We start from the raw sequence: 52,627 nt of genomic DNA, 5'->3' as shown, positions 1-52,627 counted from the left end.
CCACAACTTCTCCCAGCCACTACTGCCTCGCTGCCCGACCTGCCGGATGTGGTTTTGCCCGGCCCATCGGAGCTGTCTGCGAGGAGGAAGTGACAATCGCGCCGCTGGCGCGCTACCCCACAGCTGGACGTTGGGACTTCTGAATTGCCGGCTGTGGTGAGTGAGGACTCTTTTTCTGTTTTGGACTGTGGAACTGTTTATGCCAGGGCTGTGTTTTGCGAGGCGAGCCTCATTACCCTCGCCTGCAGCAGCCTCATCAGCCCTGCCTGCAGCAGCTTCTTCAGCCCCACCTGCAGCAGCCTCTTCGTCAGCTTCAGCTTCGTCCACACCTGCAGCGTCAGCTTCGCCTTCGTCCACACCTGCAGCGTCTGCTTCGCCTGGTCCAGCTTCACCTTTGCCTGGTCCAGCTTCGCCTTCGCCTCGTCCTGTGGTTGCTTCACCACCGTCCTTTGTACGTCCAGCTCCTCAACGGCCTCCGGACGAGCTCTGTCGTCTCCCTCGCCTGCACCGCCGCTGCTGCCTTCTGCGTGGCCGGCCTCCGTACCGCCTTCGCCTGCGTCGCCGCCGCTGCCTTCCGCACGGCTGGCCCCCGGAAATGTTCTGTTTTGGACATCTGTGCTACTGGCCTCCTGGTTGGCTCTCTGAACTGGTGTTGGACTCAGTTTTCTTTTGGCTCCGGTGTTTATTTTTGTTTTTGGATTCGTATTTTGTTTTGGGACCTTCTAGTGCTCCTGTTTTGTTTCTCTGACCTTGTGCTTAAGAAAATCTTAGGTCGCATTTTAGGTCCTAAATAATTCAATCACGGCTTGCCCCTGTATATATATATATATATATATTAGGGGTGCAACGATACACAAAATTCACGGTTCGGTTGGATACTTTGGTGTCACGGTTCGATATTTTTTCAATACAAAAAAATGTTCATGCCTTTTTAATTTGTCATTTATTACAATTATAAATATATATTTTAATTCAAAAGTACAGTTTTCAAATTTAATGTTGCTGAAACAACAAAATAATTAAAAAAAATAAATCTATCTGATCGAGAAATCACTCATCTTTGGAAAGGACAGAGAAATGTCTCTTTCCAAAATAAAAGCTATACTATATGCTTCTTCTGGGCTATATTCTCAGCAGCATATTAAACATCTAAATGTCTAAATGACTCGGGTAAAGTTTGTAGCATGCGTGATTGTTGTTTTTGTCTGCTTCCACTTGTCTTTGCACTAGGATGATGTCGGTGTAAATGTGCAGTCATATTCGTTGTGTTCCCACTAGTGCTGTCAGCGTTAATCTCGTTAAAATGACATTAACGCCAGAACGAGGCAAATCTCTGTTAACGAGTTACCGCGGATCGCCCCGTACGTGGGGCTGGACGGCCAACACGTTAACGAGCTAACTGCGCTAACACACTAGTTCCCACCAATGTAATTGAGCATTGCGTGGCACATCCAACATACTGTGCACATACAACATACCATATTAGAAAGCCTGATAACAGTAAACATTTTTCTGATGACTTTATGGCGTTTTGTTTCACGTTACGAGCACGTCATTGTGCTAATTTTGTCAAATTTGGTCATTCTAAGAGTCAATAAGGACTCTTGGGGTTTATCACTGGGTGATATCACCGTGGTTACATCCATCTCTTTTACTCTGTATGCTATCCAGTTGCTAGCTCAACAAATATTCTGTCCCTTCTGTCTTGTTTAAGCGCCTTGAGGTGTCTGTTGTTGTAATTTGGTGCTAGATAAATAAACTTGAAGTGAATGAAATTGTTTGCATGTACAGGCACAGAGTCAAGCTCAGCCACTTTCCTACTAGATCAGCAGGTTACCTGATGCCTACATTTATATTGGCTGTTTAAACCAACGCTCTGTCACAGATTGGGTGCACGACTTAAACCACTTTAGCCTGCCCACAGTCGCTGCACATCTGCAAGCTGCTCTGCAACCACCCTCAGCCTTGCCCTCACCTCTTTTCATGCTGTCTCTGACTTAATGTCATATCTGTCAGTTGGGTCTGCTCCATCCTGTGCTGGGATCTCGCTGCTGCTCTACCCACCTCCAGCTTTCTAGATTTGCATACGGAAGGGTGAAGCGCCCCCGGGACAGACCCACAACACCACCAGCAATATATGACTGTACACAGATATATCAATTCAATTCAATTCAATTCAATTTTATTTATATAGCGCCAAATCACAACAAAAGTCGCCTCAAGGCGCTTCATAGATACAGAGAAAAACCCAACAATCATATGACCCCCTATGAGCAGCACTTTGGCGACAGTGGGAAGGAAAAACTCCCTTTTAACAGGAAGAAACCTCTGGCAGAACCAGGCTCAGGGAGGGGCGGGGCCATCTGCTGCGACCGGTTGGGGTGAGAGAAGGAAGACAGGATAAAAGACATGCTGTGGAAGAGAGACAGAGGTTAATAACAGATATGATTCAATGCAGAGAGGTCTGTTAACACATAGAGAGCGAGAAAGGTGACTGGAAAGAAAAAACTCAATGCATCATGGGAATCCCCCGGCAGCCTACGTCTATTGCAGCATAACTAAGGGAGGATTCAGGGTCACCTGGTCCAGCCCTAACTATATGCTTTAGCAAAAAGGAAAGTTTTAAGCCTAATCTTAAAAGTAGAGATAGTGTCTGTCTCCTGAATCCAAACTGGAAGCTGGTTCCACAGAAGAGGGGCCTGAAAACTGAAGGCTCTCCCTCCCATTCTACTTTTAAATACTCTAGGAACAGCAAGTAGGCCTGCAGAGCAGGAGCGAAGTGCTCTAATAGGGTGATACGGTACTACAAGGTCATTAAGATAAGATGGGGCCTGATTATTTAAGACCTTGTATGTGAGGAGCAGGATTTTGAATTCAATTCTGGATTTAACAGGAAGCCAATGAAGGGAAGCCAAAACAGGAGAAATATGCTCTCTCTTTCTAGTCCCTGTCAGTACTCTTGCTGCAGCATTTTGGATTAACTGAAGGCTTTTCAGTGAGTTTTTTGGACATCCTGATAATAATGAATTGCAGTAGTCCAGCCTGGAAGTAATAAATGCATGAACTATCAGTATTCTTCTGAATAAAGGGACCCAAAACGAAAGCGTGGCTTTGGTGTTAACATCATACTTTATTAAGATTTTCATGATATTCAAGGAAAAACACCACAAACTGAGCCATACGGTATTCAACAAGTATGTCAGTCAGTGCAGGCATCACCAAACACTAGAGCAGCTTTTCCTATCAACTGTGAATGTGGCAGTTCAGCAGCCTCTTCTCAGCTAAGACAGATTACAGTATCTCTGCACCTCTCTTTGAGGTATCCATGTTAAGTCATGTGCTCCATAAGCCTGTTTTTGGCACAGCAAATGAGGTGTGGGGTACTCTCAAAGCCACAGAGTGCCTATTCAAATGTCAGTGGGAAAAGCCAACAGAAGGCTTCCATCTGTATCCTTTCATCTATATCCCATAAGCCTTAAAACTAATCACATCAACTCAAGCATGATGTGTCTGAGGAGACGCTTCCGAGAAAGTCCTGTGAGAACAAAAGAGGAAGAGATGAGCTAGAGCTAACTCTTTAAAACACAGACACATCGCAGCCACCACACAGAAACTAAATATTTAAATATCACATTTATATTAGCTCTGTTTTTATATGCTCTATTGCCACAGGTATGTTCAAAGGAAAAAGGATTTCACTAGTTCAGTTATTCTTTTTAGCTTTGCGCCTTATAAAGCGTTTTGTCTGGTGAAGACCAGCGTTGACTGTAACATAGTACAAGAAGCACTCGTGATTAACAAATACTCAGTATTTAGTTACTTTTCCAACAAAGCAATATTACTAAACACATCTGCCCGAGTCCCCGTTTCCTCTGTTGTGACCACAGAAGAAAAAAACAGTCCTCATGTATTTGCAATTTTTGTCTGCAAACAAAACCGTCTGCTCAGCTAGCCTGATGGCAGAGAGCACAGCTGTTACACCAGGAAAGCATTTGTATTGTGTGCAAAGGGAAATTAACAGGCTTGTTGCTGGTTAACTAGTAGAGGAAAGTCTACCAATATGGTAAAGCCAGTACACTCAAAGCTAAATATACGATAGGCCACGCAGCTTCTAGTGTTTGTTTTTGGCAAAGCAAAAGTGCTTTAACCAGGTTCTTTTCAAGGTTGGTAAGACCAGACCTGTGGGCTGTGTGGGGGTTAGCACCACAGCATTCTTTGTTATGGTCGCAGTGAGAAGGTCCTGGATTCAAATCCAGTTTGGGAGCCTTTGTGTGCAGTATCGGCATGTTTCTCTCCGGCTACTCTGGCTTCCTCCCACAGTCCAAAGACATTAGTGTGAATGCTCTCTGTGTGCTAACCCTGTCCAGGGCAACCTGTCCAGGGTGTGCTGCAAGGATAGGCTCCAGCCCTTACGCAACCCTGAATTAGATAAGCAGAATACAATGGATGGATATGAACCAGGTAAAAAACACTATTAATTTTTTGTTTGTTTGTCATTGCAAAAAAAAAAAAATCTAATAAAAAACAAATGTCTAATTGTCTATGGGCTGACCCTTAAATAACAATGGTTACGATAAGGTGTTATCCTAAAATGTCAGTACTGTACTGCCACAACAAACAGTGTTCAGAGCAGTCCGTAGCATACTCAGCCCAGTGCTGGATGCTCAGACCACTGTTTGCCTCTGCACAGGAAACAGTTTTCTTTTGCCCCATAAAGCAGACATCCCATAAAAACAGGTGATAGTCATACAACAAATAATTAACTTATGAAGCAAACGAAGTCACAATCATTAACAGCTGCTAAAATCTGTTTGTACCACATCTGACTTCTAAATGCTACTGCTGAGTAAATGTGTGTGTGTGTGTGTGTGTGTGTGTGTACTAGCTGACTGGTGTATGTGCATGGGGAGAAATGTGCGTAGTGTTGTTGTGTTTGTGTGTGTCCGCGTCTGTCTGTCTGAATGTGCTGTGTTCCAGTAATGACATCGGAAGCTGGCAGGGCTTCGTGTCTCCCAGGCTGTATTCAGGCACTAGGCAGCATCCCCAGACCAGGCTGGTGGGGAGAATAGACTGAACTACTGGATCGGCAAACACAGGGGGTAAAAAAAAAGGGTGAAAAGAGATAGGGAAGGATAAAGAGAGGAATGGTGGCAGGGATGAAGCAACGGAGAGAACAAAGATGAGCGCAGCCAATAAGGAGAGAGGGGTGAGGGGGTGACGGAAGGAAAAGTAAATGGACATCAGGAGATGTGGGGTTGGAGGGCCACAAATTGAAAACAAATTGAGGTTTGGGTAGGGGGCAGAATTTTGTCAGATGAGGAATGGGAGAGCCTAAGGAGGAGTGAGAAAGTGAAAGACAAGTGAATGGAGGCTGAGGAGTGATGGGGAGATAGAAGAAGCCCAGCGGATATAGAGGCGGGGAGCAGAATAGGTTTGGCTGGCATTCAGGCATGCGGAGGGCCGGGGGGTGGGGGGGGGGGGGGGGGGGGGTGACAGGAGAGCATTGTAAATGAGGCAAGGGAGAGACAGAGTGGCGGGGAACAGAGGGGGCAGTTTGGGTGAGAGAGCAGGGGGCGGGCCAGCAGTTGATTTGGCTGGTATGACTGGGAGATGATAGGGATTTTGCCTGGATTGGGAAAACAGTCTGTTATGCTTTCATTAACCACAGGAGATTGTCAGCGAGGTGGGGCAGCGGTCACAGAGAGGGTCTAAAATTAAATGGATGAGGGTTTATCACTGGGGAGAAGTGACACGGGAGGATCCATTGTTCTCTGGCATCTACCCCTGCAAGAGCATGGGACGAAAAGTTGCTATTGATTAGATTAGATTAGATAAAAACTTTATTAATCCCTCGGGTGGGTTCCTCTGGGAAATTTGTTTTCCAAAAAAAGCACAGCACCGACAGAAGTTACAGAGTTAAGAATATTATATATATATATATATATACACACACACATATATAAATACAAAGACATATATAGATAAAATATACAAAGGGGATAAATAGAATAAATAGGAATAAAAATAAAAATAAAAATACAAGTGAATTGCACATTTCAAGTATGGAGTCTATTGCACCGCTGATTATTAACAAAAAGTATTGCACAAAAGGTAATTGCACAGTGAAGTGGAGAGGCACTACAGCTTAGTTGTCCCCCCTCCTTTGTCCTCCTGTTTCCCCTCCAGAGAGGAGTTAAACAGTCTGATGGCGTGTGGGACAAAGGAGTTTTTAAGTCTGTTGGTTCTTGTCTTTGGGAGAAGCAACCTGTCACTGAACAGACTCTTCTGGTTGTTTATGGCCGTGTGCAGAGGATGCCCAGCATTGTCCATAATGTCCAGCAGTTTCTTTAGTGTCCTTTTCTCTGCCACTGACACCAGAGTGTCCAGCTTCATGCCGACCACAGAGCCAGCCTTCCTGATCAGTTTTTCCAGCCTGGATGAGTCCTTCTTTGCTGTGCTGCTCCCCCAGGACACCACAGCATAGAACAGTACTCCAGCAACCACCGACTGGTAAAACATCCTCAGGAGCTTCCTGCAGATGTTAAAAGACCTCAGCCTCCTGAGGAAGTACAGTCGGCTTTGGGCTTTTTTGTACAGGTGCTCTGTGTTGCATGACCAGTCCAGTTTGTTGTCCACCCACAGCCCGAGGTACTTGTACTTGTTGACCACCTCCACCTCCTCCCCCTCTATCTGAACCGGCAGTGGACCTGCTCTGGACCTCCCAAAGTCCACAACCAGTTCCTTAGTCTTTGAGGTGTTGAGTTGCAGGTGGTTTGTGTGACTCCATGCGACAAAGTTCCTCACCAGACTGTACTCCTCTTCCTGGTCATCCCAGATACACCCCATGATGGCTGTGTCGTCTGCAAACTTCTGAATGTGGCATAATTCAGAGTTGTAGCAGAAGTCAGAGGTGTACAGGGTGAAGAGAAGAGGGGACAGCACAGTTCCCTGTGGTGCTCCTGTGCTGCTGACCACAGTGTCAGACGTGATGTCCTTCAGCCTGACGTACTGTGGCCTGTCGGTGAGGTAGTCGGAGATCCAAGCCACCAGGCAGGGGTCCACCTCCATCCTGTTCAGTTTCTCCTGGAGCAGACAGGGCCGGATGGTATTAAAGGCACTGGAAAAGTCCAGAAACAAGATCCTGACCGTGCCTTTTCCCCCATCGAGGTGTGAGTGGGCTCTATGCAGGAGGTACAGGATGGCATCCTCCACTCCGACACCCGCCTTGTAGGCGAGCTGTAGTGGGTCCTGGGCATGTTGTACCTGTGGTTGGAGGAGGTTGAGGAAGAGCCGCTCTAGAGTCTTCATAAGATGTGATGTCAGTGCCACCGGTCGGAAGTCATTCAGCTCATTGGGCCGGTTCCTTTTGGGGACCGGGACGATGCAGGATGTCTTCCATAGGGCGGGCACTCTCCCCAGTCGCAGACTGAGATTGAAGACTCGTTGTAGCGGCTCCCCAAGTTCAGCAGCACACGCCTTTAGCATCCTCAGACACACCTTGTCCGGACCTGCTGCCTTTCTGGGGCGAAGCTTCCTCAGTTGTCTCCTGACCTGATCCACTGTGACACTGGGAGATGATTGGAAGGAGGGGGGGGGAAGATGTCCTGCTGCTGAGAGAGGGATTGGAGGAGGGGGGTGTCATCATAGTGTCAGGAAGGGGGGGAAGCAAGGGAGGTAGGAGAGTGGGGAGAGGGCTCTGTAGTAAAGGTGAGGGTGAGGGTGAGGGTGGGGGGGTTGTGGGCTGGTCAAACCTGTTGAAGAAGTTGTTGAGTTCGTTTGCCTTCTCCACAGTCCCCCCCACTGTGCTGTTCTTGGTGTTGTGGCCTGTGATGGTTTTCACACCATTCCAGACCTCCCTCATATTGTTCCTCTCCAACTTCTGCTCCACCTTCCTCCTGTAGGTGTCCTTTGCTTCCCTCAGGCAGCGTTTCACCTCCCGCTGTGCTGCTCTCATCTCCTCCTTCACTTTGCTCCTGAAAGCCTTCTTCTTCATGTTGAGGACAGCTTTGACTTCCTGTGTTACCCACGGTTTGTTATTAGGGTAACACTGTACCGTCTTAGCAGGGGCGACCGTGTCCACACAAAAGTTGAGGTAGTCTGTAAGACAGTGTGTCGCCCCCTCTATGTCCTCACCATGTGGGCTCAGAAGCACGTCCCAGTCTGTGGTGTCATAACAGTCTCTCAGAGCATCCTCCTTTTCTGGGGTCCATCTCCTGATGGAGCGTGTTGTGACAGGCTGCCTTTGGACGAGGGGTGTGTATTGTGGCTGTAGGTAAACCAGGTTGTGGTCTGACTTCCCTAGTGGGGGGAGGGGGGTGGCTCTGTATGCATCTCTCACATTAGCATACAGTAGGTCAATTGTCCTGTTGCTCCTTGTGGGACAATTCACAAACTGGTGAAAAGCAGCCAGAGTAGAATCCAGTGTGGCATGATTAAAGTCTCCAGATATAATAATGAAAGCTTCGGGATGTTGTGTCTGGAGTCTTGCTGTGACTGTGTGTATTTTCTCACAGGCAGCTGTTGCGTCGGCCTTCGGAGGGATGTAAACACACACACAGATCACATGACTGAACTCCCGAGGTAGATAATATGGCCGCAAGCTAACAGCTAGCAGCTCCAGGTCCGGACGGCATACCGAAACTTTAACGGAGACGTGTCCGGGGTTGCAGTATCTGTTGTTAACGTAGACAATGAGTCCCCCACCTCTGCTTTTTCCGCTGGCCTGCGTGTCCCTATCGGCTCTCACGGATGTGAAACCGCATAGGTCTACGTTAGCCTGTGGCGTTAGCTCGGTTAGCCACGTCTCCGTGAAGATAAACAAACTGCACTCACGGTATAGTCGGTGGTTGTTCAGAGCACACAGTTCGTCCATTTTATTCGGTAGCGAGTTCACGTTGCCCATTATCACTGTCGGGATTGATGGTTTGAATCGCCTCCGGTGATCCGCTTTCCTCGCTCCAGCCTTGCAGCCTCTGTAGCTCCTCTTTATCTCAGCCGGGATGTTGTGTCGCATGCCGGTCTGTCCCTTTGTTCTTAGAGCCAGCAGCTGCGCTCTCGAGTAGATGAAGGAGCTGGTTCCAGAAGTTTTAAAAAGTGCATTATCCATCTTGTATTGCTATATCTAAGAGGTAGAAGTACAGTAACTAGAGGAAGGTGAAATAAAGTTTGAAAGCCTAGTCTAAAAAAAGTTAAAAGTTAAGAAAAAGTGCGATGTTGCAGAGCTACTTGGAAAGGCTGCCGTCACTCCAGCGCCATCTTGAACATTGAGACAAGTTGCTAAGTATTTACATAATTTTGGTTATTCGCTATGAACTCAAAGGAGAATATGAAAAAACAATAGCATTGAAGAGGGTTGCATTGACAATCCAACACAATGGGCAGCACATTGAACACATTGTGGTCAGAAACTTGTAAATAACTCATGAACAGAGATGGGCAGTAACGCATTACTTGTAACGCGTTACTGTAATCCGATTACTTTTTTCAAGTAACAAATAAAGTAAGGGATTACTATTGCAAAAACGGTAATTAGATTACCGTTACTTTTCCGTAGGAACGCTGCGTTACTGCGTTACTAAAACTGTGATTTTTTGCGAGACAGTGACATAAGCGAGTGCGACGTTCGTGACAACAGCTCTGTGCAGATAAACAATGGATCATATATCGAGTGCAGAGAGAGTATGAGCGTGCAGTGTTTAAAGCGTGGAAGTACTGACCTTACTTTGAGTTTGATTCCATAAAAAGTGACAAAAACATTAGTGTCCGTTGTGCGTGGGAAGAAAACTTATTTTTACAGCGAAAAAAACCCCTAAACTTCCGAGTAGCTACGACGTAATGGGAAACTCCCAGAGAAACTCGTGGATTCTTCCACCGCTGCGCCACACCTGCACCAGGGTAAACCTCCGCCTACCCCACCCCTGCTTTACAGGTGAAAATAGAGCAACAGGACCGCTAGTCTTTGACTTTGTTTATTTTCTGCTGTGTTTTACTTGCATCTATTTGAAAGACTGAGTGTAAACACAAAATATTTTATTTTATGTGCTGGAATGTGCAGAAAATAGGTTTAAATGTTAAACTAATTTCTTCCAGTCAGAGAATGTTGCAGATAATTAAATGTTTGCTTGATGCATAAAGTTAAAAGATTAAAACTAATAAAACAAGTTTTAAAAAGAGACTTTTCCATTTGATTACATTTTGTATGATGATTATGCAGAAAAAGTAGAATTGGGCTGAAAGATCTATCACTTTATCACCTATTCAGGTTGTAAATCGTGTTTTTAAAAAGTAACTAAGTAACTAAGTAATTAATTACTTTTGAAAATAAGTAATCAGTAAAGTAACGGGATTACTTTTTTGGGGAAGTAATCAGTAATTAGTTACTGATTACTTTTTTCAAGTAACTTGACCAACACTGCTCATGAAAGAATAAAGTTATGTTGAAACCAAGCACACCATTGTTTTTCTTGTGACATTACCAATAAGTTTGATGAGTCACATGGCCCTCTTCCTATTGAAAAAACAAAAGTTGTATCCAAGATGGCTGACTTCTAAATGGCCACCATGGTCACCACCCATCTTGAGGAGTTTTCCCCCTCACATATACTAATGTGCCACAAACAGGACTTTAATATCACCAACCATTCCCATTTTATTACGGTGTATCCATATAAATGGCCCACCCTGTATATCAAGTACTGGGACGGTTGTGTGACTTTTTTTCAGGTCCAGAACTCTAGATGTAATATTCCAGATATTTCAAGAATCTTCAATATTTGGAGTGGGAGTTGTAGCATAGCATTCAGGTCAAAGAGTTCTGATCATATGAAATTCACGTCCTAATTATCCTCCCAAAACATCAGGTTGATCGCCCATTGCTTGAAAACTGAGCTTGTGAATTCTGACTCAGGAGTTTCCATGGCAAATACTTTAAAGTGTGTAAAATCTAATTGCCAGATATCAGTAGACTAACGATTGCAGTCAACTGAATTCTGTTTGTTTACTTCTCCCAATTCAAGTGCATAAACCCAGCTGTGGTGGCCAAGTATGACAAATACATTTGGCAGCCGTTTCTGGCCATTTCAAAAACATAGCAATAACACTTAAATTAATAAATGAGGAATTAAAAACAGATATATGTGAAATACTTTGTGCTTTACATTTTTACTTCGAGTTGCGTTCATATCTGTAGTGGGTGTTTCCTACAGGCCAGGGGAGAAGCATCCACGACTCTTTATCTCTTTGTCAAATTGACAAGCAGTCCAGGGTGTACGCTGCCTCACGCCCTGTGGTAGCTGGGATAGGCTCCAGCTCCCCCGTGACCCCGATAAGGTTAAACAGAAGTTAGAGAAGCTCACTCCTGGGGGCAACAGCGATACTAAGGTGAGCTCTTCCAGATATCTGAACTCTTCTGGTGGTGAGCTGATTTATTTTGTTTTTGATGCTGTTAGTAAAAATACATTTTAGAGGTGGATCAAACATCTTGGTCTACTGAAGAGGATTGGGGCCACTGGGAAAAACAAAAGTGGGCAGGTCTTTCTTTTTTCTTTTTTCCAGAATCCTGACTTTAATCTCAGAATTCTGGAAAAGAAGAAAAACACAATCATAGAGATATGATTGTGTTTCAGAATATAGCTCCCACCTGATGGTTCATTGAAGATGATTTCCTCACAAAGAAATCCAAAGCTGATAGCAAGGAATTTCAGCAAACATTAAGCTTCTAAAACCATAAAAACAATACTTAATGTTATGTGGTGTAGGAAATTGCTGGGCTATTGCTAATTGTTCATACGTATTTAAATGATTTCAACTGTCAGCCGGCTGAACTGAGAGGACAGTGCTATTGTCACGATGGGTCTGTTGACCCAGCGTTTTGAGTTTTAGTTTATTTCGATGTTATGTTTAAGTTCTTTAGGGTAGCTAAGTTTATTTGTTTATTAGTTTCTCTTTGTTTTCTACCCCTGTATTTAAGTTTCCCTCTCCCTGTTTCATGCTGCATGTCTTATGTTGTCAAGTTTATATTGCCTTGTCTGCGTCTCATGTTTCCTGTTTTATTTTGAAGGTCTGTGTCCTATGTCTGTGTAGTCAGCTTTGCTTCCTTTGTCTTGTTATGTCAGACTAGTGTCAGCTGTTTCCCCATGTGTTTCCACTTCCCCCAATCACCCTTGTGTGTATTTAGTCTGTGTGTTTCTGTTCATTCTTGGTCAGGTCGTCTGTTGTTCTCCACGCCATGTTTCATGTCCAGGTTTTTTGTGTTGTTTGTTTAGTTCTCCCAGTTTAGGTTAATGTTAGTTTTATTTCAGTTTACCTTGCCCTTTGTTTGTACCTTTTTTACCAGCCTCATTAAACTATTTTTTGTTAATTCAAGTTTTGTTCCACGTTCTATTTTGTCGGCAATTTGTCACTCCATACAGTCTGCCTCTGCCAGACTGTGACAGCTATAGCGTAAAGTTTCAAAGGCACCAGCCGCATGATTTCGATTCTTACTCGGGCATAAAAGGATGATCCCATGGTCAGGTACATCAGAATGAAACTCCTGGCTGCTGAGTAATGTTGATCTCCAAACTAAGCTGCTATGTTAGGTGGCTTTCTTTTATCACTGTGATGTGAACGAGGTTGCTGACAAATGTGAAGTTAGAGGGAACATTTCCTTTTATACAGAAACCACAAAACTATTATTTTCTGCTCATCCTATTCTGAAAAGGCTTAGTGGGTATTACTCAGATTAGACAAGTATAAACCAGAATTTCATTACAGGATAACACACACACACATTTTTATTACACAGCACCTGAGTTCCCATGTTTTTGGCTTTAGCTCCAAACTGCTGTCTAAACACTGCAGCGTTCCTATTACACAGCAAAACAATTGAATCTTTGTTTTAGTGTAGTTTAGTTTTGTAAATGGTAAAGATGGAAATTCAGATGCAGGGGGAGCAGCAGCAAGACCCCAGCACAGAGTAGAGCAGGCACCACCTACAACACATTTGACATTAGATCAGAAACCGCACAAAAAAGGAGGATTTTGGGTGGAGCAATGCGACTGCAGCCTAACTAGTGTGCCCAATATGAGAATAGGTGTAGGTTTAGCAAAGTAGCACCTGAGCTATTGGCTGATGTCAACTGTGGAATTAGGGCTATTGATCACAAAAATGAATGTGTTGCACATCAATGTGTACTTTCTTCTTTATGTTGTGAAGAACGGACCCGACACACAGCAAATGTGACATTCAGCAGTATAACTGACACACAATACAAAACAATGCCTACACTACACACTAACTACAGCCTCCAAACACGCTAAACGTCACTAATGTTTCAAATATGAAAACTTGCTCTCTCTCTTTCTTTCGCTCGCTTGCTTTCCGTCGTGGGTGTCACTCCTAAAACTTCTCCTTCTCCTAAAACAACCAAGTACCACATGTTGCCATTTTTTTGATTGGCTGACATGGTAAACTTTAACACCAATAGGTAAGGGGTATTTTTCTTTTTCTTGTTTCACTCGCAAGCGGAGAGTGTTTGCTAGCGCTGTCCGTAGAAAACGCAGTTTTTACCGTTCTTCCCGCTTTAAACACCACTGTTCAGAAAAAAACATTGCATGTATTTTTTTATCATAACTCTGGTTTTCCGAGGCCCATCGACACAATTCAAAAACTGGTATGTAGTTTGAAGTCCGCACTTTCCACCCAAGATGAAACGGAGACTCTGAGTCGCTGCATCATGTAGCTGTGTCGTCTTAAATTGGTCATGTGATTTTGATGCCCCAGTGCGTCCATTGACCCCAGAGGGTTAAGGAGGTTAAGCTGGTATATCTGCATGGCTCCTCCCCTGTCTGACTGCACCACCTCATAGTCAATGTCGCCCACTCGCTGTGTGAACACGAAGGGCCACTTAGCCAGTAATTTTGAGCTAGAAGAAGGGAGTAATACAAGATCTTTGTCTCCCAGTGAAAATTGCCTGAGTCTGGCCCCTCTGTTTAATTTAATTTATTTATTTAGGACAGTGCATGTTAATGAACATAAATGTAAAAAAATTACATGAATGTAAACATACCAGATTATAGCAAAGGGCAAATTTCCATCTGTTGTTCTTAAACATAAAAAATAGACATAATAATTCATAAAAATTCATCATTCATTCATAATAAAATTATGAATTGTTATACAGGTGCTGCTGACGTTGCTGAGCCTGGAGCAAATTCTCACGTGACAACCGCCCCAAAGTGTGTAGCTTTGCTCTGGGCTTGGACCTTCCTCCCAGTTTTCTTTAATGAGGTCGAGCACACCCTGTGGCTTCCTGCCGTACAGTAATTCAAAGGAATAAAATCCTGTGGAGGTCTGGGGCACCTCCCACACTGCAAACATCATCCACGTGAATGAACTTCCGAATCATGGACTTCTTCACGTCTTATTCAGCCGCTCCACCAGCAGTCAGAGGGTTGTAGATGCTGGTCAAAACAGATTTAATGCCCAGTATTTCATACAGTTCCTTTAGTGTGTGAGACATGAACGACGCGCTCTGGTCAATCAGTATTTCTTTCGGAATACCAACTCAGGAGACAACCTGAAACAATCCCTGAGCCACACTCTTTGCAGAGATGGTGCACAGCGGCACTGCTGTGGTATTGCATAATCCAGCAGAACTACTACAAAGTGAAACGATGTGGGCTTCATAGATAATTGGCAAACCTTCTGGAGGAAACCTGGTCTTGTCAGGAGAGACAGCATCCATCCCACTTTGGATGGAGCAGTTCTCATTTCTACAAATATGGACAAATTTATTAAACCCCCCCAAAACATGACTATCCAGAGTTGGGACCAGGAAGCAGAGTTGCAGTCTTACACGCCTCTCTGCAGCTTCTCTCCTCCTGCTACCCCCCAAAAACCCATCTCCATAGAGACTGTGTCAGCTTCCAAATAGACAAAAAACAAACTATAAACCGGCAACAAACAACTTAAACATAAACAATCACAAAGAAAGAACAATACAGTATCCACATCTGAACCAAAGAGTAAAACAGTGAAATGTGGATTATTAAATATTAGGTCTCTCTCCTCCAAGTCTCTGTTAGTACATGACTTAATAATTGATCAACAAATTGATTTACTCTGCCTTACAGAAACCTGGTTGCAGCAGGATGATTATGTTAGTTTAAATGAATCAACACCCCCGAGTCATTCTAACTACCAGAAATCTCGAAGCACAGGCCGAGGGGGAGGTGTGGCAGCAATTTTTCACACCAGCCTATTAATCAACCAAAGACCAAGACAGACTTTTAATTCATTTGAAAGCCTGATGCTTAGCCTCGTCCACCCCAGCTGTGAAACTCAGAAACCAGTCTTACTTGTTATCATCTATCGTCCACCTGGGCCTTACACAGAGTTTCTGTCTGATTTCTCAGACTTTATATCTAATTTAGTTCTGAGCTCAGATAAAATAATTATTGTGGGTGATTTTAACATCCATGTAGATGCTAAAAATGACAGCCTCAACATGGCATTTAATCTGTTATTAGACTCAATTGGTTTCTCTCAAAATGTAAAAGAACCCACCCACCACTTTAATCACACTCTAGATCTTGTTTTAACATATGGCATAGAAACTGAACATTTAACAGTGTTTCCTGAAAACCCTCTCCTGTCTGATCATTTCCTGATAATTGAATTTTGTATTTACAGCATATGGCTCAATTATTTTCTTTACAATGGATCAAAATTTAAAGAGTAAACTGCTAAATCGGATAGTCTGACTACACTATACTACCACCATTTAATGCAGTGATCTGGCAGTGACTGAGAGAACTCTTTAGCCTTAAGAAGCCTGGTGAGTAATCAAGCAGATTGCCCACAGGTGGGTCATTACCAACTGCCTCCAGGTGTGCAGGTGAAAGACAGCTGTGTCCAAAACCTAGTCCGCATCCTTCGGAGGACCCGGCCTTCGTGTTCTACGTGGGCCGGGTCCTTCGAAGACCGAGATGGTCGGAAGTGCGAGGCTGTGAAATTGGACGGTCTAGCCTTCAGATCTGCGTCACCGCTGTGTCGGTGGAGTTGAATAAACTCAGCCGTCTGCTCCTTGCTATCTAAAATATAACAGGACACTGGAGTAAACTCTCGACCGTCTCGCACTTCTGTTTAATCAGTTTTCTGTTTAACGTTTATTCAGCTGTGTGAAAACCAAGGAGGAACCCATCAGGGGGATTAATAAAGTTTTATTTAATCTAATCTAATAACTTTAATCTCAGCCAAACCGATTTACTCACGAACAAATAAAACACTGAAAAAAGCCAAACAATAACATTTTTAAGTTATCTGAGTGGCTTACGTATCATGTTTAACCTGAGTAGACCGCAGGGGTCTGAAAACGATGAAGCCGGGGGTCCGCTGCTCTCGCCGGCTCGCACAACCATTGAACCCCCCGGTCAGCTATCGAGCTGGTGGGTAACAGAAAACTTTGGAGCACTTTTACAAATATGTGGTGTCTTGATAAACTGAGCAGATATTTGAGGTTTACACAGCTACATTCTCGCCTGAAAATATGTTGAAAGTTAATTTTGTGACCCAGAAAGAGTAATAAGAGTAATTTTAAAACTAAGTAGCGCCCGCCATTGTTGGAAACTGGAATTGGATGGGCCACGCTATGAATTCTGGGATATGTTGGGCCATGAAAGATACACCCGAACCATCCTTCAAATCTGGGGGAAAAGAGGATGTATTTGTCGGATTCGGAGAAGTCTACAAATTTGGCCAGCTTTCATCGCATCTCTGTGACGTAATCGGTCTACAAATGCGTCCTCAGGAGGATGCAGCCTACGTTTTGGGACACAGCTAGAGTGAGTGGAGAAAAGATAGGAATTATACGTTGGACCAGGAAGACCAGGAAACCATGACAGAGCTGATGCTTGTATTAATGATAATATCCAAGACCAAAGGATTTGACTTGTCTGGAATTTCCAGTAAAATAAAATCGAAGAAAAAATGAGTAAAATATGCAACTGAAGAAGAGCCTGTCTCTGCTGAAACAAAACCTTCATATTCTTTTCAAGCTTGAGATCACATGACAGTATATGAAGGGTGCAGCTCTCTCTGCAACCTTTTGTCACCTCTTGTTTTTGATCTGAGAACATATTAGACAGAAGATGGCCATGTTGTTGGTTTTCTCTTCATACATAATGCTTTGATCTTATTCTATGTTTCCCTTTTACAACACTATTGGTAAATGTGCCTTTTCTCCTCTGCAGGAGCCATAGCTTTGCAGCACCTGAATCCCACCTTCTGAACCTTAAAGGAGCGATGACAAGACTTACTGATGAGACGGTGATGAGACCGTGTTACTTCAGACCCTTCGGTCATCTCATCACTCTATGTTTCTCACACACCAAAAACGTGGTGTAGAGAAGCTGTAGACAACATGTTTATTATCTTTCAGTGTTGGGAAGTAACAAAGTTAAAGTACTTCCATACTGTACTTAAATACAATTTTCAGGTATCTGTACTTTACTTGAGTACTTTTCCCCCCTGACTACGTTTTAAACAAATATCTATACTTTCTACTCCTTACCTTTTTAAACCTGACTCGTTACTTTTGCTTTAACACATTTGGTTTGAGTTACTCTTTTGTCACTGTGAGGCTCCAAACTGATCTGAGCCTGAACAGAAACACATGATTGGCACTCCTGTTCATTTATTAATCACCAGGGAATGTCACATAAAAAGAGTTGACGTGTGCCAAAGTCAGGGATTAAAAGTGTTATTGTTGTTATTATGTTTTTGCCAAAACACCAGAACCACTGCAGGTGTCCCTAAGTTGCAGTACTTCAGCATCTAGCTAGCCCTACAGAGGAGGAGCGAGCATCAAGGGAGTGACATTTTTAAGTGTCAGGTCATTTCAAATGTAACGTTTCTTTCAGCTCTACAAACATCAGCAAACACACAAACTGTGTGCAGTTTGTCTCACAGTGTGTTGAAGCTAAAGTGCAGCTGCTGGATTTCACAGGGAGAGAAAAGAAAGAGCGCTAGCTTCACTCAGAGATGGAGAAAGACGAGAACGACAGGCAGACTAACTTATCACTCACAGGTCAGTGCAGGATAAACAGGTTAGTTTGCTGCACTGTGATGGGTTTAAAGTAAAGAACAGTGACTGCTGCACAGTGGCTGTGTTTCGTGGTCACAGTTAGCTCACAGCAGGGGTGGTTTTAGCCCATTTTTGGGGGTGCTGAATCAAAGCACCCCCACAGATTTCTTACTTTTTTTTTGACAATATTTGCTGTTTGTGTGACATTTTTGGGTAAATTTTTTGCATTGATGGTTAGGGATGGGTATCGAAAACCGGTTCTTGTTGAGAACCGGTTCCCACTGTTTCAATTCCTTGGAATCGTTTGCCATTTTTGCAAACGATTCCCTTATCGATTCCAGTCGCCCCGAATGACGTCACCACGTTGCGGAGCGTCATTTACCTGGCAGGAAACATGGTGCGTAAGCGGCTCAAACGCTCAAAACTTTGGTTATACTTTACGAGAACGGATGAAAACAGGGCAACTTGCAATACTTGCAAAGTAGATATTTCATTTAAGGGAGGAAACACTACGAATATGCAAAAGCATTTGCTCACAAAACACGCGATGACCTTAAATGAATGTCGTGTTTTAAATTCCGCTCCGGACTCGTGAATCTCAACCCAGCAGCAGCGGTAACGTTTGCACGTCCTCTCCCGTTAATGTGGCAGGTAAATAAACAACTAACAGTGCAGATTATGTTAGCGCGATCTGCCTTATTACAAAACCTGCCATTACTGTGCATTTAGGTGACCATGATGAGAGAGACAGACAGAGTCTGGCTCAGATGCTGGCAGTTCTCGCTGCAGTCTACCGTAGCGTCTCCTTTCAGGCCAGGATAGACGAATGTCACCGAGCAGTGACTCAGTTTGTGGTAAAAGGCTTGCACCCATTTGCCACAGCAGATGGTAAGTGAATGTGTTTAATTGTAGGCAGGGACATTACTGGATATTCTTGTGTAATTGCTACTGAATAATTTATGTTATACTTTGTTATTGCTACAGAAGAATATTTATTTTATTATTTTACATTTACAATTTTTTTTCCTGGGGACCCTGTGACACCCCATTGAAGAGCTGTAGGCTGTGGATCTCTTAAGATCTCACTGTTGGGTTTGTAAGGCCATGTTACTCCTAAATTTCTATCTTGTTCAAAGAGAAGATATAAAACAAAGTTCTAAGCTAATCGAACTTAATGTTCTCCTTTTTTTAAAAAAAGAATCGATAAGAGAATCGATAAAGAATCGAATTGTTAAACAGAATCGAAAATGGAATCGGAATCGTGAAAATCTTATCAATACCCATCCCTATTGATGGTGTTTAAACAGTTTTTCGGTGGTGTTGATGTACCAATTGCTTGTCTAATCTTTTGGATTTTTTCTGTGAAGAATTTGGCAAAGTCATTGCAGGCCATGGTCGAAGTTCAGCTGCCACTAACACAGGAGGGTTTGTTAGCCTGTCAACTGTAGAAAATAAGACCCGAGCGTTATGACTGTTTTTGGTGATGATGTCAGAGAAGTAGGACCTCCTTGCGCTCCTCAGTTATAAATTATAATTGTGAAGTTTTTCTTTATAGATGTCATAATGAACCTGGAGGTTTGTTTTTCTCCATCTGCGCTCAGCTTTCCTACACTCTCTTTTTTCATTTTTCACCAGTGTGGAGTTTTTCCATGGAGACTTCTTCCTTCCAGAGATAACCTTCACCTTAATGGGAGCAATTGTGTCCATTACATTTAACATGTTAGCATTGAAGCTATTGACGAGCTCATTGACTGACCCTCTGGACAGGTCAGGTGTTAATGGGAAGACCTGGTTAAAGATCTCACTACTGTGTTCAGTTAGACACCATTCTGTGATCACTGCTTTTGATATATTTGTGTGGGCTGAGATTTTACTTTCAAAGAAAACACAGTAATGATCAGACAGGCCCACATCAGACACAGTAACCTCTGAAATGCTCAGGCCCTTGGAGATCAGTAGGTCAAGAGTGTGTCCTCTATTATGTGTGGCCTCTGTTACATGCTGAGTGTTACTCAGGTCTTTAGTCCCTTTGTCCTGAGGGTTGTCCACATGGATGTTAAAATCCCCAACAATAATTACACAGTCGAAATCAACACAGATCACAGACAGCAGTTCACTGAGGTCATTCAAAAGTCTGTGCAGTATTTGGGAGGCCTGTAAACATTAAGAAACACAACTTTGGATGGGGCCTTCAGCTGTGAAGCCACATATTCAAAAGCCTGAAAACTTCCAGCAGACAGCTGCTTACATTAAAATGATTCATGGCCACATGTCTCCTTCTGTCACCTAAAAGTACAGAAATTTTAAAACCTTCTAGTAAACAGGGTCCCAGCTTCTCCTGGGAAAAGTCACCACTGCCATAATCCTCGCAGCCCGGCCCCTCCACACATCACACATCAGACTGTGGAGACAGAGCAATGTGACTTCGATTGCTCTGTTGAGGGCGGGGCTCGATGGCGAACCTTTGGCTGCTCTGGTGGGGGGTTTATGGGGGACAAAAAGGGATTGGGCCGGGGGGTAGATCTGAGCCCAGCATTGACCCGCTCCATCATCTCCTCAGTGAATTTCAGGTGTGGGGAGGAGGGAGAAAGGGAGGGGGAGGAGGGTGATGGCCTGTCAGGGGTTTGGGGGACTGGGGAAGGTCGTGGTCCCTGGTCCTGGTCGTTGGTGTTGTTGAGAGAGTTGGAGGAAACTCTGATGTCTCTCCTTTCTGAGGCTCTTCCCGGTGGGGGCAGATGGAGCTCCTCCTCAAGGTTTCTGCTGGGCTTTGTCTGTTCTTGCAGTACTGTTTGTTCCTCTTTGTGAGATAACTCCTCGTTTATCTCAGCCTTGGCACCAAGCACAGATGGATGACGTATAACAGGTGAACAGTTTCACCCCTGACTTGTTAAAATTAAATCCATTTGCTTTAAACAGATGCCTGCGTTCCCAAAAAATATTAAAGTTGTTGATAAAATGCACTGAGTGGTCAGTACATGCTGATATGAGCCATTTATTCAGTGCAAACAACCTGCTGAATCTCTCGTCTCCTCTTCTGACGGGCGGTACAGGTCCACTGATGAATACAGCTGCATTCAGAGAGTTTACAGTATTTAATAATCCAGTAAAGTCCCGTTTCAGAACCTCCAACTGTTGTTTGGACACATCGTTTGACCCTGTATGCAGAACAATGTTTGTCACAGTTGGATATTCATCTGCAATTTGAAGAATTCTCTCCTTCAGGTTGTTGACCATATCCTTAGGAAAGCAGAGGACTTTAGTGTTCTTACCGCACATCCTTTGTACGTCCTTTACGGCAGAGTCACCCACAATCAGAGTTTCAGGCCTAGCCTTTAGCTTTCCCTGTGGCCTTTTACTTTTCAACAGATTTTCAGACCTTACTTCGCTACTTTTAGATGGATGGTTGTCCGATAGAGATCCAGGGTCCTTTGATAGTGGAGCAAATCTGTTCTGCAGTTTCACATTCAGTTGTTTTGGAGGTTTGTTGTTAACCTTCCTATTCACGGTTGTCCAGTCCTGTTTCCTCTCGTATATAGGGGTAGAAGAGCTTCTCTGTCTCGTAGGAAGTGAAGGCCAGTTGGTTTCAGAGATTTCAGCTCGCTGTGCTCTGCCTGTGATACGTCCTCCCCCTTCCAGGAGACATGATTTATGTCTTGGTTTTGCACCAAGACAGTCCAGGGGGGGATTATCGCTTGAGGATTTATTATAATGCACAGAGTTTTTTTTCACAGCTCATCGCTATTGTTTTGAATCAAAGGCAAGGTCCATTTACCTCCACGTTTGCTTCTAAGCGATGAATTTTTGTCTCTAGTTCTGCAATCTTCTGCAGGAGGCTGTAGTAGTCATCTTTCACTGTCCTGTCGGTGGCGCTGTCACTTGGTGTTCGCTCGCTCTGTGGTATAGTATCGCTTCCTGTTCCTGCTCAAACACAGTGGTGTTTCTGAGTAGCTTATTTGCTTAGCAGTTTAATTAACAACTTTTAAATACATTCTTTTTTTTCACAGTATAATCTTCACGTGCTTCATCCGAAGCACACTTTCTGTGTACTCACTACCTAATTTATAGCCAAAGTATTCACTCACTGTCTCTGTACTGTTTCGCTAGCTTAGCTCGTAGCCGACCCGTTAGCACCATGGCTACTTCACCTGTCCCTTCTGCACTTTCTTGCTCATTGTGTCAGATGTTTAGTTACTCCTCGGCCTCCTTTAGCAGTAATGATATCTGTAACAAATGTAGCATATTTGCAGCTCTGGAGGCCAGGATTACTGATCTGGAGACTCGGCTTTGCACCCTTTTCTCACCCTTAGCTAGCCAGGCCCCTGTAGCTGGTGCAGCCGAAGATAGCGTAGGCCCCGCTAGCTGTTCCCCGGCAAATCCCAAACAGCTGCGGAAAGAAGGCGGCTGGGTAACGGTGAGGAGGAAGCATAGTCCTAAACAGAAGCCCCAGGTACACCACCAACCCGTTCATGTGTCTAACCGTTTTTCCCCACTCGGTGACACACCCGCTGGGGGTCAAACTCTGGTAATTGGTGATTCTGTTCTCAGACATGTGAAGCTAGAGACACCGGCAACCATAGTCAATTGTCTTCCAGGGGCTAGAGCAGGCGACATTGAAGGAAATTTAAAACTGCTGGCTAAGGGTAAACGTAAATTCAGTAAAATCATAATTCACGTCGGCAGTAATGACACCCGGTTACGCCAATCGGAGGTCACTAAAATCAATATTGAATCGGTGTGCAACTTTGCCAAAACAATGTCGGACTCTGTAGTTTTCTCTGGTCCCCTCCCCAATCAGACCACGAGTGACATGTTTAGCCGCATGTTCTCCTTAAATTGCTGGCTGTCTGAGTGGTGTCCCAGAAATGATGTGGGCTTCATAGATAATTGGCAAACCTTCTGGAGGAAACCTGGTCTTGTTAGGAGAGACGGCATCCATCCCACTTTGGATGGAGCAGCTCTCATTTCTAGAAATATCGACAAATTTATTAAACCCCTCAAAACATGACTATCCAGAGTTGGGACCAGGAAGCAGAGTTGCAGTCTTACACGCCTCTCTGCAGCTTCTCTCCTCCTGCTACCCCCCCAAAAACCCATCTCCATAGAGACTGTGTCTGCTTCCAAAAAGACAAAAAACAAACTAAAAACCAGCAACAAACAACTTAAACATTTACAAAGAAAGAACAATACAGTATCCACATCTGAACCAAAGAGTAAAACAGTGAAATGTGGATTATTAAATATTAGGTCTCTCTCCTCCAAGTCTCTGTTAGTACATGACTTAATAATTGATCAACAAATTGATTTACTCTGCCTTACAGAAACCTGGTTGCAGCAGGATGATTATGTTAGTTTAAATGAATCAACACCCCCGAGTCATTCTAACTACCAGAAATCTCGAAGCACAGGTCGAGGGGGCGGTTTGGCAGCAATTTTTCACACCAGTCTATTAATTAATGAAAGACCAAGACAGACTTTTAATTCATTTGAAAGCCTGATGCTTAACATTGTCCACCCCAGCTGTGAAACTCAGAAACCAGTCTTACTTGTTATCATCTATCGTCCACCTGGGCCTTACACAGAGTTTCTGTCTGATTTCTCAGACTTTATATCTAATTTAGTTCTGAGCTCAGATAAAATAATTATTGTGGGTGATTTTAACATCCATGTTGATGCTAAAAATGACAGCCTCAACATGGCATTTAATCTGTTGTTAGACTCAATTGGTTTCTCTCAAAATGTAAAAGAACCCACCCACCACTTTAATCACACTCTAGATCTTGTTTTAACATATGGCATAGAAACTGAACATTTAACAGTGTTTCCTGAAAACCCTCTCCTGTCTGATCATTTCTTGATAACATTTACATTTACAATAATTGATTACGCAGCAGTGGAGAGTGGACTTTATCAAAGTAGATGTCTTTCTGAAAGCGCTGTAACTAAGTTTAAGAATATAATCCAGCCACTGTTATCATCGTCAATGCCCTGTACCAACACAGAGCAGAGCAGCTATCTGAACGCTACCCCAACAGAGGTCGATTATCTTGTTAATAATTTCACCTCCTCACTACGTACGACTCTGGATACTGTAGCTCCGGTGAAAACTAAGGTCTCTAATCAGAAGTACCTGACCCCGTGGTATAATTCTCAAACACGTACCCTAAAGCAGATGACTCGTAATCTGGAGAGGAAATGGCGTGTCACAAATTTAGAGGATCATCATTTAGCCTGGAGAAATAGTTTGTTGCTTTATAAGAAAGCCCTCCGCAAAGCCAGAACAGCTTACTACTCATCACTGATTGAAGAAAATAAGAACAACCCCAGGTTTCTCTTCAGCACTGTAGCCAGGCTGACAAAAAGTCAGAGCTCTTTTGAGCCAACCATCCCTTTAACGTTAACTAGTGATGACTTCATGAACTTCTTCACAAATAAAATTTTTATCATTAGAGAAAAAATTACCAATAATCATCCCACAGATGTAATATTATCTACAGCTACTCTTAGTACCATTGATGTTAAGTTAGACTCTTTTTCTCCAATCGATCTTTCTGAGTTAACTTCAATAATTACTTCCTCCAAACCATCAACGTGTCTTTTAGACCCCATTCCTACAAAACTGCTCAAAGAAGTCCTGCCATTGATTAATTCTTTGATCTTATATATGATCAACCTATCTCTAATAATCGGCTATGTACCACAGGCCTTCAAGGTGGCTGCAGTTAAACCTTTACTCAAAAAGCCATCTCTAGACCCAGCAGTCTTAGCCAATTATAGGCCAATCTCCAACCTTCCTTTCATATCAAAAATCCTTGAAAGAGTAGTTGTCAAACAGCTAACAGATCATCTGCAGAGGAATGGTTTATTTGAAGAGTTTCAGTCAGGTTTCAGAGTTCATCACAGCACAGAAACAGCTTTAGTGAAGGTTACAAATGATCTTCTTATGGCCTCTGACTGTGGACTCATCTCTGTGCTTGTCCTTCTTGACCTTAGTGCAGCATTCGATACTGTTGACCATAATATCCTATTAGAGCGATTAGAACATGCTGTAGGTATTACAGGTATTGCACTGCAGTGGTTTGTATCATATCTATCTAATAGACTCCAATTTGTGCATGTAAATGGAGAGTCCTCTTCACACACTGAGGTTAATTATGGAGTTCCACAGGGTTCAGTGCTAGGACCAATTCTGTTTACATTATACATGCTTCCCCTAGGCAGCATCATTAGAAGACATAGCATACATTTTCACTGCTATGCAGATGACACCCAGCTCTATCTGTCCATGAAGCCAGATAACACACACCAATTAGTTAAACTGCAGGAATGTCTTAAAGACATAAAGACTTGGATGGCCACTAACTTTCTGCTTCTTAACTCAGATCAAACTGAGGTCATTGTACTCGGCGCTGAAAAGCTTAGAAATATGGTATCTAACCAGATTCTTACTCTGGATGGCATTACCTTGGCCTCCAGTAACACTGTGAGGAACCTTGGAGTCATTTTTGACCAGGACATGTCCTTCAACGCACATATTAAACAAATATGTAAGACTGCGTTCTTCCATTTGCGCAACATCTCTAAAATTAGAAATATCCTGTCTCAGAGTGACGCTGAAAAACTAGTTCATGCATTTATTACTTCCAGGCTGGACTACTGCAATTCATTATTATCAGGATGTCCAAAAAACTCACTGAAAAGCCTTCAGTTAATCCAAAATGCTGCAGCAAGAGTACTGACAGGGACTAGAAAGAGAGAGCATATTTCTCCTGTTTTGGCTTCCCTTCATTGGCTTCCTGTTAAATCCAGAATTGAATTCAAAATCCTGCTCCTCACATACAAGGTCTTAAATAATCAGGCCCCATCTTATCTTAATGACCTTGTAGTACCATATCACCCTATTAGAGCACTTCGCTCTCGCTCTGCAGGCCTACTTGTTGTTCCTAGAGTATTTAAAAGTAGAATGGGAGGCAGAGCCTTCAGTTTTCAGGCCCCTCTTCTGTGGAACCAGCTTCCAGTTTGGTTTCGGGAGACAGACACTATCTCTACTTTTAAGATTAGGCTTAAAACTTTCCTTTTTGCTAAAGCATATAGTTAGGGCTGGACCAGGTGACCCTGAATCCTCCCTTAGTTATGCTGCAATAGATGTAGGCTGCCGGGGGATTCCCATGATGCATTGAGTTTTTCCTTTCCAGTCACCTTTCTCACTCTCTATGTGTTAATAGACCTCTCTGTATTGAATCGTATCTGTTATTAATCTCTGTCTCTCTTCCACAGCATGTCTTTATCCTGTCTTCCTTCTCTCACCCCAACCGGTCGCAGCAGATGGCCGCCCCTCCCTGAGCCTGGTTCTGCCGGAGGTTTCTTCCTGTTAAAAGGGAGTTTTTCCTTCCCACTGTCACCAAAGTGCTTGCTCATAGGGGGTCATATGATTGTTGGGCTTTTCTCTGTATCTATGAAGCGCCTTGAGGCGACATTTGTTGTGATTTGGCGCTATATAAATAAAATTGAATTGAATTGAAATTGAATTGAATTGAATTGAATTGAATCTGTGGAGAGGGAAGGCATCTTGTTGCTAGTTAGCCTAGCAGTTAGCACCTTTCCAGGCTATTGAGGCTTTTTGGTGCCCAGATGCTGTAATCAGGCTTCAGCTGTGTGTAGGCCACAGACACATGGAGCGCTGAAGATACGGTAACAATAAAAATGTTGCTGTTTCTGTTAAGAACACTTTAGTCCTAATGATCTATAAGTGTCCAGAAGGTATGGCAGGTAAGCTCATACGGAAAAAAGGGAAAAATCAGCATAAAAATCAATAAAAATCAATAAAAGAAGCAAAGCTTTTAAAGAGCAAAGACAGGAAGCGTCCACACTCACAAAAGGGGGAGGAGTAAAAAAATATTTAAAAATATATAGTTAGGGATGGACCAGGTGACCCTGAATCCTCCCTTAGTTATGCTGCAATAGACGTAGGCTGCCGGGGGATTCCCATGATGCATTGAGTTTTTCCTTTCCAGTCACCTTTCTCACTCACTATGTATTAACAGACCTCTCTGCATTGAATCATATCTGTTATTAATCTCTGTCTCTCTTCCACAGCATGTCTTTTATCCTGTCTTCCTTCTCTCACCCCAACCGGTCGCAGCAGATGGCCGCCCCTCCCTGAGCCTGGTTCTGCTGGAGGTTTCTTCCTGTTAAAAGGGAGTTTTTCCTTCCCACTGTCGCCAAAGTGCTGCTCATAGGGGGTCATATGATTGTTGGGGTTTTCTCTGTATGTATTATTGTACGATCTACTGTACAATATAAAGCGCCTTGAGGCGACTGTTGTTGTGATTTGTTGCTATATAAATAAAATTGAAATTGATTCTTTTCCCCACATTGAACCATTACAACCAGTTTAGTTTCCCCCACCTGCTGAATCCACTTTAACCCCTGTGCACATTTCCCCATTGAGACACAAAGTTACCCTCTGTGTAGGCAACAGAACATTTCCTTCTTTTTCTTCAGATTCAGAGTATAATTAGTTTTTTTCTTAAAAGTTTATATTCCCATCTACTGATATTATGTTAATATTATGTTAATACAGCATAAGGTTCAGCAAAAATAGAAACATCCTCCAAGGAGTTATTTTGACTTTCTTGCATTGAGTATATTTCAGAGCCTGTACTTTTTTACTTTTACTTGAGTACAAAACTGGACTGGAGTAATACTGGAGTATTTTTTAACAGTAGCATTTGTACTTCTACTTAAGTACAGAATGTCGGTACTTTTGCCAACGCTGCCGTCACAGCAAGTAAGAAATAAATGATAAATGTGTTCTGAGCGTCATAATTCTCCGACATCCCAACCACGCAGGGGCTCAGCTTTCCTCCGTCCAAGCACATGGATCCTTTATCAGGCACATATTTTAAAAAGCTTTGAAACGTAGCCTTTCTTCCCCTGGAGGATGTTGCAGGATTTTGTTTTTACTTTTGTGTTTTTGTTTGTTTGTTTGAAAAAACCTTATTAGTATGTTAGAAACCACTTTGCCACCCTGCTGGTTCAGTTGGGTGTAGTTTATGTGGTAGATAAATTTGATAGATTTGAAATGGGAATGATGAGTAAACACTCCCCCTGAGCCAGGAGATGGTGCTGGGGCGGTGGAGGCAGCGAAGCAAGGCAGCAGCGGCGCTAAGGTGGCGCCTGTGGAGCAGGATCCCTGTCTGTCACAGTACCTTTGAGCAAGATGTTGAAATGTGTGTGAAATATACCAACAGCTGTAAGGACTTGTTCTCTTGTAAGTGTCCTGTGTAGTAAACACTGCTCCCTTACAGTTGGCCACGTTCACATCATCACATCTCTTCTTTAAAACTTTTTCCAGCTCTTCCTGCATATTTATTAAGCATCACTAAGCTGAGAAGCTTTGTGCGCTGTGCCCACTAACTTTGAGAGATGTCTTAAAACAAAACCTACGATTTCCCCGCACAACATTGTAATTTAGTGGTGATTTGCTGAAAAGAGACTCCTCGTAGGTGGCTTTTTTTTCTTCGTTTGACCTTAATCGTGACACAGTGGGAAATAATATATAGATTACAGGAAGGACATGTAGACCCACTGCATCCACTCATCTGCATCAGCTAAATCACGCCACTTCCTCTCAACCTTTGTTTGTTTAATTCTGTTCGCGACATCCATCCCACGCAGCACAACATCAGACTGATCAATCGCCACGCTCCCTCACACTGCTGCCATTGTCAGCACCCTCCCGAGTCGAGGAACACACTGGCAGGCTCTGTTTGCATCCTTTCTCCGGGCTTTGAGCAGACTATATAGCCCTCTCTTTGTTTGCCCCACCCATATTGATGGAATCTGAAAGTAAGCAGATTTGCAACGGATATTAACAGTAGGCCTGCAGAACAATAGTGCAGAGAAGCGTGGCACAAGGTTGAGAACAAATGTGCCCTTTATGCCGAGTGGGGGCCGTGTTCGGAGACAGGAGGGGAGGAGATGCATGAGGAGGGGTGTCTTCTCACACTGCAGATGGGAATGAGAATATCTACACACACACCATGAGTTTGTAGTGATGGTCAGACTCACTGAAGGCATGACAACCATATACACACAGACACAAGCAGCTGGGGAGTCTGTGCTGTACGTCTCTATCTTCAGCTTCCCCTCCTCACTGCCAATAAGGGCGCCTTTACACGTCCCTCGATGGCTCCATCCCTCTGACAGCGTCGCGGGGGGCATTATTGGTTAAAGCTGCAGGGAGTCTTTTCACACACATGCTATGATTCTAGTCTGCAGCACGGCACCTCCGCAGGGTCAAAGGAAAGTTGCGCTGACATGTTTTTATGTCTTTGTTTCCCATGCAGCAGCAGAGGGTTCAGTCAGAATTTCATTTTGAGTTTGAATGCAACTTTATCTGTAATGTAGGTAAAAAACTGAGCCTAAAAACATTTAATGGACATGTTTGCTGTGTTTTGTTGCTCCACAGACACCAATCTGCAGATTCCACACTAAACAATATTTAGGTAGCTGAAAATATATTCTGCATACTGTCTTTGGTATTTATTATGTAGTACGACGGTGAATTTGCAACTGTTTATTAAAATGTTTCACTATGAACACATTCATATGTATGCCTGAATCCAATTCAATGTGTTATTAATTTACAGTATGTAGGAATAATGAAAAAATCTGCTAAATCAGTTAAAAGAAGGATTATAAGAAGTCATTTTCATTGCCACACAGATGATACCAAGCTTTACCCGTCCATCAAGCCAAACAAATGAGTTTAACTCCAGAAGTGTTAAAGACATACCTGGATGACATCTAATCATTCTACATTCAGAAAAAAAATTAAGGTTCCTGTTCTTGATGCTAAAAATCTGAGAAATACAGTGCTAACCTTGGCCTCCAGTACTCCCTGTACAAAAGCTACTAAAACTGCCTGAAAAGCCATCGGTTGATTCAAAATGCTGCAGCAAGAGTACTGACGGGACTAGAAAGACACAGCATATTTCTCCCATATTGGCTGCTCTTCGTTGGCTTCGTTTTAAATCCAGAATCAAATTTAAAATGCTTCTCTTCACATATAATTTCTTATCTTGAAGACTTCTGAGGTCTGGACTGTGCAGGCCAGTCGAGTTCTTCGCACATCCATGTCTTTATGGACAAACTGTTCCCACAATGTTTGTTAGGAGGTGGTGGGTAGGTGTATTGTTGTTCTTGGGTTTTGTTTCCCTTCTTGGCACAGGTAGGCGGGGCGGGGCTTGATGGCATTCCGGCACACCTGCGGCGCATCGGACGTTATCAGTGGGCGCTTTTATGGAGCTGAATCTCGGACATCTGGTGTCGGAGTATTGTCGTTTTCACAAGTGGTAACGTGTTGGTGCAAGCTGAATCTGTTGATTCCACGCGATTGAGCTGCATGTTTTTAGGATCCATCACCTGCCTGCTTCTCCTTTGTTCTAGCCTGTCCCGCTGCCTGCTCGCCTGCCTAGTTTTCTGTGTGTTGGCTTCTTTGGATCCGTGACGGAGAGTTACTTCGTACCAGGCTGTGACCACCGCTACAGCTGTATTTCTGTGTTGCAAGTAAGCTCTCCAACTCTCCTCGTCCACTTTTAGTTTAACTCTCGGCTATCGACGTACTCCGTAACTTTGTTTGTCCCTCGTTTTCAGGTAGTTCCGGTGCGTCATCTGTCCGCCCACATACCTCGGCTTCGTCTCATCCTTTCAGCTCTGCTCTCCTTGCACATTTTACCTGTCACTGTATATAGCCCCTTCCCTTGTAAATATTCCCCCATCATTGTATATAAATCTGCATCACTACTATCCTGTGCCCGTGTGTGTTTCTGCCACTAAATCCATCCGGGTAAAGTCCCCTAACAATTTTGGGAGAATGAAATAGTCCAAAATGTCTTGTTAAGCTGAAGCTTTAAGAGTTCCTTTCACTGGAACTAAGGGCCTGACTCCTGAAAAACAGCCCCACGCAATAATCCCCCCTCCACCAGACTTTACTCTTAGCACAGTACAGTAAGTACTGTTCTTCTGGCAACCACCAAACCCAGACTCATCCATCGGATCGCAGACAAAGAGGCGCAGTTCTTGAGCTAATCTGAAGGCCAGATGAAATTAGTTGTGACGAATTTCACTGCTGGGCTTGTTCCGCAGGTAGCATCTTATCACAGTACCACTGGATTCACTGAGCTCCTGCGAGAGCCCCATTCTTTCACAAATATTTAAAGAAGCAGTCTGCATGCTTGGGTGTTTGATTTTATACACCTGTGCGCACAGAAATGACTATAACACCTCTGTTCAATGATTTGGACGGCTGATGAAGACAATACAGTGTTAGGGCTGAATCAGGTGGTCCTGACGTTTCTTCCCAGGCTGCTGGGGGCTTCCCATGATGAAGTGTTTCTTCTTCACTCACCTCTTTTCACTCTCTATATGTTTATACAACACTGCCTTTTATGCCTTTTGTCCTTTCTTCCTCCCCTCACCCCCAACCAGTCGCAGCAGATGGCCCCACCCCTCCATGAGCCTGGTTCTGCCGGAGGCGTTTTCCTGTTAAGACAGACATTTTACCTTTCCACTGTTTCCAAGAGCTTGCTCAAAGGGGTCATCTGAGGGTCATCTATAGGGTTACAATTTAAACCACCTTGAGGCGACTGTTGTTGTGACTTTGCACTAAAACTGAACTGAATACTTTAGTTTCCATAAAAATCATTCTGTTTAATTTTTGGTGCTTATCTGCTTAAATGTAATGTAAATAAGGGAGGAGGCCACACCTGAACTTATTGACCAGTCAACTGATGCGTTACTGTAGGGTCTGCCTTGAGGCGACTGTTGTTGTGATTTAGCACTGTATAAATAAAACGAATAGTTATGTCTATAGCTTCTGTTCCCTGAAGGAGAGGAACGAGGTACAACACATAAGTATGGGATATCACGCCCTCGCGTGTCCTGGCTGAAGAAACCTTTATTCACGCCTTTAAGGCAAATGGCGTGTGATGACAGGCACATGGCCCCGCCTGCACATATAGCCGCTGTCATCACAGTCATCCCTCAGTTCGATAGCCGCTCTTCACCGAGCCAAACTGCTCAGTGGGGCCACCTTGTGTTGTACCTCGTTCCTCTCCTTCAGGGAACAGAAGTTATAGACATAACTATTCGTTCCCTTTCAGTTGATTCCCTCGGTACAACACATAAATATGGGACATATATACACGCCCCGCAGAGCAACCACTGAACTGGAATCAGACCACCACATCCTTAGTGAGCGGTAGACCCAGCAGAAAGGACAGTATGAGCCACCGATGGGGCTGTAACGTCCAATCAATAAAACCGCACAAAAGTGTGCGGTGATGCCCAACTAGCTGCCGCACAAATATCAGCTACAGGCACCCCTTTAAAAAGAGCCCATGAGGTTGCCATTCCCATGGTGGAATGAGCTCTCACCCCCAACCAAGACCTTTGGTGCTGTACGCCAGTGAGAAATTCCATATCCACAGACTCAATGGGTTCAAACGGGGGCTACAAAGGGCCCCCAGCACCAAAGACAAGTCCCATGCAGGGACACTGGACTTAAGCACAGGTCTCAGCTGGCAAACTCCTTTCAGAAAACGTATGGCGAGGGGATGTGCACCTGGTGTCACCCCGTCAAAGCCAATATGACAAGCAGATATAGCTGCTAAATAAACCTTAATTGTCGAAAATGAAAGGCCCTTATCCAGCAGCTCCTGCAGGAATGTCAAAACATCCACAATAGAGCACTGAAATGGGAGAGTGTGGCGGTCCTGTCACCACTGCTCGAAGGCTCGCCATTTGTAAGCGTACAAGCCTCTAGTGGATGAGACCCTAGTGTTCTGAATTGTCGCTATCACACTAGGTGGCAGACCCTTAGCAATCAAGTTTAGCCTCTCAGCAGGTAAGCATGAAGGTGGCACAGATCTGGGCGCGGATGAAACACTTCTCCTCCCGCCTGAGAGAGGAGATCCCTGCGGAGAGGAAGCTGCCAAGGACTTGCTGCTAGCAGGCTGATTATCTCTGTATACCACGACTTTGTGGGCCACCAAGGAGCCACTAGAATCAGAGAGAGGGACTACCGACGCACTCTCTCTAGGACTCTGACCTCATTAAGAAGTGTTGCCAGCGGGCTGTCATCAGGAACCAGCGATCCGAGCTCCGCCAGGCACATTGCCTGGTATGTCTGGAGCATGGTGAGGGAGCTCATGGCGCGAGCAGTGCCTGTCTGCTTGCTGCGAAGCAGAGAATCTGCAGTGCTTGGACAGCAGAGTTGCAGGGCTGCCAACACCAATGGTTACAGGACGGGGCCAGATAAGCAGCCAGAGACAGCTCCATAAGGGGTGGGTTAGCTAAGCCAGCCCCCTCGGCGCCATCCAATTCCATGTACTGTCCATAGCCGGGCACAGTGACGCGGGTAGAAAGAGGTTTGTCCCATGATGCTGTTAGCACGCAGACAAAGTCTGGGAACATGGGAAGGCAGTTTTTGGCTGCTGCGGGCGGAAAAAGCCAGTGAACCGCTACGGCTTCTGAGCTGGCGGAGGAGAGGGCCAGTCCACCGGCTCGTCATCGGCTAACCCGTCAACATATTCCATTTGGTCAGCCCAGCTAATTGCGGGGACATCGACTGGACAATCCTTGTCTTCGGACTCGGATGAAGCCAGGGCTCCAGACTCGGAAAGGAGAGGGTCATACCGTGGGACAGCTGAGCGTCCTAGCACTTTTTCCACAAACATCACCCGTCTTTCCAGGGTCGAGCGCAAGAGCAGGCGACAAAACGCAGAAGCTTTGGGCTCCGTCAACGCTCTCCTAGCGTGTACGATCCCCAGGCAGACAGGACAGGCATCGTGCTGGTCACTGTCATGCAAAGAGAAACCGCACCCCTGAGGACAGGAGCGAACAGAAGATTTCTGCTTTGCTCGCTTCAGTTTGGAGTCCATTACAAAACACAAAGCAAAATGCTGCACAGGAAAACTCGAAATTAGCGCTCCACAGGCAGCCTATGCACCAACTGCGCGGTGGAGGCTAACACCAACAGGGGCAGTTAAGCTAAGTCCAAGTCAGCAGACAATGGAGCTAACTAGCAGCAGCTAGCTAGCCCAACTCAGCAGAGGTGTTCTCAGCGAGGTGAAGCATAAAGTATGCCGATTCTGATTCTGAAAATATCTGAATATATCTTGATTACATCATTTAAAATCTACTGTGGTGTTGTACAGAGGCTATATACACAGCTGCAGCTGCCATAAGACATAAATAAGACTGCCTATGTTATGTAATGTTTCCAGGACAATAACTGAGAGATTACTGTGTATACTGTAACCCAGATTATCAGTAAAATGACAGAAAAGTTGACCAACCTGGGACAATAGCTATATGTTTACCGTGCATCTTTGCTTTGTACCATTCCATAATTTAATAACAGCTAAATCAGCACAGTTTGATATTATATTATATTTGCATTATATTTGCATCATGTTATTTGGCAGGCTAACCATTTCACATGAGAATCAAACAAATCAAAATTCGGCCACTCCAAACAAAAGGAACAGGTTCAATTCAATTCAATTTCAATTCAATTTTATTTATATAGCGCCAAATCACAACAAATGTCGCCTCAAGGCGCTTCATAGATACAGAGAAAAGCCCAACAATCATATGACCCCCTATGAGCAAGCACTTTGGCGACAGTGGGAAGGAAAAACTCCCTTTTAACAGGAAGAAACCTCCGGCAGAACCAGGCTCAGGGAGGGGCGGCCATCTGCTGCGACCGGTTGGGGTGAGAGAAGGAAGACAGGATAAAAGACATGCTGTGGAAGAGAGACAGAGATTAATAACAGACATGATTCAACACAGAGAGGTCTGTTAACACATAGTGAGTGAGAAAGGTGACTGGAAAGGAAAAACTCAATGCATCATGGGAATCCCCCGGCAGCCTACATCTATTGCAGCATAACTAAGGGAGGATTCAGGGTCACCTGGTCCAGCCCTAACTATATGCTTTAGCAAAAAGGAAAGTTTGAAGCCTAATCTTAAAAGTAGAGATAGTGTCTGTCTCCCGAATCCAAACTGGAAGCTGGTTCCACAGAAGAGGGGCCTGAAAACTGAAGGCTCTCCCTCCCATTCTACTTTTAAATACTCTAGGAACAACAAGTAGGCTTGCAGAGTGGGAGCGAAGTGCTCTAATAGGGTAATATGGTACTACAAGGTCATTAAGATAAGATGGGGCCTGATTATTTAAGACCTTGTATGTGAGGAGCAGGATTTTGAATTCAATTCTGGATTTAACAGGAAGCCAATGAAGGGAAGCCAAAACAGGAGAAATATGCTCTCTCTTTCTAGTCCCTGTCAGTACTCTTGCTGCAGCATTTTGGATTAACTGAAGGCTTTTCAGTGAGTTTTTTGGACATCCTGATAATAATGAATTGCAGTAGTCCAGCCTGGAAGTAATAAATGCATGAACTAGTTTTTCAGCGTCACTCTGAGACAGGATATTTCTAATTTTAGAGATGTTGCGCAAATGGAAGAACGCAGTCTTACATATTTGTTTAATATGTGCGTTGAAGGACATGTCCTGGTCAAAAATGACTCCAAGGTTCCTCACAGTGTTACTGGAGGCCAAGGTAATGCCATCCAGAGTAAGAATCTGGTTAGATACCATATTTCTAAGCTTTTCAGCGCCGAGTACAATGACCTCAGTTTTATCTGAGTTAAGAAGCAGAAAGTTAGTGGCCATCCAGGTCTTTATGTCTTTAAGACATTCCTGCAGTTTAACTAATTGGTGTGTGTTATCTGGCTTTATGGACAGACAGAGCTGGGTGTCAACTGCATAGCAGTGAAAATGTATGCTATGTCTTCTAATGATGCTGCCTAGGGGAAGCATGTATAATGTAAACAGAATTGGTCCTAGCACTGAACCCTGTGGAACTCCATAATTAACCTCAGTGTGTGAAGAGGACTCTCCATTTACAGGCACAAATTGGAGTCTATTAGATAGATATGATACAAACCACTGCAGTGCAATACCTGTAATACCTACAGCATGTTCTAATCGCTCTAACAGGATATTATGGTCAACAGTATCGAATGCTGCACTAAGGTCAAGAAGGACAAGCACAGAGATGAGTCCACTGTCAGAGGCCATAAGAAGATCATTTGTAACCTTCACTAAAGCTGTTTCTGTGCTGTGATGAACTCTGAAACCTGACTGAAACTCTTCAAATAAACCATTCCTCTGCAGATGATCTGCTAGCTGTTTGACAACTACTCTTTCAAGGCTTTTTGATATGAAAGGAAGGTTGGAGATTGGCCTATAATTAGCTAAGACTGCTGGGTCTAGAGATGGCTTTTTGAGTAAAGGTTTAACTGCAGCCACCTTGAAGGCCTGTGGTACATAGCCGATTATTAGAGATAGGTTGATCATATATAAGATCGAAGAATTAATCAATGGCAGGACTTCTTTGAGCAGTTTTGTAGGAATGGGGTCTAAAAGACACGTTGATGGTTTGGAGGAAGTAATTATTGAAGTTAACTCAGAAAGATCGATTGGAGAAAAAGAGTCTAACTTAACATCAATGGTACTAAGAGTAGCTGTAGATAATATTACATCTGTGGGATGATTATTGGTAATTTTTTCTCTAATGATAAAAATTTTATTTGTGAAGAAGTTCATGAAGTCATCACTAGTTAACGTTAAAGGGATGGTTGGCTCAAAAGAGCTCTGACTTTTTGTCAGCCTGGCTACAGTGCTGAAGAGAAACCTGGGGGCTTATTTTCTTCAATCAGTGATGAGTAGTAAGCTGTTCTGGCTTTGCGGAGGGCTTTCTTATAAAGCAACAAACTATTTCTCCAGGCTAAATGATGATCCTCTAAATTTGTGACACGCCATTTCCTCTCCAGATTACGAGTCATCTGCTTTAGGGTACGTGTTTGAGAATTATACCACAGGGTCAGGTACTTCTGATTAGAGACCTTAGTTTTCACCGGAGCTACAGTATCCAGAGTCGTACGTAGTGAGGAGGTGAAATTATTAACAAGATAATCGACCTCTGTTGTGGTAGCGTTCAGATAGCTGCTCTGCTCTGTGTTGGTACAGGGCATTGACGATGATAACAGTGGCTGGATTATATTCTTAAACTTAGTTACAGCGCTTTCAGAAAGACATCTACTTTGATAAAGTCCACTCTCCACTGCTGCGTAATCAATTATTGTAAATGTAAATGTTATCAAGAAATGATCAGACAGGAGAGGGTTTTCAGGAAACACTGTTAAATGTTCAGTTTCTATGCCATATGTTAAAACAAGATCTAGAGTGTGATTAAAGTGGTGGGTGGGTTCTTTTACATTTTGAGAGAAACCAATTGAGTCTAACAACAGATTAAATGCCATGTTGAGGCTGTCATTTTTAGCATCAACATGGATGTTAAAATCACCCACAATAATTATTTTATCTGAGCTCAGAACTAAATTAGATATAAAGTCTGAGAAATCAGACAGAAACTCTGTGTAAGGCCCAGGTGGACGATAGATGATAACAAGTAAGACTGGTTTCTGAGTTTCACAGCTGGGGTGGACAATGTTAAGCATCAGGCTTTCAAATGAATTAAAAGTCTGTCTTGGTCTTTCATTAATTAATAGACTGGTGTGAAAAATTGCTGCCAAACCGCCCCCTCGACCTGTGCTTCGAGATTTCTGGTAGTTAGAATGACTCGGGGGTGTTGATTCATTTAAACTAACATAATCATCCTGCTGCAACCAGGTTTCTGTGAGGCAGAGTAAATCAATTTGTTGATCAATTATTAAGTCATGTACTAACAGAGACTTGGAGGAGAGAGACCTAATATTTAATAATCCACATTTCACTGTTTTACTCTTTGGTTCAGATGTGGATACTGTATTGTTCTTTCTTTGTAAATGTTTAAGTTGTTTGTTGCTGGTTTTTAGTTTGTTTTTTGTCTTTTTGGAAGCAGACACAGTCTCTATGGAGATGGGTTTTTGGGGGGGTAGCAGGAGGAGAGAAGCTGCAGAGAGGCGTGTAAGACTGCAACTCTGCTTCCTGGTCCCAACTCTGGATAGTCATGTTTTGAGGGGTTTAATAAATTTGTCGATATTTCTAGAAATGAGAGCTGCTCCATCCAAAGTGGGATGGATGCCATCTCTCCTAACAAGACCAGGTTTCCTCCAGAAGGTTTTCCAATTATCTATGAAGCCCACATCATTTCTGGGACACCACTCAGACAGCCAGCAATTTAAGGAGAACATGCGGCTAAACATGTCACTCCTGGTCTGATTGGGGAGGGGACCAGAGAAAACTACAGAGTCCGACATTGTTTTGGCAAAGTTACACACCGATTCAAAACAGGTGAAAATCCGCGGCAGGGAATTAAAAAGAACGGACTTCAGTGTGAACGACCAGTTCTCCAAAGAGATCCTGGAACGACGCAGGGTCCTCTTCCCAATCCGACGCGGCTTCATCCAGAAGGGCTCCCGCGCTGTCATTGCTGTGGACCGGCTGTACGTGGATGGACAGCTTCACCGTGACCCCGGCATCACTCCGTGGCTGTATTAACTTCACACCAGATAAGAATCTGCTACACCCTTTCCCTATCCACTCACACTAACTTGCATTAACATCTGTTTAACTTACCAGTATCAAATCGCATCTTAAGTGTAATATCATAGCAGAATTAACACCATCACTCTCCGTCAATGGTTTAATTGGAATGTTTCCGGGGGTTTTTTTCTTTTCGTTTTTATCCCCCCTCTTTTTCCCCCTCTTGTTTTTATGCTGCTCACCCTTGTCCTTGGTTTCTTTCTTTTTTTATTTTCTTTCACTGCTTCTATCACCTGTTTCCACACTCATCTACAAACAACATCCTTTATTTCGACACATACGTATAGCATGATCATGTGCAATCATGCACGATCACGCACAATCATGCGCTCAACGGCAGCACATTTACATCAGTCAGACAGCGCACAGAGACCTATAGGATACACACACTAAAGCCAGGCATACTCATATTAGTAAATATGCACACACATAGTCAAACTCAGGGAGCATCTCGCCACACATTTCTTCTCTCTCTCCTTCTCTTTATTTACGAACAAGTGATGTATTCTCTCCACCTGTCTAAGCAACACACACAGCGTACACCCCTAGTTACACACAGACATCTATGGGCGCACTAAGGTTTGTTACATGGAATATAAATGGCTGGAGCTGGCTCCAGAGAAAAGAGGTTAAAAATATTTAACCAACTCAAAAAACTACAGATGCCTTGAGGCGACATTTGTTGTGATTTGGCGCTATATAAATAAAATTGAATTGAATTGAATTGAATTGAATTACAGGCAGATGTTGTCCTTTTACAAGAGACCCACAGACCTCTTAGAGGTTTGAATGAACTTAAAACACCTGAGTTTCCTAATGTGTTCTCAGCTTGTTATATCTCCAAAAGTTAATTCTGTTCATCTGGACGTAGCGTTTTCTGGGAGAAACATTTCGTCACTCATCCAAGGGACTTCTTCAGTCTCAGCTGACTGCAGGTTTCCCCAACCTTATAAACAGGACATTTGCATAATGACTGAAACCAGCCCACTGAAGGAACAATGGGCTGGGAGGTCAGTTCCTTAATCATAATTATGCAAATTCTCATGACCATTAATCAACAACCACTGATCAATGGCCATGAGTCCCATTCACAGAGAGTTGGGGAATGGCTGCAATCACAGCATTGTAAGATGGTGACAGATGTACCCTTAGGCCCCCTCCTCGATTCAGAGATGGTCTTTCCCTTTTCACGTAAATGGCCTCCTTGACTCCGCCCTCAAACCAGCGTTCCTCCCTGTCCAGGATGTTACATCCTCATCTTTGAAAGAGTGTCCACTAGCCTGTAGGTTTAAACAGACTGCAGAGTCCTGGCCTGACGAGGTAGCTCTTCTGTGTTGTGCCATCCGCTTCGCCAGAGGTTGTTTGGTTTCCCCGATGTATAAATCCTGCCAATCCTCCTGCACTTAACAGCGTACACTATGTTACTCTGTTTGTGTCGGGGGACCCGATCCTTGGGGTGGACCAATTTTTGGCGCAGCGTGTTTTGGGGTTTAAAAGCCACAGAGACCCGGTGTTTAGAAAAAATGCGTCTCAACTGTTCCGATACTCCTGACACATATGGGATCACTACAGGTTTTCTCTTGGGCAGCGGTTGTCCTTCTCTCCTGGATCAGCTGGAGCTTTCTTTAGGTGCCTTTCCAGCTTTGACAAAAGTCCAGCTGGGATAACCACATTTACTCAGGGCCTTTTTGATGTGCATGGTACTCATGGCCATTGATCAGTGGTCTTTGATCAGTAGGTTTTGGTCAGTGGTTGTTGATCAATGGTCATGAGAATTTGCATAATTATGATTAAGGAACTGACCTCCCAGCCCATTGTTCCTTCAGTGAGCTGGTTTCAGTCATTATGCAAATGTACTGTTTATAAGATTGGGGAAACCTGCAGTCAGCTGAGACTGAAGAAGTCACTTGGATGAGTGACGAAACGTTTCTCCCAGAAAACGCTACGTCCAGATGAACAGAATCAACTTTTGGAGATTTATTTTCCTGGATGATTGAGAATGCATCAAGTCAGCTTGTTATAATTCTAGACAAAGGGGAGTAGCAATTTTAATACATAAAAATATTAATTTTACAGTACTCAATACAGTTATAGATCCAGAGGGCAGATTCTTAATCATTAAACTATCTATACTTGATAAAAAGCTATGTATTGTAAGTGTATATGGTCCAAATGTTGATGATCCCTCATTCTTTCACAGTTTTTTCAGTGCACTCTCTGAACACTTAGATGGCACACTTGTTCTTGGAGGCGACCTCAACCTTGGACTAAATGAAGACATGGATAGGCTCAATACAGCAGGAACTCAGCGTAATTGGCAGTCCACAAATATAATCAAACAGTATATGAGTGACTTTGGTCTTTGCGATACATGGCGCTCCCTTCACCCCAACAGTAAGGAATATACTTTTTTCTCACATGTTCATCACTCCTACTCTCGTCTGGATTATTTTTTGGTCAGCAGCTCACTGCTGAGTGACATTTTAGGCACTGAGATTCACCCTATAGCTGTCAGCGATCATGCTCCTGTAGCTTTAACACTAATACACAAGAATAATACTACGCCAAGTAAAAACTGGAGATTTAATACATCACTGCTTAAAGATGAAGACTTTATTAAATATTTTAAAAAAGAGTGGACTTCATATTTAGACTATAATGATACTCCCAGAACATCAGCTTCTGTTCTATGGGAAGCAGGGAAAACTGTGATGAGAGGTAAAATAATTTCTTTCTCATCACATAAAAAGAAAGAAGAAAACAAAAATATTCTGGAATTAGAAAAAAATATTAAATCACTAGAAGAAGCCTACGCGTCCCACCAAGATCAGGAAACATTGAACAAAATACGCAAAACAAAACTAGAATTAAATGAGATAATTGATTAAAAAAAAAACCAAAATTCTTAGTACAAAGACTACGCTTACAAAATTATGAACATGGTAATAAATCCGGTCAATTTCTAGCAAACCAGCTAAAAATAAATAAAGAAAAAACAACTATATGTGCTGTTCAAGATTCATCTGGGAACACAGTATATGACCCGAAACAAATAAACAACATTTTCAGGGATTTCTATAAAACGTTGTATTCACCACAAATAAACCCGTCTAAAAAGGAAATTGATCGATTTTTGGACAACATAACTCTTCCAAAATTATTAGACACTGGATTCGCCACTGACATCAGGTGAACTCCAGGAAGCCCTGATAATGCCCAATAATAAGGCTCCAGGTCCAGACGGCTTTCCTGCAGAATTCTACAAAGAATTCTGGACGATTTTAGCACCAGTTTTCTACAGAATGTTGTTAGAAATCAAAGAAAAGGGCAGACTTCCATCAAATATGAATTCTGCAAACATTAATCTCCTGCTAAAACCAGGCAAAGACCCTGTATATCCCTCAAGCTATCGTCCAATATCCCTTATAAATGTAGACCTTAAAATAATCAGCAAAGCTCTCCCAAAGAGACTGGGGAAAATAACCCCCCTCTTAATTCATCCTGACCAAACTGGTTTCATAAAAGGTAGGCACTCATCAACAAATACACGTAGATTACTTAATTTGATAGACTACTCATACAGTAAAAACCTTGAAACTACAATATTTTCTTTAGATGCAGAAAAAGCATTTGACAGAGTTAACTGGAAATTTCTATTTGCAACTTTACACAAATTTGGTTTTGGATCCTCTTTCATTAACTGGTTAAAAATATTATATAATTCCCCAACAGCTTGTGTCAAAACAAATGACCAAACATCCTCCAGCTTCTGTCTCCTGAGGGGCACCAGACAGGGATGCCCACTCTCCCCTTCACTGTTTGCAATTTTTATTGAACCACTAGCAGCAGCAATTAGACAGAATTCAGCAATTAAGGGCATAAAATGCAAGAACGTGGAACATAAAATCAGCCTTTATGCTGATGATGTGTTACTCTTTCTCCAAAACTCACAAACCAATATCTCTGGGGTGATTGAATTGATAAACTCTTTTGCAAGAATATCAGATTACTCAATTAACTGGTCAAACTCTTCAGTCCTTCCAATTAATTGCTCCTTCCATAATTTTTCTTCTACACCAATGAAATCAGGAAATAGAAAATATTTAGGTATTAATGTTTCTCCCAAGCTTGCAGATCTGACTAAATTAAACCATATCCCACTTTTAAAGAAGGTAGAAGGTGATCTGGCTAGATGGAAATGTCTACCCATATCACTCATGGGAAGGGTTGCCGCTATCAAAATGATGGTCTTACCAAAAATAAATTATTTATTCTCAATGATCCCAACTAAACCGCCGCAAGATTGGTTCAGATCTCTAGATTCATATATGTCCAAATTCCTTTGGAAAAATAACCCCCTACGTATAAGCTTAAAAACACTACAAAAGACCAAGGATAAAGGAGGATTAGAACTACCTAACTTTCAGCACTACTTCTTAGCCAATAGGCTTCAGTTCATCTCAGGATGGCTAAAACATACCTTCTTAGATGAACTTTGGCTAGATGTAGAACAAGCACTTTGCAGTAATCTAGAGATTTCAGATCTACCATTTACCAGCTCAAACATCCAACGACATGAATGCTTCAAAAGCGTCAACATCAACTCTTCTCTGACAGCATGGTGGGAGTTTCTAAAATTGACGGAGTCTTGATTAATCCCATGCAAACGTACACATATCTGGAACAACCCTGACATATTACAAAACAATAATATGATAAACTTTTCAGATTGGAGTGGTAAAGGTATCAAATATGTAGAACATATACTAGAAGGAACTGAATTTATTCCATTTGACAGACTAGTTACACAATATGGGATCAACAAGAAAAGACTTTTAGAATATCAACAAATTAAATCCATAGTAAAAAAGAAATTTAAACGGGGTCAAGTTGAACTACAAACACCACCAAGTGTGGTTCAATTTCTTACTCTTAAAACCCCCAAATTACTTTCCAAAATAGACAGAATGCTTTCTAAAACAGATGAATCAATATCACTTCCTACTGCAAAATGGGAAGCGGATTTATCAGTTAACTTAAACCAAATCTTCTGGTCCCAGTCTTCAATTAATTCAATACAAAATACTACATAGAGTGCACTATACAGGTCATCAGATGTTCAAGATGGGCTTTACGTCTGCCAACAACTGCTCACACTGCCAAACCAACTCACCGGACAATTATATCCACGCTCTTTGGTTCTGTCCACCAGTTCAGAAGTTTTGGCGCGAGATATGTGAAGACTTATCAAAGTGTCTGAAATGTAACATTCCAACTTCCCCTTTAGTGTGTTTGTTGGGCAGCTTAGATAATGTCACTACAGATAAGAATATAGCCCATATGGTTTTCACTGCCCTATGCATAGCCAAGAAAACGGTCCTCATGAACTGGAAAAATAAAAATAATCTTAATTCTAACCAATATAGAAATTATCTATTAGATTACATTAGTCTCGATACAGCCTCTGCCACCACATCAGATCAATTGCTCTGGGCTCCTTTGATCAGCTCCATCACCTAGTGGGGGTGGGGGGGTCATAGTTTGGTCCCACCTTCGCTGTTGTGATTGGTGTGGGGGTAGGGACAGGCTTGGGGCGTCGGGGGATTCCCCAGGAGTGTCTTCCTTGGAGGGCTCAACCCGGGGTAGCAGTCATGGCCTATTAAGGGCTCTGTTGGCTCTCTAGCCACGCAGCGGGGCTAGGGGAGGGTCTGTGCTGACGGACGTGGGTTACTGACCTGGTAGCCTGGCTGCCCCGGGGTGGGTCCGGGACGGGCGGGAGGTTCTGGGGGTGCTCTGTCTCCGGGCTGGGGCCCTGGCTGGGCCTCGGGGGCTTAGGTCCTGGTTGGAGAGTTGCCGGGGTTGTGGGCGGGTGGGTGTATGGGGGCCCAGTCCTGGTGCAGGGTGCCGCCGGTGCATCGAGCCACCTGGGGGGCTCTTCTACTGGTGAGGGAGGTTGTTACATCTTGCAGGAGCTCTCCTCTCTTCAGGAACTCACCATGCAGGAGGGGGAGATACAGGAGAGGTGGAAGAAGATCTCAGCCTGGGCATCTATTGTCTTGTGTAGTCCGGAAGATGAGTGGATGACGGGGTGGATGCAGTTTTCTCTGGGGTGGCGCTGTCTCGGGCTATGTGGGGCCGGACGGCGCTGCTGTACTGGGCCCCGGTTCGGATGGGCCTGGGCCCCCTTTCCCTGGTGGGTTGCAGAGTATGGGGGTCACTTGCCCCTCCCTTCCTTCCCTCCCCATCTCCAGCTGCCTCACTTTTCCCGCTCCACCACAATCACCCACACATTCAGGGCGGGTAAGGATGTGTCACCAGGGTGCAGGGGAGGAATCCCCCCCTCTGTCCCCTTCTGGCTGCCTGCGCCTCAATTTTATCTCACAACTTAGACATTCACATTACTCACACTCTCATAACACATACATATAGGATCTTGGGGGTGGGCACGCTACACGGAATCCCAATTACCATCAGGGTGTACCCCTGGCGTCGTTGCCCACCTCTCAATTTTAAATACACGTAGACATTGAGGGCTATCAGGAGGGGCTATGCGCTTACCTGCTGCTCTCTGGCAGGTAGCTCCATGCCCTCCTGGGATTTAAATGCACCTTAGAACACACATGCATCAACACTACATATGAGCGGGTGGAGGGAGGTTTGGAGTCTTCTCTGACCCCCGTTCTCTGCGGCCTGCTGGAGCGGGGGGCTAGGAGGAGAAATTGGCCGTCCGACTGGGGTCTGGAATGTGGGGCCTCCCTGCTACTGCGGAGTCGGGGCGGTCTGCTTCTCCCCACCCCAGGGAAAAGGGTAACACCACCTGGGTCTGGGTGCAGTTTCCCCCTCCAGGGGCAAGGGTACCTAGACCCGGGGCTTAGAGTACGCTTGGGGAGTGTGATTGTGTGTACAGTGTCTCTCTATGTCTGTCTCCACGTTGGGTGAGGGTTGAGTAAGTGCATATGAGAGCATGAGGGTGGGAATGGATGTTTGTATCTGTGTGTGCCTGTATGTCTGTGTCCATATGTCAGGTCAGGTATCAGACGCCACCTCTCTGGGGACATCCCAGGTCCTCCAAGGTATGGAGGCCTATCTCCCCCCACCACTTCCCCTACCAGTGGCAGGCGCCCTCAGACATCGGTGCGTTGGTGGTTCTTTGTGTCCGGGGATGGACGTCCAGGTACACACTGGCTCACTCCTTGGTGGCTGCTTGTCGGGGCCTGGAGCCTGGGGCTTGCTCGGGCCACTTTGGGGGTGGGGCCCGGTCACTCTGGCACAGGTGGCTGCCGGCGGAGCTCACGGGCACGTCACTGCAACCCCCCCTGGCTTCTGCTCCGCGGCTGCTGAGTGACCCCTCATCTGGGACTCTCCTCAGCTCTTTCTGGGATAGTGGCGCAGCTGCCCCTCTGTTGGTCTTCCTTGGTCTCTTGTGTTCTGGGGGCCTCTGGATGTCTGGAGTTTTGATCTCCTCCATACCTGCTTCATGCCCTGGTGGACGGGGCTGTGGCCCCCCCACACCCTCTAACCTTTAAAAACAAGCGCGTTCATGCTCACAGGTGTACACACGGGTGATCACACACACAAACTACATCCTTTTTGGCTCCTACCTCAAAGCACACTGTGCGCTGTCGATCTTACATGCTGCACAATAATGTTTAATATTTAGTATTTACTGTCATATTCCCATATATCATCGTGATGTTGTCTATTCTATTGCTCTCGTTTTCTTCTGCTTGTTTTCTTTTTTCATTCTCAACAGGTGAAATTAAAAAAGTATCTACTGTTATCTATTATTAGCTAGTTTATTGTGATGGTGATGTTTTTATTATGTTGCTCTTTGGTGATCATGGTGATCCAGGTGTTTTGTTTGTTTTTCTTTTTTTTTCTTCCCCCCTTTCTCACCATCTCTTCTCCCCTCTGTTTTTCTTTCTCTCCCTCTCTTTCTTTCATTCTTTCTCCCTGTCCTATCCCCCAGTCATGTCCGTCCCGTCTTTAAAAAACGAAAATAAAATAAATACATAATTATAATAAAGGTCAATCAAATGGACCAATATGGCCATGATGATCCACTTGGTAAAATAAATCCACTTGGCATCTTTCTTGGCCTTCAGACAACAATTCTGATGGCTAAAGATCCAAACGGGACAGGCAAAAAAAAAAAAAAGAGACTCAAACAGTGTTACAGGAAAGGAGAATCTGGGAGGGTCTCAGTTTTTAAGTTCTGTTACAGACCATTCACACACTGGCAGTAAAACAAAAGAGTAATACATGGAGAAAGTCGCCCCAGTAACACAACTAGATGACTTAATTGTTTTAGTTCTGTTGCATTTGCAGTAATTGGTCCCTACAAGCATGCTCACTGATGAATACATTTACTGTTTGTGGGATGGAAGCCTCCCGAATGTCTCAGTACATCCCAGAAGTCATTCTGGGATGTACTGTCATTTATGGCATTTATGGCAAACTAACATGTGTAGCTTGTTGCAACAAACAGAAGCATATTTTGGTGGGTGATTAAAACATAGACTTTATTCAAATAAGAAAAATAGTGTACATACTATGTAGAGATCTTTACTATGTACAGTCAAATACACCAAGATTTCCCTTTTTTATACATATATAAAGTACAGTGGGAATGATAATAACATACATATGCGGGTAAAATACCCACACAGGATACCCAAACTGAAGGAGCTGCTCAGGGCCTCCACAGTCTCATGCAGGGGGTGGGAGGTCTTGTCCATAACAGACATTAGCTTGGCTAACATTCTCCTCTCAGCCACCTCCTCTGTGGAGTCTAGGGGACTGGCCAGGACAGAGCTGGCCCTTTTTACCAGTCTATTAAGCCGTTTCCCGTCTGTCTCCATGCTGCCGCCTCTCCAACAGACATACATAGCCTGTTGTTTGTAAAGGTGTATGTGGTCAGCAGGTGTTGACATGAGGATTATATTTCTCTTTAGATATTAATGTTTATGTTCAAAGGAGGAGTGTGTGGGTGTTTACTGGCATGATCTCTAACAAAAACTACAAAAATCCTTTCTATGAATAAACAGTGAAGTTGGAAACAAACAGAAATTCCAAAACACAGGTAAGGCCAGTGGCGTCTACCTCTTCAGATAAGCAACTGAGGGGAAACTTGTGTATTTTGACAGGCAATTTTCTCCTTCAGTGTTGTTGCTGAAGAGGTGAAAATGATGCATCAGTTTGCCAAGAGCCCTCTTTGAATATTTACCATCATTAAAAAGTGCTACACGTAGACCTTTTAACCGTGACTGCAGCTTGACGAGGTGTCTGCAGGATGAACATGCCGCAGAGTCGAGGGAAACTACGGGAGCACCACCTGCATTTTGGTGAAGAGGCTGTAAATATAAATCAGAAGCATACAAACAGCAGATGTAATGGACCATCCAGGGAGAGCAATGCACACTTACCGGCACTTCCTGTGAGAGCAGTGAGTGCATGCTATCTGAGTGTGTGTTTGATTATAAGGATGGTGAGATGGTCAAGTACCGACACCTCAGCACAGTCAGATGGTGAGCTCTCCCTAATTTATTTACCAGCCAGGGAAAGAAAGACAGATGGAGAGCCAGAGAGTGGAAGCTCAGTATTGCATACACTCTCAAATCAGTTGCGCTTTCAAAAGAAACAAAGTTTATATTAACTTAGGTGAGATTAGAAAAAAATAATGTGTTGTGAAGGGCAGATGGTTTTCCTGGATATGCAGAAAATGGTCAGCTGGTATGTTATAAAGAAAAACTGGAAGCAAAAAAACTCCCATTTGGACATCAGATTAAGTTTCCTGTGGTCCAAATCTATTCCAGAATGACTGCAGTGTCGCTGTTGTCTCCGAGAGGTGTAGAAGTGAGTGTAATCACACCTGAGCACACAATAAAGAAACACACAGATGGGGCAGATCTTCTCACTCGCAGATTTCTTTTTGGACATTCAAACATTACTTGGACAGGTTTTGGTAATTCAACTACACTTTGCACCAAGAGTGCAAGTTTCACCTGCAAAGAGGTTGGTTATATTGCAGAACACTGGCACTTTTGCAGCAGGGGCGCGCAGGGAGCGGATGCTGCATGGCGTGAAAGGGATTAGATAAGCCGAGGAAAGGGAGTGAAGTCAGAGGACTTGGTGAGCCGGTCCAGGAAGAAGCCACAGTATCAGTGTGCTCTTTAAACATCTTTGTGTCTCTGTCACCAAAAAAACTACAACTGATGACTGAGTGAGGATAACAATAAGATTCATTTATAACGACTTACAACCAGTGTTGGGGTTACTCAAAAAAGTAAAGCATACTTATTACAGTACTATTCATTACAGTGCTTGCTGCACTTTGTTGTTATACCATAAAATTACCTGAATTAGCAGTTAACAATATAAATCCCAGGCTACAGTCCTGCACACCGACACAAATCCCTGTACTAATGAGGATCTTTTCCTTACAAACACGAAGCAAAGATGGAAAACAGCACAAAGCGATCACATCGCAGTGATGCTCCTGTAGAAACACGAACAGGTAGAGCAGGCGGCTGAAGACTGATCATCACTTAGTTACCTGTTGAAGTTCTGGCTGCTGGCCTGAGGGCAGGAGCCACGCTAGCTTAGCGTTAGCATGCTACCTGTGCAGCTGTTTACAAAGAGCTGTTAGCAATATAATGGAGTTGTCTTTGTCCTGGGTGCAGTTTGTGCTTTACCATCATGCCGTGGTAGCCTGTTCCATCATTGTCCTTTTAAACAGTGAGTGAGGAAGAAAAAAAGCATGTTTGGGGTTTTTTCTTCTTTCTATCCGGCCAGCTCGCAGATAACTAAAGTGCCTTTGTAATGCAAGTAACAAAATAATTGTAACTGTAATGTAATAACTGAATTAGTATAAAAAAATACAATCCTCTGAAATGTTTGCAAAGCCATCCAACAGCAGGCTGAAATCTTCTGGACAGCAGGATCTGATATATTTATGAAAACTGATGAGAGAATAATAATAATAATAATAATAATAATAATAATAATAATAATAAATGATTGGATTTATATAGCACTTTTCAAGGCACCCAAAGCGCTTTACAATGCCACTATTCATTCACTCTCACACTCACACACTGGTGGAGGCAGCTACAGTTGTAGCCTCAGCTGCCCTGGGGCAGACTGACAGAAGTACAATTAAAGGGAAATGCACATAGAGACAATGTACAGATAGACTACATAGTAACATGTGTTTGAAGTTAGCTTTTATCTCAGCAGAGGAAGAGAATATCTTTCATTTTCAGCAGCACTCTGAGTGCTGACAAGGTTAATGAGCTAACATCGGTGAAATGAGAAATGAGGATATTTATATACGGTGAAAAAAAGAAAGCCACCTCAGTAAAGAGCATGTGTCCCACACATTTTAGACAAATTAAAGCACATATTACCCACTAGTGACTATAATCTCAAAAACATAATCACTGTTAATGTCTGGGTTTGACTTATTTGGGAGCCAGTCTAAGCTGAGCTCCCTTGAACACGAGTCTCAGTTCATCCTCTGTCAAGCAGTTTATCTCTTTTCCCTCCTATTAGGACAACCGTATTTTGACTGGCTGCTCCTCATAAATTGAAGGCATGGACAGCGATGTATGTGGTGCACAGTCGAGTCATTATCCAGATATGTTTGTTAAAAGCACTGAAGCTTAGGTAGCTTGGAAGAAGTGCAAACCTTATAAAAAGCCTTACAGGTCAGACTGAGTTTGGCTTAAAAGTATTCTTGTTTCATTTAACCATGAAAAAATAACTGATGGCCATCAGCACATATTTTAATGGTTGTATTTGGTGTATAGAGGGTGAGTGCTGCTGGTTCATGATAAAAAGGACAGGGGGCTTCTGCCTAATAAGCAGTGAACACTCATAATAAGTACACCTTGGCTTATTATTTATTTATTAATCTGTACTCGTACCCACAAAAAAGCTCAGAGGGCAACACAAACCCTGGTTAGCATCATCAGGCTGATGAAAGGAATAGCTTTTTAAATGGTTTCTCTTCTCTTGTTTTCAGTCATCCAGTCATATACAGCTGCTGAACCTTGTTGCTAGGAGAGATGCAACTCCAATCACCGCTATTGGCCAGAAAGGCCAGGACGTTCATCCAATAAAAGCCCCGCAGCAGCAGGACAGTGGTAGCCACCCAGACACAATTATTATGGTGCCCTGACTGCTGCTGTTGAAGTACCTGTTGGAAAGGTCAACACTCAAATTGTTGGTGGATGTCAGCTGATGGAGAAGAGAGCACGAGAGCATATGTACCCACACATGTACTGTATCTGTGCTCGTATTAGTCAGCATACAAACCCTGTGTATAGAGAGAGTGTGGGTAACACAAGTAATTCAAAATAAATACACAATAATGTAAAGCAAATATTTAGTCTTGCTGGTAAAGAGAGAAATTGGTCAATGTCATGTCATTTACAAATGTAACATTCAATCAGAGAACAGATGGGTTTGGCTGTCGGAGGGGCGCTTTTTTTGAACTGCAGGTCCTTGAAGGCAGTGTTGCCAACTCCTCAGTAAGGAAAATCGCTATTGGTTGTCCTAAAAGTCGCTAGAAGTCGCTAAATGACGTCATCACCTAATTTGCATAATTGGTCATGCTAATGTAATTGTAACCTACGCTGCTGGAGAGAGAAATAACATCGTGGACGAGACATAAAGTGAGCAAAAAACGTCCTAAATGCATTTAGAATTTATTTAGAACTACGAATTAAATTTATTTTAGCAATTATTGTTTTTTAATGTCACAATTCCAACCCTGCTCCTTAATCCGGGTTTGGACCGGCAAAAGTGACCCGAAATAGGCACTCTGGTGGAGTTACTTTGTGTGTGTGTTTATAAGTAGTTTTAAACCTGATCCACAAAACAGCATAAGAGTAAAAGAAGAACTGACTGCGTTACAGCACCCGCTGCTTGTTGAGAGTAAAAGCGATATGCGCTTTCACGTCTTTTTTTTAGCGACTTTTCTTGGAAAAAAGTCGCTAGGGGGTCTGAAAACTCGCTAAATATAGCGACAAAGTCGCTAAGTTGGCAACACTGCTTGAAGGGTGATACAGTTTGAAGCTGGAGGATCTCTGTATAAATATCTGATAGCAGCTAGGTCCCCTAACGTTCAGCAGCTGTTGAAAGGATAAAGTTGTGCTATATCAGTGGTTAGAAACACCATTATTACTTTAGGATTAGTTTAACACAAAGTCAGGGCTGACCCGGGACCATGGCTGTGAGTCACAGTGTGCAGCATAAAGGTCCTTTCACATCGGACGCAGCATGTGCTGCTAATGCTAACTGCTAACTAAAAGCTAAGGATCCAGAGTTTGTTGCTGGCTGCTGAGCTCTGTGGGTTTCTGCAGCAGCTCTACCTGCACTAGATGCACCTGCTCCTTGTCATTTCTATCTGTGACTTTATGTCCTCTACAAGAGTTTGTTTTTTTTGCTAGTTCTTCAAATGTTCAATAAAAACATGTATGCTAACTCATAACGAAGAAAGCTTTGTAATGAAGACTGTCATTCCCACCCCGCGGTTCGCAGCGCTGTTGAAAAGGCTGTGGAGGTTCCAGTATTAAACACGTAGACCTGTGACACAAAAATCACCAAACTCGGACGACCACAGACTGTTTTCCTTCGTGGTGATGACGGAAAACGCTGGGTTGGCATGTAAAAGGGCATTTATTCCCTTCAAAGACCTGCAGTTCAAAAAAAGCGCCCCTCCAACAGCCAAACCCATCTGTTCTCTGATTGGATTGTTACATTTGTGATTGACATGACATTGACCAATAAGATGAAAGGAAGAATAATAGGGTCAAAATTCGTACTTGTAACTTGCAGCGTTTTTTTGGCTAAGTCCACACACAAATCTTTTTTACACATACAAATCCTGATTTACAAGTACAAAATATTTATGACCACAATTTGAGCCCATAGAAATATGTCC

The 52,627-nt window shown here is 43.5% G+C and overlaps 2 pseudogenes; both read right to left on the bottom strand.

The window, feature by feature from the left end:
- Positions 1-8,055: 8,055 nt before the first annotated feature.
- LOC148106461 (uncharacterized) lies at positions 8,056-12,468 on the bottom strand (annotated as a pseudogene).
- Positions 12,469-20,461: 7,993 nt separating this feature from the next.
- LOC148106460 (uncharacterized) lies at positions 20,462-33,279 on the bottom strand (annotated as a pseudogene).
- Between the last annotated feature and the right edge of the window lie 19,348 nt (positions 33,280-52,627).

This window comes from Neolamprologus brichardi, chromosome 1 (genome assembly GCF_056152115.1).
Source record: "Neolamprologus brichardi isolate AB-2024 chromosome 1, ASM5615211v1, whole genome shotgun sequence".
NCBI lineage: Eukaryota > Metazoa > Chordata > Actinopteri > Cichliformes > Cichlidae > Neolamprologus > Neolamprologus brichardi.
Note: the sequence above shows the minus strand (reverse complement) of the source record. Positions and strands in the feature narration are given on the sequence as shown.